Below are 72,089 nucleotides of genomic sequence, written 5' to 3' on the forward strand. Positions count from 1 at the left end.
CTCTCTCTCTTCAGACAGCCATTAGGTTTACATCTGCAGTCATTTCTTTGGCTGCATCAGTCTTCTTCTGAAAAATTACATGTTGGAATTAAAAATTCAATAGTTTCATAGATGAACTGGGGTTATGATCCATGGTCACGCCACTGCAAGTGTCACTTAACTCCCTCTCTAAAGGATATGGATACTTATGGAAACACGGCAGGCAAACAGAGTCGTGATACTGATCAACCGTGATCTAATTGAATGACAAGAGGCTGATAATCTGAATGGTGTAGTTCTGTTTGTCTGTACCTCACCAAGCCAATCATCAAAGGCCAAAGATTGCAGATAAATTAGGGCTATTGATCCTGGGTAAATGGCTATTGATGCTGTCTCTAATTGTATTAAATAAAACAGCTGTCAGTAAAATGGCAACTTTCCAACACAGGGGCAGCAATAAAACACACAACAAACTCAACATTAACAATGGAATTCTGCCAACACATTGTGTTGCAGTGAAACGTAAGTTTCTTTGTGCTGTATTACAAAGTGCCACAGCAAGGCTGGTTGCTCTGAAGATGATTGCTTCTCTTTCAAATTTTGATGCCATTGCTTTTCCTGCTGCAATGAGCAAATTCAGAACTGTCACAACAAACACATTTGGACGTTCGTCCATCTCATCACAGACTGCCAACACCACGATCCCAAAGCTAGTTGGAAATTAAGCCTTTGTCATCCTTGCAAGCATTAAGGTTTAACCCTTCCCCTACTGCTCACATTTTCATGTAGAAATGTGGAGACTACAGACAGGATTTCCCTGTATCCTTCTGAACCCTGTCTTCAAATGGGAATCAGAAGCTTATACTTTTCTTTTATTCTGTCATGGAATGTTTATGTCATTGGAAAGGCACCATTGCCCTTGACCTGCGTGGTGTGCTAATCCACTTCTGGGAAGGAGTTAAGGGTCTACCATACTAGATTAGACTAGATTCCCTACAGTGTGGAAACAGGCACTTCGGCCCAACAAGTCCACACCGCCCCTTGATAGATCCCACAAAGACCCATCCCCCTATCACCCTGAATACTACGGGCAATTTAGCATGGACAATCCACCTGGCCTGCACATCTTTGGACTGTGGGAGGAAACCGGAGCACCCGGAGAAAACCCACACAGACACAGGGAGAACGTGCAAACTCCGCACAGACAGTTGCCCGAGGCTGGAATTGAACCTGGGTCCCAGGTGCTGTGAGGCTGCAGTGCTAACCTCTGAGCCACCATGCCGCCCCAAATACTATGCGTCTGGTCACATGTAGTTCAGAAGACCATGAAAACCATCACTGATTGTTGAAAAATCCCATCTGTTTCACAGATAATGGGAACTGCAGATGCTGGAGAATCCGAGATAACAAGGTGTGGAGCTGGACGAAACAGGCCAAGCAGCATCTTAGGAGCAGGAAGGCTGACATTTCAATGAAGGGTCTAGGCCCGAAACGTCAGCCATCTTTTTCACTGATATCTTTTAGGGAAGGAAATCTGCCATCCCTACCTAGCCTGGCTTACATGTGACTCCATACCCATGCCGATATGGTTGACTCTTCATCATAGAATCATAGAATCCCTACCCATGGAAACGGGCCCTTCAGCCCAACAAGTCTACACTGATCCTCAGAGTATCCCACCCAGACCCATCCCCCTATAATCTACAAATCACTGAATACTATGGGCAATTTAGCATGGCCAATCCACCCAAACTGCACATCTTCAGAGTGTGGGAGCAAACCAGAGCACCTGGAGGAAACCCACACAGACACGAGGAGAATATGCAAACTCCATACAGACAGTCGCCTGAGGGTGGAATCGAACCTAAGTCCCTGGCACTAATGAGGCAGTAGTGTTAACCTGACTGCTTACTGGGAAATTTGCAATAATTACTGGCCAGCCAGCTCCAGCCAGATACCATGAACAGATGAATAAAAAGGGTAGAGCAGACAAAGACAGCAGATTTCCTTCCCTAAAGGACATGAGTGCACTGGATGGGTCTACACAACATTCCATGGCAATGAGAGATAGTAAGAACTGCAGATGCTTGAGAATCTGAGTAACAAGGTGTGGGGCTGAATGAACACAGCAGGCCAAGCAGCATCTTAGGAGCAGAAAAGCTGGCATTTCTGGCCTAGACCCTTCATCAGAAAATGCTCTTGGTCAGCATTGCTCGACCAGCTTTCATAATTCTAGATTTTCAAAATTGTGATGGGATTTGAATTGTTGGCCCCAGAGCAGATCTTAGAAAACTGGATGAGATAGTTATAATTAGCAATATTGTGTTATCATTTGTATAAGGCAGACATCAAAAGGAAAAATAGGCCATTTTTCTCCTGATTTACTTTAACAAATGCTCTGACTTTGTTGTTGATGGTTCAGGCTTCAGGGGAATCATAGCATCCATGCTCCCTAAGCCAACAACACTACCCCCCGCCACCCCACAACCATTTCTGCCTCTTCAATGGGTTATAGAGTTCCCGATTCCCTTTGTGTCCATATACTGCTCTTTGGCATTCTGACACCTGATACAGTCTGGTGTAAGTGCTGACATTTATCTCAAGTATGTAAATTCTTCCCAAATATTAACATTATGGTAGAAAATGCCAATTTGGGAAGGAGACAAAGACCCTGGTCATTGGAGCACTGCTTTCTCTTCACTCCTTCCTTCTATTTTCTCCTGAGGATGCGTGCATTCGGTATGTTGGCTTCTAAATTTACATCTTGCAGATGTTTATATCTGCTCCTCTGTACAATTGCAGGCCTGTATTATTGGTTTTAGCTCAACTGAGCAGATTTGTATAATGACTGTTGCATGCAGCATGCAGTAATGACAACCCTACATCAATGTCCTCTCTTCCAAGCCAACTTGCCCAGAATTAAGGTGTTGATCACTCAAAGCAGCTCTATTAGTTGGACACATCATCTGTTTCCCAGATATTACACCTGAAAGTAGGTGCTCCACCCAGAACTAGCTCAAGGTAGGAAACTCCTAGAAAGACAATGGAAATTAGTTTAGAGATGTCTTGAAACCATTTCCAAAGGTCAAATATCCTTTGCCAACTTTTGAGAGGCTCTGTCTTCAAAGAATCCTTACAATATAGATAGAAACCATTTGACCCATTGAACAGTACCAACTCTCCAAAAAGCATTCCACCCAGACCCACCACCTATCCCCATAACCCCTCACTCCCCATGGCTTATCCACCTAATGTACACAATCCTGGACAGAACAGGGCAATTTTGCATTGTCAATTCACCTAACTTGCACATCTTTGGACTTTGGGAGGAGACTGGAGCACCTGACGGAAACTCACCCATACTTGAGGAGAAAGTGCAAACGCCATACAATCGCTCAAGGCTGGAAATGAACCCGGGTCCCTGGTGCCATGAGATAGCAGTGCTAACCATTGAGACACTGTACCGTTCCCATCATGCCACTAGCTTAACAGCTTTTCATATTTACTTCATAAAACCAAGCTTTAAAATTTTTTTAGTAGTTCATGCCTGTACAGGGCATGTGATTAGGGACGCCTTGCTCATTGCCCCACCCAGCCTTCCTTTTGAGTGACTAATCAAAATTGTGAAGGTTAGTGTAGAAAGGATCTGAACATATTGGGAGGTGAAGTCAAGGCATCAAAGAAAATGCATAACTCTCTAAACAGCTCATCCACCTGACCCTTCAAGCACCACCTGGCCCATGTATAACAGAGGTTGAACATTGTGACTTGGCATTACCAGCTCTCTCCAAAAGCACTGAACTGACATGGAGATGAGTCATCCTAAATCCTGAGGACTGCCTAAGAAGAAAAGATTAGTATTGCTTGCAGCACAGCATGCAATATTTCAAAATCCCATTCACAGCAAACTACCAGCCTACTGAAGTTGTGGCTTTTACAAATTTGAAAAGGTATTTACATAATGCTTATTATTCCCTGCAGCATTGTGCATGAGGAGACTGCTAATGCACAGTTTATTAAAAGCGTAGACATTGTACCATATAATCTGCGGCTCTAGGTGGAACCATGCCTCACTGCTCCTGCAACACTTCTTTGTTGGTAAGTAAACAGAGCCTCAGGTTAAACAGAGTTTTTTTTAAACATGCACTCATTCACAAATGTGGGTGTTACTGTTTAGACCAGCATTTATAGCCCATGCCTAACTGCCTTAGAGAGAGTGGTAGGAGCTGTTTTCATGAACCACAGCACTGTTTTGAAGGGTTTTTCAGGATTTTGTTCCAGTGATAGCAAAGGAATGATGATTTTATTCCAAGTTAGGTCAGTGTGTAGTGTGGAGGAAACTTACATGGAGCTCCCTGGGATACATCTACTGCACTTGTCCTCCCAATAGGTAGAGGCCATGGATTCAAATGGAGTTGCTGAAGAAGTTTAACGCCATAAGACTATAAGACGTAGGAGAAGAAAAATGCCATTTAATGATATTGTGGTCTGATAAACTTCAACTCCACGTTCCTAATTTTTCCCCATAGCCCTTGATTCCTTTACTCACTAAAAATGTGTCTACCTCAGCCATGAATGTGCTTAACGATCTAACCTCAGAAACCCTCTGGGGTAAAGAGTTCCACAGATTCACTATACTCTGAGAGAAGAAATTCCTCCTCATCCCTGTCATAAATGGGCAACCCCTTACTATGAGATGATGCCCTCTGGTGCTAGATTCTCCTAAAAGCTCTCCACATCCACCTGGTCAATTCCCCTAAGAGTTTTGTATATTTCAATAAGGTCATATCTCATTTCTCTAACCTCCAAAGAGTATAGATGCAACTTACTCAACAGGTCCTCGTAAGAAAATCCCTCCTCCCTCGAATCAGCCTAGTGAACCTTTTCTGATCTGCTTCCAATGCCACAATATCTTTCACAATAATCTACAGTGTGATCTGTCAAGCTTTAACAAGACATCCCTATTTTTACAATCCATTCCCTTTGAAATAAGGCATAACATTCCATTGGCCCTCTCTGTCACCTGATGAATCAGCATGCTAGCTGTTTATATCTTTCTCGCGAGCGCTCCCGAATGCTTCTGTACTGTAGCTTTCTACAGTCTTTCTCTATTTAAAAAATATCCATCTCCTCTATTGATCCTGCCAACACGCGCAACTGCACATTTCCCCACATTATGCTCCATCTGCCAAGTTTTGTCAACTTGTTTAACTTGTCAATGGCCTTCTGTACATGCAGCATTTGCCTTCCCAGCTATTTTTGTGCCATCTACAAACCTTGCAATAGCGCATTCACTTTCCTCATCTAACTTGTTAACATACATTCTACGTAATTGCAGCCCCAACTTTGAGCCCTCCGGCACTCCACCAATAATAGGTTGTCATCCTGAAAATGCTGTCCTTATCCCAACACTCAGTCTTCTATTAGTTAGCCAGTTGTCTATGCAAATAAACTACCTCCAACACGGTGGCCTCCTCCTTTATTAGGTAGCCTAATGGAGCAAGTTGCTGGAATGTTTTGCTGCTTCTGTGTAACGACGGTAGAGTGAGTGAATACTTAATGTAACGCAATGGTTAGCAATAGAAAAATATGTGGCAATTTCTATCAGGAGGTGTATTTTATTAAATTTGTGAAACTGCAAGTTTAATGGCTGACAGAATTTACTACTCTCAGACCAGCATGACTTTAGCCCAAATGTGTACCCATCGGCTAACTTTCATCAACAGTAGATTGTCTCTATACAGACAGGGACAATTATAGTTTATCTCCCAGGCTGGATTCTTCAGACTGAAGTCTGTTTTCTTTAACAACTGCAATCCACAAATCCTTCCCTGGTAGTACCCAGCCTGAACTCCACTAGTGATACTTAAGTTCCAGTGTAAAGAAGTCACAGCACAGTTTCGAAGGGTAACTGCTCTTCCATGTGTTTTTTTACCTTTTCCTGTATGGAAATGTAATATGCATTGCAGTATCTCGCATGAGACACAGAAAATAGGAGCAGGAGAAGGCCATTCAGCCCTCCAAATCTGCTCCACCATTCTATATGAACTTGGTTGATCATCCAACTCAGTATCCTGTTCTTGCTTTTGCCCCATAACATTTGATCCCTTTAGCCCTGAGACCTATACTGACACCTTCTTAAAAACGTTCAATGTTTTGGCCTCAAGCCCTTTCTGTGACTGAGAATTCCATAGGCTCACCACTCTCTGAGTGAAGCAATTTCTCCTCAGCTCAGTCCTAAATGGCCTACCCTGTATCCTTAAACTGTGTCCCCTGGTTCTGACCACCCCCAGTCACCAGGAATGTCTTTCCTGTATTTATCCTGTCTAGCCCTGTTAGAAATGTAAAAATTTCTGAGATTCCCCTTCTCAGTGTCCCAAACTCTAGTCAATACAGAACTCACTGATCCATCCTTTCTCCATATACCAGTCGTGCCATCCCAGGAATGAATTCTATTGTTCAACTTCTGATGTGCATGCCTGTATCCCAGATCTAGATTGGCTAAAGTCTAACATTATTAAGTTGTATAAAGCAGTTAGTATCTGAAAAGGTTAACTAAAATCATGATTTGAGTTCCGGTCATAAATACATGAATAGGAAAGGCTCAGAGGGATGTGGGCCAGGAGCAGGCAGGTGGGATTGCTTTAGTTTGGGATTATGTTCAGCATGGATTGGTTGGGACCGAAGGGTCTGTTTCTGAGCTGTATGACTCTATGACTGTTCATGGGAGGAGCTAACCAGTGTGTATACCACAGTGCCCAATGTAAGTACCAGCTGACTTAACGCTCCCATAAACAGTGGATGCAGGATTGCTGTGATAGGTACATTATTGTTAAGCAACGGTATTAAGGGATATGGGCCAAAGGCAGGGCTTATGGAATTAGGCTACAGTTCAGCCATGATCTCAGTGAATGGTGCAGAACAGGTTCATGGGGCTGAATGGCCTTCTCCTGTTCCTATGTTTCAGTGTACATCAATGCCTCTCACAGAATCACAGAATTGTTAGAGTTCAGGAGGAAGACATTCAGCCCATTGTGTCTGCACTGGCTCTTTGATTAAGCATCATCAGCGGTTCTTACTATCTCTTGAATAAGTTATTACCTCGTGTTGATCTCCTTTGTTTTCACCATACTCTTACACATTATGCCTATCCAAAAAAATCATCCAATGCCTTCTTGAATATCTCAGTTGAACCACCACACTTCCAGGCACTGCATTTCAATCATAATAGAAATGTATACTTACTCTTAAGTTAAGACTGTTTTCTTATAAAAATTTCTTCACTAGGTCTGAACTTCTTCTCCTTACCAATTTGCTTTACTTCATTGTGATGCTGACATTATCAATGAACCATCATTGTTCATGCTAATCCCTCTTTTCAGTAGCATGAGTGTGTCTGAAAACCCATGTATGATTGCAGCCATCAAACTCAAGGTTCTTTCTGTCTTTCCATGTTAGTCTAATGTAAATGCAGCTCCATAGATGTGGTCATTTCAATTTAACAGTTTAGAAGAATTATACAAGTGTGTAAAGCTCACAACTAAAATGTTCTTGTGGCCAATAGTACAAGATGACTTTCTGTATGCTAACTCAGTTTGTCATATACCAGCGAGAGATAGGTTCCCATTGAACCAAAAATAGAAATTGCTAGAAAAACTTAGAAGGTCTGGCAGCATCTGTGGAAAGAAAGTAGAGTTAACATTCCAGGTCCAGTGACCCTACTTCAGGACTGATTGTAGCAAGGAAAAGGTTGCTATATGCACTCTTGAGTAAATGACAAGTGGAAATGGAGCCCAGAGACACGTTTCTATTTAGCCAGATATCTGGAAGTTTATTAGCAACCATGTACATTAAATATGCCACCTCAAACTGACCTGTACAGTCTGTAGTGTAGATGTTTTTAACCAGACCGCTCACAAATGCTTTGACACACCTCTGGAAGAGGTGGGATTTGAACCTGGATCTTGGCCCGAAGATAGGGACACCACAAGAGCCCTCACACTTATGTGCTTACATGGATTGCTACTATATTCGATTCACAATTATAAATGCTTTTTATAACACAGGAGTAGTATTTAGCACATAAAAGCAAAATACCAAGGATGCTGGAAATCTGAAGCAAACATAGAAAATTCTGGAGAAGCTCAGCAGGTTTGGCAGCATCTATTCAGAGAGAAACAGTTCCGATCTAATATGATTCTTCTTTTGAGGGTTCGCTGAAATAGTATTTAGCAATTCCATTTTGAAAATCGTTAATCATCAGAAGAAAGTAGTGGTTCATGGTCCTTTTTACCCTGGGATTTCAGCTCATGGGGAATATTTGAAGCATAATGTTAAATTCATTCCAAGTTGCTGATCCTATTTGATATGTGTATGCTTCACAAATACTGCAGTCTTCCCGTTCTGATGAATCTAATTCACACTGCAAATAAACCTTTTGAAAACGAAGGCTAAAAATAACCATCCATGAACTGGTTACTCTAATTTACAAAACCAAATCCTGCTTCCATACAGGGCTGAATTATGTTAATGGTAAAGTATTAATTTATTTTACAAACATTTTTAGGTGTTATTCAGATTTTCCTCAAGGTAATAGTTCACACTAGCCCACACTGGGAAAGTATCTTAAGCACAAGTGACAAACAAACAGGCCATTTCAAAGCGGCTCCCTATTATCTTGAAAGTAAACAGACAGCTGCAAGGGACTGTTTACTCTCATTGTTCTCCCTTTCCTCTCGAGCAGGATCCACACAACCGCAGTGCTTGTGAATTCTAACTCCTTGACGAGGAACACTGGCGACAGTGGGAAATGCAGCCAGCATTACAATATCCTGTATCACCACATCAGCTTCAAAGAATGGATGGTTCCAGTTATGCCAAACAGTAAGTTGTTTAAAGCAGCTGCCTGTGGTTGAATCGTGACTGTGATGTGAGGATGGGTATTTGTTTGGCCGACTTCTTTCCCTTGCGAAGTTGGTGTCACTGGTAAGGCCAGTGTTTTTTAATTGCTCATCTGGAATTACCCTGGAAAAGTTGTTGATAGTTTCTCCTTCCCAAACGTTTGCAGTCTTGCGTGGAGACTGCACATCCCACCAGGCACTTCGGTAGGTAGACAGAGTGTCCTGGCCCATGTCAGAACAGTGCGTGTGACTTGGAGGGGAGACATGGAGTTTGTGGCTTTCCCAAACACCTTCTGCTTGTCCGTGATGGTTGCCGGTTGGAGTGGGCTGCCCAAGAAACCTTAATGACTTGTTGCTATATACCTCGCAAGCATTCTTGCTACCCGCAGTGCGCCAATGGTGAAATCTAGGGAATAGGACCAGTAGTAGTCCTTTCAGTCTTTTGAGCCTGCTTCAACGTTCAACTAGACCCTGCAAATCCACTGGGGAGAAAGACACACCAAAACCAACCTCCTCAACCAGGCCAACACCCCCAGCATTGAGGCACTGACCACCCTTGATCGGCTGTGATGGACTGGGCAGGTCGTCTTCATGACCATCACGAGACTTCCAGCTCCGAAATGGCAGATGAGCCCCAGGTGGACAGAGGGAGTGGATCAGTAGGCCCCACAAGGCCTCACTGGCACAATGTAACATTCTCACAGATACCTGGGATTCACTGACCCAATGCTGTCCAAAGTAGAGGAGGAGGAGCATCCGGGAAGGTGTCGAGCTCCACGTGGCTTGCCGTCGGGTAAAAGTGAGTCGGGCAAAAGCAGTGAAAGGGCTGCCCTGCCAAACCAACACCAAATCCCCCCTTCCCATGACCACCACCTGCCCCAAGTGTAGCAGAACCTGCAGTAGCCATATCTTGTCGGTACAGTAACTTACAGACTCTCCCTGAGAGGGAGAGAACCATCTTCATCCACAAGGGACTGCTGATGATGACGATGAGATCGTCTACCCCAACGCAATTTCTCCGCACTACACCCAATATTATGCGATATCTTCAGTTCTGGAACTGTATAAATCTCTGCCTTGATCATACTTGATCACAGGGAATTCTAAAGATTTATCATCTTCACCTGTCTACGGACTGTAGCACATCCAGGAGGAGAAGAATGTGGAATAAGTGTAACTGTTCACACCGAAATTAAAGACATTGAAATCAGATAACTGAGCCATCATTCAGAAATTTACATCCCATGTGAAATACTCTGCCACAGAAAGCAGTTGAGGCCAAAACATTGAATATTTTCAATAAGGAGTTAGTATAATTCAAAGGATCAAAGGATATGGGGAGAAAGTGGAAACAGGGTATGGAGTTGAATGATCAACTATGGTCATATCGAATGGCAGAGCAGACTTGAAGGGCTGAATGACCTAGTCCTGCTCCTATTTCCTATGTTCTATGCTCTAAGTGAAGAAATCCTTCCCAGATTCTTATCCTGAGACTGTGAAGGGAATGGATGTTTAAGTAAGTGGTATTTAGAGTGACGATGAAGCATTTAAATGAAATCAAACAATCAGTTGATAGCTTTGAATGATCAGGAAACATTAAATGCAGGGCTTTCCCTGAAGAGATTGAATGAAGTTGCTATTAGATAAAACCAAATTCCTGGTGTGGACTAGTTGGACCAAAAGGTCAGTTTCCATGCTGTTTGACTCTATACAGATGCTGGAAATAAGAAACAGAAACAGAAACTGCTGATAAAACTCAGAAGATCAAATGGCATCTGCGGCGATGAGTAGTATGCCCACAATTAGGGAGAGCCGGGGGCAGAGTTGAGTATGGTAGGCATTACAAAAGAGAAAGTGCTAGAAAAGCTAAAAGGTCTAAAAATTGATAAAATCTCCTGGCCCCGATGGGCTACATCCTAGAGTTCTGAGGGAGGTGGCTGAGGAAATAGCAGAGGCTTTGGTTGTGATCTTTCAAAAGTCACTGGAGTCAGGGAAAGTCCCAAATGATTGGAAAATTGCTGTTGTAACCCCCTTGTTTAAGAAAGGATAAAGGCAAAAGATGGAAAATTATAGGCCAATTAGCCTAACCTCCATAGTTGGTAAAATTCTAGAATCCATTGTCGAGGATGAGATTTCTAAATTCCTGGAAGTGCAGGGTCAGATTAGAACAAGTCAGCATGAATTTAGTAAGGGGAGGTCGTGCCTGACAAACCTGTTAGAATTCTTTGAAGAGGTAACAAGTGTGTTAGACCAGAGAAACCCAGTAGATGTTATCTATCTAGACTTCCAAAAGGCCTTTGATACGGTGCCTCACGGGAGGCTGCTGAGCAAGGTGAGGGCCCATGGTGTTCGAGGTGAGCTACTGGATTGGATTGAGGATTGGCTGTCTGACAGAAGGCAGAGAGTTGGGATAAAAGGCTCTTTTTTGGAATGGCAACTGGTGACGAGTGGTGTCCCACAGGGTTCAGTGCTGGGGCCGCAGCTGTTCACCTTATATATTAATGATCTGGATGAAGGGATTGGGGGCATTCTGGTGAAGTTTGCCGATGATACGAAGGTTGGTGGACAGGCAGGTAGTACTGAGGAGGTGGGGAAGCTGCAGAAAGATTTAGACAGTTTAGAAGAGTGGTCCAGGAAATGGCTGATGACATTCAATGTGAGTAAATGTGAGGTTTTGCACTTTGGAAAAAAGAATACAGTCATGGACTATTTTTCAAACGGTTAGAAAATTCACAAAGCAGAAGTACAATGGGATCTGGGAGTGTTGGTCCAGGATTCTCTAAAGGTTAACTTGCAGGTAGAGTCCGTAATTAAGAAAGCGAATGTAATGTTGTCGTTTATCTCAAGACGGTTGGAATATAAAAGCAGCGACGTGCTTCTGAGGCTTTATAAGGCTCTAGTCAGGCCCCATTTAGAATACTGTGTCCAATTTTGGGCCCCACACCTCAGGAAGGACATACTAGCCCTGGAGCGTGTCCAGCGGAGATTCACACAGATGATCAATGGAATGGTAGGTTTAACGTATGATGAACGGCTAAGGATCCTGGGATTGTACTCATTAGAGTTTAGAAAGTTGAGGGGAGATCTAATAGAAACTTACAAGATAATGTATGGTTCAGAAGGGGTGGACGCTAGGAAGTTGTTTCCGTTGGGCAGGGAGACTAGGACCTGTGGGCACAGCCTCAAAATTAGAAGGGGTAAAATTAAAACTGAAATGAGACGACATTTCTTCAGCCAGAGAGTGGTGGGCTTGTGGAATTCATTGCCACGGAGTGCAGTGGAGGCCGGGACGTTGGATGCCTTCAAGGCAGAGATCGACAAATTCTGGATCTCAGAAGGAATCAAGGGCTGCGGGGAGAGTGCAGGGAAGTGGTGTTGAGGTGCTCGTCAGCCATGATTTGAATGGTGGAGTGGACTTGATGGGCCAAATGGCCTTACTTCCACTCCTATGTCTTATGGTCTTATGAAGTCATATAGTTGTACGGCATGGAAACAGACCCTTCAGCCCAACTTGTCCATGCCAACCAAGAGAAAAACAGAGTTAATGTTTCGAGTCTGATCATGACTGATCCTCATAAATGCAAAGGGTTGAAAATGATGTCTTTTTATGCCATTGCTGGATTTCCAGGAGGAGTAAGTAGAACAGATAGTGAGGTTGCCCAGAGCAAAAGACAATGGGAGTATTAAATATGGTAAAGGGGAGTTGGAAATAAAATGTTGTTGTAAATGAAGGTATGAAAAGGAGAAACTGGGCCTGGTCTGCTGAGAGCAAGGGCAACAAGCCGCAAAGAATAAAAAACAATGTCACCATAGCTTTTTGTGCACCATAAAGCTACTCTTTCACTGCAGAGAGATGACTGGTGGAGTTTTAACCTGAAGGTTGCCTCAGCTCTGTTGACGGAAGAGGCTGAGAAGAACATTCCTTCATGGTAACCTCAGCCAGTCTGGGAATTGAACCCAAGCTGCTGTCGACATTCTGCATTGCAAATTAGCCATCAGCCTTCCGAGCCAAACTCCTCACCAGGACAGAGTGGAGCGTGTGGGAAAAATGGAAGACAGACATCATGCTCAGAGCTTGCAGAGCTCAATATTGAGTCCTAGATACTGTAAGATATCTAAGGTGAAATGAGATGTTGTTACTCCAGCTTGCATCGAAGCACTGTAGCAGGCCATAAGTGGACACATAAATGTGGGAACCCGCGATTGATTGAAATGATAAACAAGAAGGTCAGGGTCGTTCCTATGTATAGAACAGAGGTGTTTAACAAATCAGTCACACAGATTGCATTTGGCCAAGTCAATGTGAAGGAGGCTGCATTGTGAACAGCAGAAAGATACTGGACTGAAAGAAGTACAAGTAAGACCGTGCTTCATCTGGAAGGTGTTCAGGGCCCTGAACAGTGAAGAAGGGGGTGAATGAGCAAGTGTTACACCTTCTGTGATTGCATGGGAAGGTGCCATTGTAGGGAGTGAGCAAGTGTTAGGAATGATGGAAGAATGCCACAGGGTGTCCCAGAGTGAACAGCCCCTGTGATATGCAGACACTGGCGGGAATGGGAAGATGTATTTGGTGATGGTGGGATTAATGGAGGATGATCCTTTGAAAGTGGAGACTGATGGAATGGAAAGTGAGGACAAGGAGAGCAGTGTCATTGCTGAAGGGGAAGAAGGGGAAGGGTGAGGTCAGAGGTGTGGGAGATGGGTCAGATACAGTCAATCAGAATGGGAGGGAAATCCTCTGTTGAGGAAAAAGGAGAACTTGCCAGAGGCACCCTGGTGGGAAATTTCATCAACAGAACAGGTGCAATGGAAAAGGAAAGAACATGGAATTGAATCCTTGCAGGAAGCAGGTTGTGAGGAGCTACGTGTGGGAGTTCATGAGTTTGTATTGGATGTTGGTGGATAGCCTAAGGTGCTTTTACATCTGCATTGGGAGGACGTATTGACTGTTAGGTTTCATTCAGAAAGTTTTGTGCAGTAGTAACCGCAACATACCCAAAAGAATTTAAATAAATCATTAAATAGTGATTCATCACTGAATCCTGCACTATCAACATCCTGGGGGGTTACCATTATTCAAAAACCTGATGTGGATTATCTATGTAAATACAATGACTATCAGACCAGGTCAGAAGCTGTGAATGCTGCAGTGAGTAACTCATCTCCTGACTCCCCACATCCTGTCCACTAGCTACAAGGCACAAGTCAGGAGTGCAATGGGGGTGGGGTGGGGGGTGATGCCAGGATGTGTACAGCCCCAACAACAGTCAACAAGCTTGACACCATCCCGGGCTGAGCGGCCCACTTGATTGGCACCGTATCCACAAACATCCATTCCCTCCACCACCGACTCTCAGTGTGTACTATCTATAAGATTCACTGCAGAAATTCACCAAAGATCCTTCGACAGCGCCTTCCAAACCCACGACCACTTCCATCTAGAAGGACAAGGGCATCAGATATATGGGAACACTGCTACCTCCACGTTCCCTCCAAGTCACTCACCATCCTGACTTGGAAATGTATCACCGTTCCTTTACTGCTGCTGGGTCAAAATCCTGGAATTCGCTTCCTAATGGCATTGTCGTTCAACCCAGGTCAAGAGGGTTCAAGAAGGCAGCTCTCCACCACCTTATCAAGGGCAACTAGGCATGGGCAAGAAAGTCAGCAAAGCCCACATCCCATAAATAAACCGAGAAAAACAAACCTTCCAAAACCACAACCACTTTTTTGTAGAAGGAGAAGGCCAACGAGTTCATGAGAACACCGCCACTTACAAGTTCTCCTCCAAACCACTCACCTGACGTGGAACTTTATCACCATTCCTTCAGTATCACTGGATCAAAATCTTGGAACTCTCTCTCAGGGCATTGTGGGTATGCCTACACCCTGTGGGCAAGAAGGCAGCTCAGCACCAACCATGCAGGATGGACAATAAATGCTTGTCCAGCCAGTGATGCCCACATCCCATGAACGAATCCAAAGAAATTGACATTACAGGGTCAATTCACTAATGGTTGCTGCTCGTTGGGACTCTCCAGCAGTGGGAGGAAAATGCAAAAGTATGTTTAACTATTAATGTTCAGACAATCTTAGGCAGTTCATCCATAAATTGTTTACCCCACTCAATCAAAGAAGTCATCTTTAGTGAAGTTTCGTTTGTCTTTCAAAATAATTGCTTATGTGGTTTGGCGTCAAATTGATTTTTAAAAAATATTTGAATGTGAGCATCGTTAACCAGGCCAGCACTAATTGCTCATCGTTAATTGCCCAGAGAGTAATCACATTGCTGTAGGTCTGGCGTCACGTATGAGCTAGACCAGGGAAAGGTCTGGATGGCACCAGTAAGGACGGCAGATTTCCTTTACCAACAGGAGATTATTGAATCTGTTGGTCTTTTATGATAATCAACAGTGGTTGCCATTAGGTTAGCATTTTATTCCAGATTTTTATTAAATGCAAACTTTACCATTTGCCATTGTAGGAATCAAACGTATACCCTAGAATATTAAAGCTGGGAATCTGTACGAGTAGTTTACTAACATTACCACCTCCTCAATGTTCCTTTTACAGGCTTTAGGGACATTTTTACAATATAAGAGGTGTTTCACAATATAGTCATAGAGCTATATAGCATGGAAACAGACCATTCAATGCCAACCGGATATTCTAAATTAATCTAATCCCATTTGCCAGCATTTGGCCCTTATCCCTCTAAACCATTCCCATTCATATTCCCATCCGGGTGCCTTTAAATTTCATACTTGTACCCGCCTCCATCACTTCTGGCAACTCATTTGATACATACACCATCCTCTGTATGAAAATCTTGCCCCTTTGGTCCCTTTTAAATCTTTCCCATCTCTCCTTAAAACTGTGCCCTCCAGTTTTGGACTCCACTACCCTGGAAAAAAGACCTTGGTTATTCACTCTATCTATGCCCCTCATGATTTTATAAACGTCTGTTAGGTCACCCCTCAGCCTCTGATGCTGTAGGGAAAATAATGTAAGTTGTTGCTTAAATTCATATTGTCAGGGTTTGTTTTTTGTCCTGCAGAATCTCAGCCAGAAGGCAGCTAGATTGAGGCTTTGACACTCCATCAGAAGAGGTTCATCCAGATGGCCACTTGAAAGACCATAATGTATAGGGTTATTGACAAGTGCTGGAAAATTAGTTTAGAATAGATAGTCACTTGATGACTGATGGGCTGAATGGCCATTTTCAGAGCTGTGAAAACTCTATGACTCTTAAAAACAACAAAGTTGTAAATTACATTTGTGAATGATAGTCCACAACAGTAGCAGTACAAACCACCGGATAAAGGGTTGTTTGTGAATTGTACTAATTCGAGACATCCAGTCAATGTGGTTTAGCAGTCAGTTGCATTTCCCTTCAGTCAGTTCCGTGACACCATCCCCTCATGAAACAGTCTGCTGAAGTTCCTGTGGCTCCATTGGTCATATACATTATGTTTTATATATGTATGTATATATGCATATAAAATGTACAGCTGCAATTCCTTCTGTGATTCAGAACAAAAAAGTGTGGAAGCACTGCGAAAGAACTTTGATAATAAAATGTGAGGCTGGATGAACACAGCAGGCCCAGCAGCATTTTGTGCTCCTGAGATGCTGCTGGGCCTGCTGTGTTCATCCAGCCTCACATTTTATTATCTTGGATTCTCCAGCATCTGCAGTTCCCATTATCACTGCGAAAGTACTTTGTTTGCTTTTGGTAAACTTAACAGTCAGAGAAAACACCATGTTTCTTTCAGGCAACCTGCAGTGACTGACACTGCTGGTTTACACCTATGTCTGCAATAATCTGGTCAACACAACACTGAATTTTTGCATAGGTATCACGTTTCAGTGCATATGTGCATATCCTTCCTGTTTCATTGCAGCTGGAGTAATTGAATTATTAATAATGAAAAAATGTATGTATGCACTCAAAGAATTTAAGCACATTTAGGATACTAAGCTTTTATGGATCAATATGCTTATTGGACCCCTCGTCCATACTCTACACTTCACCATTCCAAAATTCTCATTGGAAACTTCCGCTCTTTTAAAACACTGTTGCCCAGGTTTTAAGTTGTGGTCAGTCACATTCACCATCATCCTGTGCTATCTCACCTGCACTAGTTGTCAGTTAATTAGTGTCTGGGTTTTAAGCTTCTCATCTTTGTTGTCAAGTCTCTCCAAAACCTCAGTGCTCCCTATCACTGTAATCTCCTTCGTCCCTTAGGGCTCTTCCTCAGAGTCCACCTCCAACCCAAAATGTTAACTCTGATTTCTCTCCAGGGATGATGCTAGACCTGCTAAATGTTTCCTGCAATTTCTAATGTTTTGTCCACCATCCAATACCCTATCCCTGTGGCTAATATACACAACAGGACAACTTAGCATGGCCAATCCACCTAATCTGAACAGCTTTGGGCTGTGGGAAGAACCTGGAGCAAACCCACGCAGACACAGGGAGAATCTGCAAACTCCACACAGACAGTCACCCAAGGCTGGAATTGAACCTGGGTCCCTTACCACTGTGAGGCAGCAGTGCTAACCACAGTGCCACTCCAAAGCTCAGTTAACACTCAAGCCCTTCTTCATATAAAGTAGAAAATTAAAGGAACAAAGTTCTGAGATGTTGGCACACTGAGCCAAGAGACTGCCATGTGCTGCCAAGAGACCGAGCCGAGAGTCTGCCATGGGCTAGGCTGGGTCGAGAAGATGTCTTACTGGGTCTGTGCTGAGGCCAGGATTGAAGATAACAAGAAAGCAAACAAGAGAATAAAGAGAAAAAACAAGAAAGAAATGAGGAAGAAACAGACGGAGCCGGAGTTCTGGCTGAAATGTCCTATGAAGGTGAAAACCAAGTTAGTAATGTGTCTTGATGCTGTAAAAGGCACCATATAAATGCAAATTCTTTCTCCCCATACAGGCCGAATGTGAAAAAAGAATGTAGATGATTGGCTGTGGAACTGCTGTTATAAATATTAGTTTATCTCTGATCTCACCAACGAACATCCCTGCAAATTTTGTTCACACCTGGAAACTATCTTATCCAGCTAAACTGACAAAAAAACCTGAATGAACTGCCAATGCTGTAAATCAGGAGCAAAAACAGAAGTTGCTGGAAAAACTCAAGCTTTTCCAGTGATTTCTGTTATTGTAGAAGCTAAACCGAAAGTTACCCTTCACCGATTGAACAGAATTAATTATCAATACAAGCGTTAGACCAGGAGTTCCCAAAGTAGGGGTTGGGACCCCAAGTTGGTTCATGAGCCAATTATCTGGAGTTTCGAGATCCAAGGGAATAAAGGCCGTTGTGGACTTCAGACCAAGTTACAGCAGCTGTTCTCCTACTCTAACAGGCCCTCACTCTCACAATTCTTTCTGCAAGGTTGTGACAACTTTGAAATCTTGAAATAGGGTCAAGTGTGGGAAGCATTGCGCTAGACCTTGGGAAGTCTGTGAATTGTCTTTTGGTGTACTAGAAGAGGAAGAACTCTTCTGTTCCCACAGAAGCTGGGGTCAAATTGAAGGCTTCCATTTTCATCACTATAGACCATGGCTGCATCCTGTTTTTATATCCCTAAATAAAAAAAAACTTGGAATTTCTAATCAGTTTCGGAATGGCAAGTGCCATTCGGCTGGAGAGACAAAGGAAAATCAGAACAGAGGATTTTGGAACGAAAAAGGTCAGGGTTTCCTGGCCCTCTGCAAAGGAAGAAAAGAACACACGTGAAAAATCATGTCATTGAGTCATAGAGTTTCACAGCGTGGAAAGAGGCTCTCCGGCCCATCATGTCTGTGCCAGCCATCAAGGACCTATCTATTCTAATCCCGTTGCGCAATGTTCAGCACTATTCACAACTCCTTAGACACTAAAGCAGCCCATCTCCAAAGGTAGCAAGGCCTAAACGATAAAAAGGTGTGAAGCTGGATGAACACAGTAGGCCAAGCAGCATCTCAGGAGCACAAAAGCTGACGTTTCGGGCCTAGACTGAAACGTCAGCTTTTGTGCTCCTGAGATGCTGCTTGGCCTGCTGTGTTCATCCAGCCTCACACTTTGTTATCTTGGATTCTCCAGCATCTGCAGTTCCTATTATCACAGGCCTAAACGATATCCAGGATTGGGCCAGCAAGTATCATTTGCACCACACATTGCTAGGCAATGGCCATTTCCAAAAAGAGAGAATCTAACCATCACCTTTGACACTCGATTGCATTGCCATCACTCAAACCCTCACTATCAACATCCTAGGGGTGGCCACATATTGGAAAACTCGACTGGTTAGCTACAAATGTACAATGGCTGCGACAGCGGGTCAGGAGGCATGAATACAGTAGCGAGTAACTCACCTCCTGAAACTCCAAAGCCTGCCCACCAGTTAGGGGTGTTGATGGAAAACTCCCCACTTGCCCAGGTGGCTACAGTTCTAAAAAACACTCAAGAAGTTTGCCACCATCCAGGACTAAGCAACCTGCTTATTTGGCACCACATCCAGAAGCATCCACACCCTCCACCACCAATGCTCGGTAGCAGCAATGTGAGAGGTTGAAGACTTACTCACTGAGCTGGTGGGTTTGATTGCAAATGCTTCGTCACCCAGCTCGGTAACATTATGAGTGCACCTCCGGTGAAGCGTTGGTGTTCTATCACACTTGCTGCTCATATGCCTGGGCTTGCTGAGGTGGTTGGCTTCACTTCTGTTTCTGTTTTTCAGTGGTTTGTATGCATGGGTCCAGTTCATTGTGTTTGTTGATGGAGTTCTGGTTGGAATGCCAGGTCTCTAGGAATTTCCTGGCATGTCTCTGTTGGCTTGTGTTATTATGGATGTGTTGTCCCAGTCAAATTCGTGTCCTTCTTTGTCCATGTGTATTGAGACCAGTGAGAATTGCTCACATCTTTTGGTGGCTAGTTGGTGTTCATATATCCTTATTGCCAGTTTGCTTCCGGTTTGGCCTATGTAACGTTTCTCACAGTCCTTGCATGGTATTTTGTGTATTACATTAGTTTTAAAGGTTGTGGGTATGGGATCCTTTTATGTTTGTCAGTAGCTGTTGCAGTGTGGTTGGTGGTTTGTGGGCTACCCTGATAACTGGAGTCTGATGGGCTAAAGGGCCTCTTCTGTACTACATGATTCTATAATTCTAAATAGTGTACAGTGGTACACTGCCTCACTCAGAAGGTTGTAAAATCAGTTCCCACTCCAGAGATTTGAGCACAAAATCGCTCTGCAATTGAGTGTAATACTAAGAGAGGTGCTGCACTGTCAGATGTGCTATCTTTCAGGTGACTTCTGAAATTGCAGACCAGACTACCGCCTCAGGTCAACAAAGGTCCAATGGCACTATTCAAAGACATTCAGCGATGTTTACGCCAATGCCCTGGCCAACAGTTATCCCTCAAACAGCATCACAAAAATAAAAATTAGACTAATTGGTCTTTATGCATTACTGTTGATGAGAATTTAGTGTGAGCAAATTAGCTGATGTGTTTTCTATTTTGCACCAGTGATGTCATGTATTTAGTCAACTGTGAAGCACTTTGAAAGCCCTGGGTTTGTAAAAAAATACAACGCAGCTCCCAGTTTATCTCTGTCTTCTACAGCTGTTAGCTTGTGTACTTGTAGCTGACAGAAAATTATTCATTATCCACCTTGGAACTGTTATTCATCTGTGCTAATGTGTTTGCTTTGCGAAGAACATCCTGGAAGACAAAGCAGGTATAAATTGCTTTGAAAATTTCAAGGTTATAAATAATATCGAAATGATATAGCTTAGAATAAGGCAGTTCAGCCCATCATGTCCACATCACCTTTGAAAGTAACCGATTTCCTTTTGAAAGTTATTACTGATGCTACATCCTCCAATGTGTCAGGATGTACTTTCCAGATCACAGCAACTTAGAGTCATAGAGTCAGACAGCTATACACCACAGAAACAGACCCTTCAGTCCAACTCATCCATGCCGACCAGATATCCTAAATTAATCTAGTCCAATTTGCCAGCATTTAGCCCATATTCCTCAAAGCCCTTCATGTTCATATGCCTTTTAAACTTTATAATTATACCAGCATCCATCACTTCCTCTGGCAACTCATTTCATATACACACCACCCTCTGCGATGAAAAAGTTGCCCCTTAGTTATCCCTTTTAAATCTTTCTCTTCTCACCTTAAACCTATGCCCTCTAGTTTTGGACTGCCCCGACCCCAGGAAAAAGACTTTATCTATTTACCCTATCCATGCCCCTCATGATTTTATAAATCTCTTTAAGGTCACTCCTCAGTCTCCGACACTCCAGGGAAATAGCCCTAGCCTTTCAGCCTCTCCCTGTAGCTCAAACCCTCCAACCCCAGAAACATCCTTGTAAATCTTTTCTGAACCCTTTCAAGTTTTGCAATATCTGCAATATATTGAAGAACCATCCCCTATTCCCAATTCCTCCGCCTCCGCTGCATCTGCTCCCAGGATGAGGCATTCCACTCCCGCACATCCCAGATGTCCAAGTTCTTCAAGGACCGCAACTTTCCCCCTGCAGTGGTCGAGAAAGCCCTTGTCTCCCTCATTTCCCACAACACATCCCTCACATCCCACCCCCGCCACAACCGCCCCCAGAGGATCCCCCTCATTCTCACACACCACCCCACCAACCTCCGGATACAATGTATCAACATCCGACACTTCCGCCATCTACGATCTGACCCTGCCACCCAAGACATTTTTCCATCCCCACCCTTGTCTGCTTTCCGGAGAGACCACTCACTCCGTGACTCCCTTGTTCGCTCCACACTGCCCTCCAACCCCACCACACCCGGCACCTTCCCCTGCAACCGCAGGAAGTGCTACATTTGCCCCCATACCTCCTCCCTCACCCCCGTCCCAGGCCCCAAGATGATTTTCAATATTAAGCAAAGGTTCACTTGCATATCTGCCAATGTGGTATACTGTATCCATCGTACCCGGTGTGGCTTCCTCTACATTGGGGAAACCAAGTGGAGGCTTGGGGACCGCTTTGCAGAACACCTCCGCTCGGTTCGCAATAAACAACTGCACCTCCCAGTCGCGAACCATTTCAACTCTCCCTCCCATTCCTCAGACGACATGTCCATCATGGGCCTCCTGCAGTGCCACAATGATGCCACCCGAAGGTTGCAGGAACAGCAACTCATATTCCGCTTGGGAACCCTGCAGCCCAATGGTATCAATGTGGACTTCACAAGCTTCAAAATCTCCCCTTCCCCCACTGCATCCCAAAACCAGTCCAGTTCGTCCCCTCCCCCCACTGCATCACACAACCAGCCCAGCTCTTCCCCTCCCCCGACTGCATCCCAAAACCAGCCCAACCTGTCTCCGCCTCCCTAACCTGTTCTTCCTCTCACCCATTCCTTCCTTCCACCCCAAGCTGCACCTCCATTTCCTACCTACTAACCTCATCCCACCTCCTTGAACTGTCCGTCTTCCCTGGACTGACCAATCCCCTCCCTACCTCCCCACCTATACTCTCCTCTCCACCTATCTTCTTTTCTCTCCATCTTCGGTCCGCCTCCCCCTCTCTCCCTATTTATTCCAGAACCCTCACCCCATCCCCCTCTCTGATGAAGGGTCTAGGCCCGAAACGTCAGCTTTTGTGCTCCTGAGATGCTGCTTGGCCTGCTGTGTTCATCCAGCTCCACACTTTGTTATCAATGATGCAATGATATAGTTTTGTTTGACCCCAGTCTTCACTAAGATAGAGCCTGTGGCAGATCCATTGATGAGGATCATGACTTGCAATAGTCATAGTGGAGTAGTTGGAGAGAAGGCAGCTACTGATGGCAGACATATTTGAGGAGGAAACTCCACAAGCCTTCACAGTTTTTGGAGCCAAAGGTTTTCATGAGGTTGAGAAAGGCTGTATGTAATGGTTGATGCTATCCTTTGCATTTTCCTTGACTTTGCCGCACAATGATGATCATGTTTTCAGTGAAAATGCTCCTGTGACTCCTTGCCCACAGGGAGGAGGCAGTTGAGGAGTATCCTTGCAATGATCATCTTTGTAATAGGAAGCAGAATGATTCCTTCATAGGAATCCGACTTGTCTCTCCTTTTCTTAAATTCATTCACAGGATATGGGCTTCACTGGCTAGGCCAGCATTTCTTGCCCATCTCTAATCGCCTGAATGGCAGTTAAGAACAAATCATATTATTGTAGGCCTGGAGTCACATGTAGGCCGGACAAGGTGAGGATAACAGTTTCCTTCCTCGAGAGCATTTGTGATCATGATGGGTTTTTCCTGACAGTCAACACACGTTTCATGGTCATCATTAACGGATGATCATGAATTTCATGGTCATCACTAGGCTTTAATTTGAGACTTTTTAATGTTGAATCCCAGTCCCACCATCTGCCTTGACAGAATTCAAACCCAGCTCCCCAGATCACCACTGTGGCCTCTGGATTCATAGCGATAATATCATGAGGCCATTGTTTCCTTTTTGAATACAATTATGTTTACACTGCCCCTGAGGGCCCCAGCAGGTACTTCTCTCAGATGAGAGATATGAGGCTATGTAGGCATGCCAGGAGCGATTCTCTACCATGTTTCTGAATTTTGAACAGTCTTCCATCTGTTTCAGGAGCTTCGTTGTTTTTCAGCAGCCAATCAGCCCTGGTCTTATTGAATGGTGAAGCCTATCCTTACCAAATTTGTATATTCATGTGTTTGAATAGCTTTTTTAACTTTCTTTTAGGTCAAGATGGTAAACAGATTAAGCCCTAGATACCTCAAAGGGACCTGGAGGAATAGCGTTGAGGGTGTTCAAGCTGAATTCAGATTCTTGGCTGAAGAGTTCTTTAAATGCTGTCTCCAGTGAGCGCTAACCACCTCCCTGTTCTTTAGGAGCTCCCCTCTGTGCTCGGCTCTCAATAAGGTCGATCAATGAATGCTGAGGGCAGAGATTGTCTTGTCGACCTAAAGAAACCATGCATGACATTGGCGTCTGCAAGTTGCTAAATATTCCGCCCTCTTTAGGAGATTCAGAAACAGAACACTAGGTTTTAGTCATGTCTTTCTCTAAAGCAAATGAGAAAATCAGCTTTTCAATTATCACACAATAAACTAAGGTCTCCTTCAAATCAGCTCCTCCAGCACAACACCTCCACACATGGATTATGATCCATGGCAAGATCCTGGAAAATGCAGGCCATTTTTGATATGTTAAGATATGGCTCCTTCTCCGAGTCTCTTTGGACTTCCCAACCTCTCACCCCTTAAGAAATACGTCTGTTTTTCCTATCAAAGTGGATAGTTTCACACTTTTTACATTATATTTCATCTGCCCACTCACTCAATTTGTCTAATTCCCCTTGAAACCACTTTGCATTCCCACCTAGTTTTGTGTTATTGGGTTTGTGAGCAACTGGAATCTAAGTGCTAACCCTGTAAGTACCTCACTCCCACTAGTCACATCCTGAGAGTAAGCTAACCATGCCTACTTCTGTTTTCAGTCTGTTATTCAGTTCTCAGTCCATGCTTGGATATTACTCCCAATATTCCTTCTGCTCTAACTTTTATCAGTAATGTTTCTTGCAGGACCTTACTGAAAGAGTCCTGAAAATAAAAATATCCCACACCCTCTGGTTACCCCTTATTTATTCTGCTAATTACATCCCTCAGAAAAACTCCAACATATTTTCCAAATACGATATCTTTTCATAAATTCACATTGACTCTGCTTAATATTTTCTTGGTGTACAGTTATCACATCTGTATAATTAATTATTTTGTCAGGCTAACAAATCTGAAGTTCCCCAATTTCTCTCTCCTTTCTTTCTTAAATACTGCTACCTTGCAACCTGCAGGCACAATTTGAGAATCAGTAGAATAATACCTATTAACCACAATTGCGTCCTTTATTACCAACTCTATCTATACTTCTCACTGCCTCGGGAAGCAGCCAACTTAATCAAAGATCCCTCCCACCCTGGTTATAATCTCTTGCAAACTCTTCAGTTGAGCAGAAAATACAAAAGCTTACACTCATGTATCAACAGGTTTAAGAGCAGCTTCTGCCCCACTGTTATAAGACTTCTGAATGGACATCATGAATTTTAAATTCAGTGTTGATCTCACTCTTTGTGCACCTTCTCTACAGTTGTAACATTGCATTCCTCACTCTGTTCTATTACCCTAATGCACTTTGTATGGCATGAGCTGCCTGTGCTGCATGCAAAACAAAACTTTTCATTGTATGTAGGCACACGTGACAACAGTAAATCAAAAATATTTGTAGCCACCTCTTTCAGCTTGGGGATGTGGATCATCAAGTCTACGGGATTTACCAATTTTCAGTCCCAGTTGCCTCTCCACAACTGCTTTTGTTTGTCAATATTAATTTCTCTTGGTTCCTCATCCACATTAGTCCCTTGAACCTCCTGCCCCATATGTGGTGGAGTCTGATGATCTGGCATTGGATTTATCAGCCATCTCAGAATCCATCAGTATGAAATGGACTCAAGCCCTGCTCAACACTGACGGGCTGAAAGGGGAAGGAGAAGGAGAAGGTGCAGTTAATTTTCAGAAAATGGGAATTATCATAAATCAGGCATATGTGCTCATGATGGAGTGGAACAGGGCATCTTGTATGCAGTAGTCTCTGAACGTTTCTCCCAGTGTGTATTTAGAATGTGAAATGTTTATTTAGAAATGCGAAGACGTGTCAGGAACATTCATAGGTTTTTACAAATTTCACCAGGCTATAATGGACAGAGCTTCAAAGAAATATTTTGCCAAGGCTCAAAGGACAACTTGTATTAGTTTATGATTTCACAGCTCGGCACAAAATCTACCACTGGCCTGAAAGGAAAAGGGAATTAGTGTCACACTTCCCTCACTGATGCAATCTCCAAAAATACTCTCGAGCCCCCATTTTAATGAATATTTTCTAATTTAATTGAGCTGCTGCTTTAAACCGAAGACGTTCTCTTAAGTGGGATTTAAAGAAATAAATTGCTCTCTTCAAAATATCTTCTAATTGTCATATCCTCAATAAAGATATTTAAAACAAAACAAATAGCTGTGCTGTTGAAAATATTATAAAAATTCTGCAGCGCAACAATACACGCTGCTTGTCTCGTGGCTAGCCAGGTAGTATCTTGATTTTAAAACTCCTGTCCTTGTTTCTAAACCCTTCTGTGACCTTATCACTCTCTATCTCTGTAATCACCAACAACCCTACAACTCTCTGAGATATAGTTACTCCTCATATTTGGGCCTATTATGTATTCCAATCTTTGACTACTCCAAATTGGTGCCTTCAGTTATGTAGGGCTTATGCTCTGAAATTCCCTTTCTATATCCTCCACCTCTCTACCTCACTTTCCTCCGTTATCCTTTTGACTAAACTCTTCGTGATGTGTCCTCATATCTCTTCGGTGTCATAGTTTATAATACTTATGTGAAGCAAGTCTGGGTGTTTTGGCACATTAAAAGTGCTGTACTAATGTCGGTTGCAGTTGTGGGATCATCCTGTGCACAGTTAGTACAGGTTCTGGCCTACATAACAGCAGCGATTACAATTGAAGAGGGTTTCTGATTCATTATAAAACTTCCTGGTCTACCCTATGGATATGACAAGGTGTTCTGTATTCCAGCTTTATTCCACCCCATACCATCCTCCTCTCCAAGGTCTCAATGTTAGAAATTCCCATTCCCAAGTTTTTTAATCCTGTTTACTTTGCCTTCTGCTTCCTTACAAATCTCTTCCATTCATCTGACTGTCCTGCATTAGCCCTACCCTATGCTCCAGCATTGGTCCTCCTGTCTCCAGTTGCCATGTAATTTCTCTTCTCCTCCATGATCCTCCTGAGAATATATATCGTTGGCTGTGGCTGTGTAGATAACTCTCTTGACACTGAATTTCCAGGTTCAAGACTCACTCCTGGGCTCACACTCAGCAATCAAGATTGAAGAAGTGCTGTATTTTTGATATAGCAGCTTCTGAGAATTAAGCTGGCGCCCCGCATGCCTGTAAGTGATACCATGGAACTATTTTGAAGAAGAATACAGACGTTCTTCCTGGTGTCTTGGCCAACATCATACAAATGGTGGCTCAGTAATGATCTCGCCCTCAACGTCAGCAAAATGAAAGAGTTGATCGTTGCTCTTAGGAAACAAGATGGAGGGCACGGCCCTGTCTGTATCAGTGAAACTGAGGTGAAGATCGTTGAGAGGGTCAAGTTCCTGGGAGTGACAATCACCAACACTCTTTCCTGGTCCACCCACATTGATGAGACTGTCAAGAAAGCAGAACAACACCTCTACTTTCTCAGGAAGCTAAGGAAATTTGGCATGTTCCTAAAGACCCTTAAAACAATGTTGATAGATGCACCACGGAAAATGTTCTGCCTGGATACACCAAAGCTTGGTACAGCAATCACCAGGACCATAAGAGACTACAAAGAGTAACGAGCACAGCCTAGTCTGTCACACAAGCCAACTTTCCTTCCATCCATTGACTTGATCTATACTTCTTGCTGCCTTAGGAAGGCAGCAAACATAATCAAAGACCCTTCCCACCCCAGTTATAATCTTTTCCACCTCTTCTGTTGGGCAGAAGACATAAAAGCTTAAACACATGAATCAACATGTTCAAGAACAGCTTCGACTCTGTGCTTATTTGACTTCTGAATGGGCCTGTCAAGTTTTAAATTTGATGCTGAATTTGCTCTTTGTGCACCTTTCTGCAGCCTTAATATTATATTCCTTTCTCTTATCTATTACCCTAATGCATTTTGAATGGTATGATCTGCCTCTACTGCACGTAAAACAAAACTTTGTCACATGTACCTAGATACAGTGAAATAATAAATCAAATCAAATCAACAAATGAGCACTCCCTTCTCATGCTTTGCGTCATGGTGTCTGTTTTTATTTTCACAAGTTGGTTTCCTGTGTTCTAGTTCTGCCAAGGACAAGATTAAAATCGTTACCTGTTCTGGCCTTCTTTTAGTAAGGTCTATACCTTGGCTTTCTATGTCCCTGAGACATCCACAAGGCAGTGAAGCTCTCTTGGGCCGGGGTGGGGGGGGTAACGATTGTGGAATGCGTCACTATGTTTAAAAAAATGATATATCAAATTTGTTGGAATAAGTTTGTACCAATTTGTTGTATGGTGGTCAACAAAGCAGATGCTATCCATTTTGTGGCTGAATGGAGGAAAGCGAGCTAAAAAGGGTGAAATTATAAAAGAGGATTCTGGTGCTTATGGCCTTGCTTGTTCAAAACACAGCCACTAAAAACGGAGCCACTCAAATCTGGGATGCTCCAGGGGCTAAAATTAGACAGCATAAAATCTGGCTGACAGCGTTGTGAGGCTGGAGGAGATTACAGAGAACAGGAGGAGGGACAACATGCAAGGAATGGAGAATAAGAATTCAAATCGAGATGTTGCTTAGCTGGAAGCCAATATAGGTGAGTAAGCACAGAAAGAGATGGTCGAACAGTAGTTTTTTTTTAAATTCAGGTTTATTGGAATCCCACCACAGCAGATGGTGGAATTTGAATTCAATTAAAAGAAAAGCCTGGAATTAAAAATCTACTGATCACCATGAAATCATTGTCGGTCAGAGCAGGTCAGAGGCTAGGAATACTCTGATGAGTAACTCACCTGCTGACTCCTCAAAGCCTAACCACCATCTACAAGGCACAAGTCAGGAGTATAATGGATTACACCCCACTTGCCTGGATGAGGGCAGCGCCAACAACACTCAAAAAGCTTAATACCATCCAGGACAAAGCAGCCAACCTGATTGGCACTGCAGCCACAAGCATCTACTCCCTCAACCACCGATGCCCAGTAGCAGCAGTGTCGTAGATGCACGGTTGTAAATTCACCAAAGATCCTCAGACAGCACCTTCCAAACCCAGGACTACTTCCAACTAGAAGGACAAGGGCAGCAGTCATATGGGAACACCACCACCCCTGCAAGTTCCCCCCAAATCACTCACCATGCTGACTTAGAAATATATCGCTGTTCTTTCATTGTCGCTGGGTCAAAATCCTGGAATTCCCTCCTGATTGCATTGTGGTCAACCACAGCAGGGGAATGGCAGCGGTTCCAAAAGGGAGCTCACTGCCACTTTCTCAAGGGCAACTAGGAATGGGTGGGTGCCTACATCCCACAAACGAATGGAAAAAAAATCAGTTTCACATGTATATAAAAACATGCAGTGAAAATTATTTTTTCACATGTTATACACAAAAGTGCAGTCAAAATGGGTGGCATCTTGAAACACTCTCTCTTCTTGTTGTTCCTTCTCCATTGCTCCTCCAGTCTCTGCTTAACCTTGGCCAGACTCTGTGAAATGAGCTCCTGGGTCTCTGTAACAGGCTCTAGGCTCGCAGTTGCTGACCTCTGCCACTGCCACAATTGTGACCACTGTATCCGAGCTGGAGTCATGGTCCTGTGGATGTGCAGGTTCCATCTCTCCTGTTCTTCCCTATTTGATTCTGGGGTGGATATTTCCCTTTGTTAAGATTGCTGGGCATTTATTGAGTTGCCACGTGTTTGTGTGTGCATAATGAGGAAGATATTTTTAGGGCATAGTTTTTGACATATCCCCGATCCTGTCAATAATGTTTTGTGAAAACTGTCACTCTGCAGGACATTAATAACAGCTTCTGCCATAATTGTTGCCTCTGTTCAGTATGAAAACACGCAATGTAGCCACCGTATCCCACTAAAAAACCGAAACATTTTCATTGTTTGGTACATGCAGTTTTTAAGTCAGATACCTCTGGTTCTTCAGATACAATTTAATTTGCGTGCCTTCTTGCTAATGTTCCACCTCATCTCTTCCTGCCCCCATGCAAAAAATTGCAATGGACAGTAGATGATGTGCTTTTGACATTCTCATCCACATTTTCAAATCAATCCAAAGACTTTGCACCTCCTTATCTCTGTCACGTCCTTCTCATGTCGATCGTAGGCAGAATGTGGCATTCAAGCCACAATTAGATTATCCAGGAACTGATTAAATGGTGTGGCAGGCTCAAGGGGCCGTAGATATTTGTAGATTGTGTTACTGCTCTAAGTTTGTATGCTAAAATAATTGTTTGTTCAAAACTGAAATCTTCTGGCTTTATTTTCCTATTGAATATGAACATGCAAACAACGAGCAGGAGTAGACAATTCAGCCCCTTGAGCCTGTTCCATCATTCTCTAAAATCATGGTTGATCTGATGGTAATCTCTAACTTACATTCCCACCTGCCCCTGATAGCCCCCTTGCTTATCAAGAATAGATCAACATCTCCATTAAAAATATACCAAAAGGACTCTGCTGCTAATTTTCAGAATTGTGTTCCAAACACCAGCTGAGTGAAAGAATACCACTTAATCTCTTGTTTTAAATGGGTAATCACTGATATTTTTGCCGCTGTCTCACATGTGGCCTTCTTTTAAATAAAAACCTTTTAATTAATTTTTTAAAATAATTGAAGAGGGGAGCTCCATATTTTGAAGAGGTTCTGCTCAGGGGTCCCTCGGAAATTATGAGCTGCATGTGAACTTTGACAGTGCAGGACTGTCAGAGGAAAGCAAAACCTAGCTCCCTTTCACAGCAATTGGCTGTTGTATTCTGAAACCGAATTATGACAGCTCCTGTGGGCCAAATGAGGAAAAATGGGATTAGCTCAGTTTGGACAACCTGTTCGGCATGGACAGGTTGGGCTGAAGGGCGTGTTTCTGTGCTGTACAACTATATAAGGTAAATGTGATGAGAGCATGCTGGGAGTGTAGGATGCCAGAAGGTTAGGGGGAGGATGCCAACTAGTTAGGGAGCCAGGTAAGTAGAGTGCCAGGGATTTAGGATGCCACTTTGGTGAGGGTGCAGTGCCAGCTGCATTGGTGCAAGGTGGCAAGGGGGGGTTTAGGTAACTGGTTTAGGTACGTTGGGTTGGGCAGGAGAAATTTGGTCCGGTGGGAGGTGGGAATGGTTGATGCTGGGTCTGAGGTGGGGAGAGCTTTTGACTCTAACAGCAAATAAGGTGACATGTAAGGGTGCATGGGGGTGGTGATGTTGTGTCAGGTTGTGTGCAGGTTAGTTGGCTTGGGTTCAGTGGGGGAGAGGTGAGGAGAAATGGGTGGTCTGATCAAGTACCAGGGGTGTCAGGTCAGGTCAGGTGCGACAGCAGAAGCAGGACAGGAAGGGGGTGGGGTTGCGGGTGGGATGGTGTTGGTGTGCGTGTGTGTGCGTGTGTGTGTGTGTGTGTGTGTGTGTGTGTGTGTGTGTGTGTGTGTGTGGTCCCCGGGGTGGTGAGTCATGCCCTAAGTGTGACAGGTCAGGGTCTGTGGGGTGTAAGTGGTCTGGGAGAGTTGCAGTTGTGGGTGTGCGGTAAGTGTGTGGTCCGCTTAACAGTTACTCAGGGATTAGACTGCATAATTAATAGCCTAACAGTTCCTGAGTAACTATTTACCAAATTTACTTGGAGCCATCCAAAGTGTCTGATGTAATGGAGACTTTTGGGGGCTCCAGGCATACAGGAATTTCCCAGAGGAAGCTTCAATTTCTTGGGCACTTCGTTCAGAGTGTGTTACAGTTCCACTAATCCACTGCTGATGTGGCATTATGACTGTCTGACCATCTGCCCTGTGTCCCCTTCATTTGTCCACACAGGCTTTGATGGCCATGAGATTGCCTCACTTGGACCCTGATGATACAAGTCCCTTCGTGGCCACAGCCCTCACCATCTCTATAATCCTACTCTGACCCTACAGCCCTACACTGAGATTTCCATACTCTTCCCATGCCTTGTGCTTTAATCTCTTTACATCAAAGACTTTCAGCTGCCTAAGCCCTAAGCTCTGGATCCTTAGTGAATGTCTCTGCCTCAGTACATCTCCTTCTCCTTTATAATGGGCCTTAAAATCTACGTTTTTGATCATTTGGTCGTGCAGTTTATTATATCCCCTTGTAGCTCACTGTCAGTTTTGTTTGTAAAGTCTCTACTGCAGGACCTTAGGTCACAAGGTACTATATAAATGTAAGTTGTTGCCCCATAAATCCAATTTTCATGTTCAAGCTGGAAATTGTGGACAAAGCATGATATTATTAATTATAGTGGATGCTCAATAAAATTAAGGACATAAATAAATCTGGCAATTAACAAAGGTGTAATGATTCCCTCTGATCCATTATAGAACATGATAGCAGACCAGAAGTAAGAGCTTAATGTTAGACATTAAGGACGTTTGTGAAATGACATTATACATTAAACACTGATGTTCAACACGTGAGGTAATGCAGAAGGTGCTACAATAAGCAGATGATTCATCCCTGCAAACCAAACCCAAAGAATGTCATACAATCCTCATATTTGCCTGAAATACCTTGCGCATTAGTCAGTGTTCCTAATATTTCCATGGGATGGGTCTCAAGCGCTCATTCATCATTTCCACACAAGTGGTCTGGATCATTTTCAGGGTGGTGCTAACCACCGACTCCTATTAACTGAGCGCTGCATTGCAGAATGAAGGTTTGTAAAGTGAGCAGAAAGTGACAAAGGGGTCTCTGTAATAAAATGAAAGAAGGAATGCAGGATTTCACAAACTAAATAACAAGTCACTTCCAAACGATGAAACAATCAAGGAGCACTTTGAATATCACTAAATGTATTTTTGCAGTCATGCTTCCGAATTGCATATAACTCATTCGTACTAATGTCCGTGACATTACAAGTTACAAACATTTATTTTTACAAATGACAATAGTAGAAATCTAAATCATCGAATGTGATAGGCACATCAAATTGTCTTACGGTAATGATTTTTTACAGAGGCAGAGTGACAAGAGACAGTAGACCTTTAAAAGTCAAAGGTGATAAATAGGAAAACAAGGATATCACATTGTGACAATGAGACTGCAGCTCCTTACACAAAGATGATCAACATTATTTTCTATTCAATTATAGGTGCTTCTTTATATGAAAACTGTAAGTAGGAAAAAGAGACTCTATGGCCAATGTTACGAAACACTGGCAGATTTCTGATGCCAGGTCATTTTAGCCAGATAGTTAAGCTTGTTGTAACAATGATGTGCTAGTCCTGACACAGTCCAGCCAGAAGTCCCACACTGATGTTGCAATGCTCAGGAAATTGGTTGCAACATCTGTGTCTCAAGATCTCTCCACCTCCATACTCCTTCTGTTGGCAGAGATTGAAGAGTTCAAATCAATTAAAATTATGAGAGGCATTGAAAGAATGCACAGAGCCCTTTTCACAGAGTAGAAATGAGGGATATACGTTTAAGGTAAAAGGGGAAAATGAGTTGTGAGAGGCAAGAATTTTTTACATAAAATCCCTACAGTGTAGAAGGAGGCCATTCAACCCATCAAGTCCACACTAACTCTCTGTGGAACATCCCGCACACACCCAGCCCCCTGCCATATCCCTTAACCCCATATTTCCCATGGCTAATCCACTGAGCCTGTATATCCCTGAACACTACAGACAATTTTCCATGGCCAATCCACATCAAATTGTCTTACGGTAATGATTTTTTACAGAGGCAGAGTGACAAAAGACAGTAGACCTTTAAAAGTCAAAGGTGATAAATAGGAAAACAAGGATATCAGATTGTGACAATGAGACTGTAGCTCCTTACACAAAGATGATCAACATTATTTTCTATTCAACTATAGGTGCTTCTTTATATGAAAACTGTAAGTAGGAAAAAGAGACTCTTTGGACTGTGCAAGGAAACCAAGCACCTGGGCGAAACCCACACAGACAGGGGGAGAATGTGCAAACTCCACATAGGCAGTTGCCCGAGGCCGGAATGGAACCTGGGTCACTCGTGCTGTGAGGCACTAGTGCTAACCACCAAGCCACCATAGAGAGTGATAATTACCTGGAATGTGCTGCTAAAGAATGTGGAGTTAGAAGCAGATACGATTGCAATATTTAAGAGGCACCTCGACAGATACACGAAGAGGCAGGGAATAGAGGAATCTGGCCTCAGAGAAGCATGGGGTTTTTAGCAGAGAAAGGTGTCATGTGTTGGCGCAGGCTTGGTGGGCCGATGGGCCTGTTCCTGTGATGTATTGTTCTTTGTTCTTGTCTGACTCTCCTTTTTAATCACTTGTAGGATTGGGCATCGCTGGCTGGCGAGTATTTATTGCCAATCCCTAAATAGCCTTAAACTGAGTGGCTTACTCGGCCATTTCAGAGGGCGGTTGAGAGTCAACCATACTGCTGTGGATCTGTAGTCACATGTAGGCCAGACTAGAGTTCCTTCCCTGACAGACATTAAAGAACCAAGTGGGTTTTTCTGATAACTGGCAGTTGTTTCATGGTCATCAGTAGATTTGTAATTCCAGATTTTTAAAAATTGAATTCAAATTCCCCATCTGCTACAGTGGGATTCAAATGCAGGTCCCCAGAACATCAACTGAGTTTCTAGGCAAATAAGTTAGCAAAAGTATCACCAGGCCATTACCTCAGCATAGAATGTACCTGAGTGCAAAAGGTTTACTGCAAACTGGTCAAGGTTAAGTCAGCATATAATTACCCATCTTTCTCTTTCCAACAATATGCTGTAGGATACATGTAGCTGCAGAGAGTTCAGAGAAGATTTACCGGGATGTTGTCAGAGTGGAAGGTTTGAGTTATAAGGAGAGACTGGATAGGCTAGGCCTTATTTCAGTGGAGTGTGAGAGTTTGAGGGGTGACCTTATAGAGGATTATGAAATCATAAGGGGTATAGATGAGGTGAATGGCATGTGTGGTCTGAGGTGAAAGGGGCATATTTTTAAGATGAGAGAAGAAAAATTTTTAAAAAGACACAAGGAGCAATTTTTTTAAACAAAGAGTGGCTTGTGTGTGGAATGAATGTCTAGAGGAAGTGGTGGATGTGGGTACAGTTACAACATTTATAAGATATTTGGATAAGTACATGAATAAGAAATGTTTTGAGGGATATGGGCTAAGTGCAGGCAGGTGTAGCTTGTTTGGTTTGGGATTATAGTTGGCATGGACTGGCTGGACTGAAAGGTCTGTTTCTGTCCTATAGGATTCTGTGATTCTATGACAAGTGCACATTATCTTATAAAGGTCTGGCTACCATCTGGGATGCCTTTGCAAATATCACCATCACAAGTCCTTCTCACTGATATTACAACAAACTACTGATGTGATGTGTGAAAGGCTGCCCACACAATATGTAACATAGAAGCTCAGGCTCAAACATGAGCAGTAAATAAATTTATTGCATTTTACTTAGTAGTTAGTTATGTTACTTTAAAGATAGATGATATTCTCATGTGAGACACATCAAGGCTCAACTTAGAAAAAAAATACACATTACAACTTTATCAACGTGCTGTAAGCAAGAACATTGCTAAGACATGTAAAGATTGCATGGAGGTCTGTTCCTCAATGGAGGAAATCTAACTTTATATCCCGATAAGTGGAACTTGTGATATCATTTGACCATTTTCTGTCTTATGCAGCACATAATGCATCAGGAGTAGAGAGTGCTGGAAGTGGAGTGTAACAAATGTGTGATATTATAGATAAACAAATGGTAATTAGTGGCAATGTGATAAACTGTCATTTAGATTGAAGCAAACGTTTTAAGGATGAAGCTGCAATTGAGAGAGCACAATTGTCAGGAAAGGCTGATCACACAGGATCTCTTCCCTCTCTGGAAAACAGACAAACTAGTGGCCTGACAAAAACTTTATAAAATGATAAAGTGCCTCAATAACACAACAATAGAGATATTTTTATTCTTTCATGGTACATGGGCGTCGTGGCAGGGTTAGCATTTTGCTGTTCATCCTCAATTATCCTTGAACTGATGGAGTTGCTTAGCTATTTCAGAAGGCAGTTAAGGATTAATCAGTTTACTGTGGGTCTGGAGTCACATGTAGACTGGACTAGTAAGGATAGCAGCTTTCTTTCCTGAAAGGACATTGGTGAACGAGTTGGTTTTTCACAATAATCGATGATAGTTACATGGTCACTATTTTTGAGACTAGCATTCAATTCCAGATCTATTAATTAAATTTAAATTCCACCAGCTGTCACAATGGGATTGGAACCTATATTGGAACCTTGGATCTCTGGATTACTCATCCAGTGATATAGCCCTGTCGTCACCCTATATGTATACTGCTTCCTTTTGTGAAGGAGGTCAAACCTAGGAGTCGCATGTACAACAGACCGAAATAAACCATACAGGAAGTTCTATGAGAAATTTCTTTACCCATAGAGAGATGATGTGGAACTTTCTACCAAAAAGAAAAGCAGTTGAGGTAAGTAGCTTAGCGATGACTAAGGAGAAGCCGAATAAATACATAAAGGAGAAAGGAACACGTGGACATGCCAGTAGAGTTAAACAAAGATAAACGGGAGGAACGTCGCATGAAACATAGACACCAGCATGGGTTAGTTGGACTGAATGGTCTTTTTCCTGTGTTTCAAATCCTATGTAAGCATGAATGGGCAACATTTTCTTCATTTTGGCACATCTTTAGCTGCAGTGAGTCATTTCAAGTTATTGTCATTCATCTTCTGTTGAAATGGGTTGTCCATTTGCTGTTGACTTCCACCTACTACTTCAATCATGAGATTTGGTTAAAGTCAGAAGCACCATACTATTAGACTGAAGTGTCCCTGGGAAGAACCTGCCACTGTCATGGAATGATAGAAATGTTTCAATTATGTGGCTAATACTTATTAATTACCTGTCATGTATTGCTGATGTAGAAGGACAGAGAAGCTGTATTAAGTCCAACTTTATATTGGTTATGTCAGTACTTACACAGCATGAGAGAAAAAAGCTCCAATCTTATTTACTGTAACTGTCCCTTTCCACATCCCTCAATTGCTTTTCCAGAGTGTTGAACAAAAGGTCTAGGTGGATGCAACTTTGAGAGGGTTTTGGAATGCTGGAGGTGCCAACTTTCAGATGTACTGGCAACTTGAGGCATCTACCCTCTCATGTAGATATGAGGGAACCACTGTCCAGTTTTAAAGAATTTTCAATTTCAATTTCCCTGGTGTTCTGGACAATGTTTATTCTTCAACAAACATTAAGAAAGTCAACACTATCCAAGATAAAGCAGGCAATTTGATTGGCATCCCATCCACCACCTTCAACCTTCACTCCCTCCATCACCAATGCATAACAGCAACAGTGTATCTATCATCTGCAAGATGCACTGCGGCAACTAACCAGGGCTCCTTATACACCATCTCCAGATTGTCTTTCAAGTCAGTCACAATCCTTACTTTGAAAAATATCACTGTTATTTCCTTCTTGCTGGGTCAACATCCTGGAATTCCCTCCCTAAGGGCATTGTGGTCCTACCTACAGTACACAGACTGCAGCTGTTCAAAAAGGCAACGCACACCACCTTGTCAAAGTTATTTACGGTGGGCAATACATCCTGGCCCAGCTAGCAAGGCACATGTTCCATGATTGAATAATAAAAAATAAATCTGGTCATTATTTTACTGTTAATTGTGGGGCTTGTAGGATACTCATCTGCTCTATCCTACTTTACAACAGTGATTACATACAAATGTGATTTATTATACTTCAGGATGGCACAAAGTCATAACAGTTGCTACAGGAAAACAAATCTTTCCTTTTTTTCATCTACCAGTATTATACAATCTTGAACATTGATATAGATTTAGCTACATCCACTCGAAGTGGAATAAATTCCACAGCCTTACAATTGAATGGGTCCATCCCTTGTTATAACTCTCTTGTTTGTACCTCCTCCTCATTGTTTCCACATCAGCTATTTGGAACAGTCTAAGTAATCTCAGAAACTGCATTGATACTTCATTCCTTCTGGGTTTAGTGTTGCAGAATGGGATAGAATATGCTGTGCTCTTGACAATTTGTGTCAAATATTTGTGCTCCATTTGGAAAGTGGGAGTTATAAATAAAGTTCTTATTTTTAGACAACACTGAACTATTGTGCCCAAGCCTACAAACCATTTTGATTTAATGATTATGTGAAGTATGTCTTCTCAAGGCATGACACACCTCCAGCATGTAGCCAACAATGAGAGTAAGGCGTGGGATGATTTTTTTTTTCTGGACTCCTACCTTTAGCCAACAGATCTAAAATTAAAATATAGCTTTTGTGCGGCTCATCAAATAGGGTTTAAAAGACACCTTTTTGTTCGTGATTGAGCTAGTGAGATGTAGGAAGGAGCTAATGTTTGTGCTGAGCCTTACCCTATCACCAAGTTATAGCAAACCCTTTGCAACCATTGAATTACCTTTTAAAATGCAGTGGCTACTATGTGAGTTACTGTGGCATATAAATGTAAAAATTCGCTCTGATAAGTATAGTGAAAAACATCTGTTTGGTTCAAATCAGGCCTTCATTCCCTTCCAAAATCACTTTTATTTAGAAGAAATAACATCCACAGTCAAAATATATTAAATCTTATGTCTGCTCACACTTCCCCATAACCTCCACCATTATGGATTCCTAGTTCGATAATAATGGAAACCTCGTATGGAAATATATGGCACTATAATCAGAGCTTAGTGGTGGGGTTGCAGTGTTTGCACTGTAGGGAGGATGTAATACAGTCTGGCAAGTTCATAATGTTGGTTTCCAAATTGCAAAGAAAGTATAAAATAAGGACAAAATGTATGCCTTAAAAACGGAATGTTGAATTATGTTCACATACTTTGATCCGCCCATGCTTGTTGGCTCATCCTACTTCACCTGAAGACTATGAGATAATAAAATGTGAGGCTGGATGAACACCGCAGGCCTAGCAGCATCTCAGGAGCACAAAAGCTGACGTTTCGGGCCTGTTCATCCTGCCTCACATTTTATTATCTCGGATTCTCCAGCATCTGCAGTTCCCATTATCACTAATACAACCTGAAGACTACGCTTGATCTTAATTTTTTGCCCAGGATGGCGAACTGTAATGAAACAAAATAGACAATACTTTGGCCACAGGATTGGGAATGAGGGGTGTGCGGTTGGGGATGAAATTGATGGTGACTAATAGAGTGGAGGTGGTAGTGACACTGCATGGTTGATGGGCATGAGGGGAGAGGCGAGGAATTGAGGGGCAATTTGTGTTGTCAATGTCAATGAAATTGGGGTGTGTGGTGATGTAAAGGAAGCAAAACCTGCCTTGCGGAGTCACTGCATTGCCTGTGCCTGACTCAAAGACTTGCAGTACTCCACCAATCACCCTCAAGTCTCAAGCTCAACTTCCCACAAATGATGGGACAGAAGACATCCTTCAAGAGACACAGGACAAGCCGTCAAAATATTGGGTAATCCCTTAACATGCAGGGCACTCAATCACCATACTTTCGTATGATTGTCTTCCTGATAGACTTGTGAGGAAGTCTGGTCTGGTTTATGGATCTGGCCTTGTTAGTGTGGCCTGAAGCTGTGAACAGAGGATGAGTATTCTTTTGTGCATCATTGAATGGGACAGCAGCATCCACACAGAAGAAGTAGGGATTACAATAATCGATTTGTGTTGGAGAGTGGGATAGCTAACCCTGTGGTAGAAGCTGAATATTGTTTTTGTCAGCCTGTGCAAGTATATGTTCTCCCCCCACCCTCTCCCGTCCAAAAGAAGGCACAGCAATAATGAATTTTCCCACCCTTCCTCTGGGTAAACCAGCCCTATTTCCGCAGGGTCAGAGACATCAAGATTCAGCACCCTGCATGTGAACAATCTTAAACAGGACACACACTTCCTGACCGCAATGGGGACTTCCTGGTGTCACAATTTTCTGCTAAAACATCCTTTGAAAACTGTTATGTCAACAATAAAAGCCTGACCTCGCCTGCTGCACCCACATCCTGTGAATGAGTCAAACGACAGAGAGGACACCCATGGCATGCAGGTTAAAACTAAGAACTCACCAGTTACAAAGGTTGGTTCAGCTCAGCGCAATCCATCCCCCACCCACCAACCTCTTAAGAAGGCAAGCCTGAAAAATTATTTTGGTAATGTTGAAAGATTTTTCTTGTTTGAGATCACAGTGACCTCCCTAATTCCACTGCCAAGAAAAATACCTGGTAGCCTGTACCTGAACTTTATGAAGGCAATACTCAGCTGAAGAGTTTTTAGCATGGGCTTGTTGTTAGACCCATTGCTAGCAATGATATTCACTTAAGAGAAAGATCTGAATTTAAGTAACGGTTAATCCAAAATAATAGCAATTTCTATTTGACTGGAAATCACCTTTATTTACATAATATTTTTTCACATTCTCAAAACTGCTTCACATTCAGTGAAAACATTGGAATTCAGTTTAGTATTTATGTTTGGAATGCGGTTGGGGTCAGTACCCATTGCCCATCTCTAATTGCCCTTGAGAATACAGCCGTCCCTGGGGGGGTGGTAACAGATATCCACAGTGTGGTTAGGCTGAGAGTCTGAGGATTTTGTAACACTGAACAATACATTTCCAAGTCAGAATGATGCATGGAAACTTGCAGGTGGTGGTGTTTCCTTGTATCTTCTTCCCTTATCCTTTCAGATGGTGGAAGTGAAAGGTTTGGAATGTGTTGTTGTAGCCTGTTTATGAGTTTGCTGCCAGTGCCTCCTGTAGATGTTCTTTATACCTGCCATGGTACAGTAGTGGTGGGGGCATTGAATATTGAAGGTGGTGGATCCATTGCTAGTCAAGTGAGCTGCTTTTAACGTGGATGTGGTCAAGCACTCATCTTAGCTTCGGGAGAGTATTCCGCCATAATCCCCACTTGTGCCTTGTAGATGATGGTAAGTTTTATAAAGTCAGGAGCTGAGTTACTTGCAGCAGACTTTCCAACAACTGACTTGCCTATAGAGAGATATGGCAGATAAGGCCTGTATAAGTATCGTGATCTGAAGTTTTTAAATTCCCAGGCCTATACACCCGAAAAGAACCCTCTACTGAACTACTTTGATTGACAGGCCATCTGGTATTGGTAAGAAAGAAACATTTACCCATCTATTCCTGCAGTTTCAATAGAGTTCTTTTAGACAACTTGCAAGCGCTGTCATTAAAGTCGGCATCATTAGGGGCACTTGTCTGAGTGTCCAAAGCAACAAAAGCAGATATCTTAGCAAGGAGGTTGGCTGTGTTCATGTTTTTATTGACAGCTTAAAGGGCATGTTAAAGGATTGTAATTGATGCACTGTATGAATTTAACTTGATTTTCAGACTGTTACAAAAAATAAAGTTAAATTCATTACTTTTTCAATTCTTGAAAGGATTTAAAAACTTTTTATTGGGTTGCAAAAATTGGAGTTTCTTTCTGTATCAAGTGAGTATAAATGAGGGGTCCATTAGATTTCTAGATATTTTTCTTTCATCTTCACAAGGCTCCAAAATCCTTCTCATAGTGGATCCCAAGTGAGTAACTATGAAGGTGGAAAGGAATTGAGAGGGAATGTAGGGTATGGGGAGGATATATTGCGATGTAGAGGTGAACCGGGAGAGCGGGCTATCCTGAAGGAGACATGAGATTGGCTGGGGTATAAAGAGGTGTGAACAATGAGAGCTGAAATGTCCAATGACTCCTAAAACAACAGGAATGAAGTCTTTGAAAACTAGGGCAGGCCTTCAACTCAGTCTGCCTCAGTTCTGACCTGAACCCCTCAACCACCTACGGTCTGGTTCCAGGGTCAGCAGGCCCGAACCTCTCCCACTGTCACCTCTCCAAATTGGAATTTGCATATAATGGGATTCTTAAAACAAAACTGGTCTGACAAATCAAGAAATTACCTAAACCGAGCTACCAGCCTCAGTACCATACACCTGGCCCGCTATCTATTGATGCCCTGGGTTGGTGACAGAAATGGGACTGAGCGTTGTCATGTTCTCACCTTTGAGTCTGAAAATTATGTGTCTCCCAATCCAGACGATTGAGCACAACATGTGGGCAGACATGGTATGTAGTACTGAAGGTACTGTTACACTGTCAGAGGTGCTGTGTTTCAGATAAGACATTAAAGTTAAGTCCTGTCAGTTGTCATGAATGGGCATAAAAATAATCCCATGGCCTCATTTTGCAAATTAGCAAGGGAGTTCCCATCCATTCCCTTCATACTTATTCATTCAGCGATGTGCAAAAATAAATTGTCTGGTCATTAACACATTGCTGTTTATGGGACCTTAATGTGTAAATTACCTGCTGCATTTCCTATGCTATGATGGCACCAAAGTAATTCACCAGCTATAAATTATTTAAGGATCTCCTGAGGATGTGAAGGATAATGTGCAAATACAAGCTGTTTCTTTCGATTGCGGAATTTTGGGTCAGCATTAAATTTTGATCAACCAAGCTGAGCTGATTCCATGGAGTCAACAGGATCGATTATCCCTTCCCTGGAGTTGACAAAGAAGGTGGTAAGAGGAGAAAATAATTGAACAGGATGGCTCCCGGAGGAATACTCGCCTCCCTTCTCCTTCTTGACCTGCCACGAAGAAATGGTCAGTCAACGGCCACTAAAAAGCCTCAATTTGACACTAACTGAATTGTCTGCTTTCCTGGCAAATGACAGAAGTGGTTGGATTGAGACATCAGGTCATCTTGCCCACCCTTTATGTGTAAGTAGCCTTCTTTCACCTCAGTCTTAGACAAATGGTGATAGAAGGGGCATGTCTGCTGAAAGCCAACCCCTGCCTTTTCCTCTGACATTCTTGAAAACATTTCAATGTTTTGGCCTCAACTGCTTTCTGTGACAAAGAAATCCATAGGCTTGCTGCTGCCTGGGTGAAGAAATTTCTCCTCGTCTCAGACCTAAATAGCCGACCACGTATCCTTAAACTGTGGTTCTGAAATCTGTGATCACTGGGGACATCCTTCCTGCTTTCACCATGTCTGGCCCTGTTAAAAATTCATAGGTTTCTATGAGATCACTCCTTCATTCTTCGAATCTCCAGCAAGTATAGTCCCTATTGATCCAGTTTCTCTTCATACATCATTTCCTTCATCCCAGAGATCAGTGTGGCTTATAAGTGACTTCACACACAGCAACATGGTTGATTTAAATTAGAGATGGGCAATAAATGCTGACATACCATGAACAAAAAAAATAATTTTTAAAAGTCACACACTAAGTGATAATTTCAGAAATCAGATGACGCCAGGTTATAGTCCAACTGGTTTATTTGAGATCACAAGCTTTTGAGCACAGCCCCTTCACCTGACGAAAGTGCCTTGCTCCAAAAGCTTGTGATTTCAAATAAACCTGTTGGACAAGAGCCTGGTTATGTCTGATTTCTGACCTTGTCCACACCAGTCCAACACCGGCACCTGCACATCATGACTGAGTGACAATGGGGTTAATAACTCAATGAGGGAAACCATTGTGCCTACCCAGTCCATATTTGCCCTGTGATGAGCAATCCAATTAGACTTATTTCCCAATTCTACCCCACAGCCCAGTTGAATTATTTTGCTCAGTTCACTTAATTCTACACAAGTACAAATCCAATCCAATTTAAGCTGTTTGTCTTGTCTGTTTGATGCCATTTATTCCAGTTGCAAAAAAGGGAAATTTTGCTCATTAAGATTTATTTCTCCTTCTAGTGGGATTTTGAAGTAGCTCCAGAGTGTATAGTGGCATCCCTCATGAAAGGTGATGGCTAAAAATCATGAACCAAGTTACTTCTCAGAGCAGATCGCAAATGCAGCAATGAGTCATTTGCACATCTGTTAGCTCAGAAAGAGCGTGCTTCTTAGTAAGATATACTCCCACATTTATCATACCAGAATATGTTTGCTTTGGAAGAGACTTGGTGGTAGGAATATACCATAAAATTAGATCTAACACCTTCGCCTGTGAAGTGCATCTGCACAGATTTACATATCAAATTCAGTTCTTTGCCTTCCTTTCTCCTTCCAGAAGCTGCATTGACTGTAGCTTCAAGCAACAAAGAGCACATCAAGCATTCTTATGCTGTATTATGAGTCAGATGACAAATTCATTTTCCTCCTACTCACATATGGTAATTCTCTTGGTGTCAGAAGTAGGTTTTTATATACAGTGTCTTGAAATAGAACAGTAGCACAAGTGAAGTTACACCAAAACTAATGAATGAATCGTGATTTCCAGAGAACACCAACGCGGAATTTATTTTGTGCAGTATGTGAAGTATTTATTTTTGTGCTAAATGCACATTTAGAAGTTCCTATATTGGGCAATGTTATTCTTCATCAGACTGGTAAGTGCCCAGAAAATGTAATATGGTTTCCCATGTATCACCTTCCCTATTAGAGATATATTTAATTCTTATAAAAATCTGATGGAAATATTCAACTCGCACTTCTGATCAAAGACAACACCTTCCAGTCACGAACCACTTCAACTTCCCCTCCCACTCCCTAGACAACATGTCCATCCTGGTCCTCCTCCAGTGTCACAATGACACCACCCACAAAACTGGAGGAGCAGCACCTCATATTCCGCCTTGGGAGCCTACAATGGTCTCAATGCAGACTTTACTAGTTTCAAAATCTCCCCACACCTGGCCTCATCCCAGCACCAACCCTCCCTCTCATCCCCGACTGCTTGACCTGTCCGCCTTCTCTCCCACCTATTTGGTCTTCCCACCTCACTGGCCAATCCCCACCGCTGCCAACCTGCACTCACCTATCACCATCCCACCTACCTTCCCCAGCCCTACCCCTCTTCTCTCTATTTATTTCAAGCTCCCTTCCCTCTCCCCCATTTCTGAAGATGGGTCTCAGCCCTGAAACGTCAGCTTTCCTGCTCCCCTAATGCTGCCTGGTCTGCTGTGTTCATCCAGCTCCACACTGTGCTATCTCTGACTCCAGCATCAGTAGTTCTGATCAAAGACTGACGTGTTAATCTGCCTCTTTTTGTGAAGGTGTTAGATATGTGGTAATGATGCTGCTGTGGCGGTAATATCACTGGGTTAGTATTCCAGGAGACCAAAGCCAAAGGTTGGAGGTCATGAGTTTAAATCTAACCACAGCAGATGGTGAAATGTGAATCTGACGATAAATATGGAATTAAAATTCACCAATATGATGGAGGGAAGGTCATTGATGAAACAGCTGAAGATGGTTACGCTTAGGATACTGCCCTGAGGAACTCCTGCAGAGATGTCCTGGAGCTGAGCTGACTGACCTTCAACAACCACAACCATCTTCTTATGTGTGGGGTTTGACCCTAACCACCTGATACCCGTTGATCCCAGGTTTGCTTGGTCGAATGCAGCCTTGATATAAAGAGCTGTTACTCTCCGCTCCCTCTTGAATTCGGCTCTTTTGTCCATGTTGAACCGAGGCTGTAATGAGGTCAAGAGCTGAGTGGCCCTGGTGGAACCCAAACTGGCGTCGCTGAGCAGGTTAATGCTGAGCAGGTGCTGCTGAATAGCTTGTTAATGATACTTTCCTTCACTTGATTGATTATCGATAGTAGACTGATGGGGCAATAATTGGCTGGGTTGTTTTTGTCCTGCTTTTTATGTTCAGGACATACTCGGGCAATTTTACACATTGTCATGTAGATACCAGGGTTGTAACTGTACTGGAACAGCTTGGCTAGGGGAGCGGCAAGTTCTGGAGCACTAGTCTTCAGTACTATTGCTGGAATGTTGTCAGGGCCCATAGCCTTCACAGTATCCTGTGCCTCCAGCTGTTTCTTAATATCTTGTAGAGTGAATTGAATTGGCTGAAGACTGGTATCCATAATGCTGGGGACCTCTGGAGGAGGCCGAGATGGATCATCCACTCGGCACTTCTGGCTGAAGATTGCTGCGAAAGTTTCAGCCTTATCATTTGCACTGATGAGCTGGGCTCTTCTGTCATTGAAGATGGCGATATTTATGGGGCATCCTCCTCCAAGTTGTTTAATCATCCACCACCATTCACCAGTCGTTGTGTCAGAACAGCAGAGTTTAGATCTGTTGGTTGTGGGGTTGCTTAGCTCTGTCGATCACTTGCTTCTGATGCTGTTTGGCGTGCAAGTAGTCCTGTTTGTGGTTTCACCAGGTTGACATCTCATCTTCAGGTATGCCTTGTCCTGCTCCTGGCATGCTCTCCTGTATGTCCATTGAACCAGGTTTGATCCCCTGGCTTGATGGTAATGGTTGAGTGGGGGATATGCTGGGCCATGAAGTTACAGATTGTGCTAGAGTACAATTCTGCTGCTGTTGATGGCCCAGCACAGCGCCTCATGGATGCCCAGTCTTGAGTTGCTAGATTTGTTCAAAGACTGCCCCACTTAGCATGGAAGTAGTGCCACATAACACAACAGAGGTTATTCTCAATGTGAAAGTGGGACTTCATCTCCACAAGGGCAGTGTAGTGGTCGCTGTTACCGATACTGTCATGGACAGATGCAACTGCAGCTGGCAGATTGTTGAGGATGAGGTCAAGTATGTCTTGCCCTCTTGTTGGCTCCCTCACCACCTGCCGCAGACCCAGTCTAACAACTCCATCCTTTAGGACCCAGTCAGCCCAATCAGTTGTACTGCTGCTGAGCCACTCTTGGTGGTGGACATTGAAATCCCCCACCCAGAGTATATTTTGTGCTCCTGCCATTCTCAGTGCCTTCTCTAAGTGTTGTTCAACATGGAGAAGTTCTGATTCTTCAGCTGAGGTAGGACAGTATGTCGTAGTCAGCAGGAGGTTTCCTTGCCTATGTTTAACCTGAAGCCATGTGACTTCATGGGGTCCAGAGTCAGTGTTGAGGACTCCTACAGCAACGCCCTCCCGACTGTACTCTACTGTGCTACCATTCTGCTGGGTCTTTGTCCTACCAGTGAGACAGAAAATATCTGGGAATGGTGATGGTAGTGTCTGGGCCATTGTCTGTAAGGTATGATTCAGAGAGTATAACTATGTCAGGCTGTTGCTTAACTAGCCTGTGAGATAGCTCTCCCAACTTTGGCACTAGCCCCTGGGTGTTAGCAAGGAGGACTTTGCAGGGTCGACGGGGCTGTTTCTGCTGTTGTCTTTTCTGGCACCTTGGTCAGTACCAGGCGACCTGTACAGCTTCATTTCTTGGAGATTTTGTAGTGATTGGTACAACTGGATGGCTTGCTAGGCAATTTCAGAGGGCAACTGAGAGTCAACCACATTTCTGTTTATCTGGAGTCACATGTAGGCCAGATCAGGTAACGTTGGCAGATTTTCTTCCCTGATTGACCATAGTGAACCAAATGGGTTTTTCCAAAAATCAGCAATGATTTCATGGTCATCAGTCAATTCTTAATTCCAGATTTGTTTGTTGAATTCAAATTCCAACATCTGCCATGGCAGGATTTGATGTTGGGTCCCCAGAACATTATTTAGGTCTCTGGATTAATAATTTAGCAAAAATACCACTGGGCCATTGCCTTCCCCATGATCTTAAGGTGGCCCAAAGCAGTGTATAAACATAGCTTTTGAAATGCAGCCAATTTAGGAAATACAGCCGACAATTTACACTCAGCAAGCTTCTCAAACATCAGGAGAATATAGGACTTATAGGGATGTTGTTTGGGGCTAATTATTGGCCAGGGCACCACCAAAACAAACCTTTCACATCCACCTGAGAGGGAAGACAGTACACTTAGTGCAGACGCATGACATTTTGTGTTTTCATTTTGCTCACTAGAATGTGCAATGAGCTCTTCTCTTTTTATCTCTTGCGTAGTTTCGATTCATCATTAACCATCAGCTGTGGTTCAGTGGGTAGCAACTCTTCCTCTGAGTCAGAAAGCTGTGAATTTAATGCCCATTCCAGACAATTGAGCACACTGCCCAGATTGGATTTTCTGTGCAGTAATAAGGAAGCGCTGAGTTATCTGGGATGCCTTCAGTCTTACCAGATGTAAAGTCTAGGCCTCTTCTTTTCTGTAAAACATCCCTGATCAGTGGAAGTATCCTATTGCCAGGCTGAAACTTGTCCCTCGATCAACTGCTCTTAATGAACGCAGATTACCTGATCATTGTCTCATTGTTCTCTCTGGGATCTTACTGTGTGTAAATCAGTCACTACATTCTTACCTTACAACAGCAATCATGTAAAAAAAATACTTTTGGACATCCTAAGGTCATGAACAGCACATCTTTCTTTCTTTATGTCAGAGAACCTAAGCTAATTTTCTATAATCTTCTCAGTTCCGAGTTGTATCTGGTGCGATATTAGACCAGCACTTCTTCTCTGACATCAACAGTATAATTTGGCTGAAACACAAGATCAAACATCAAAACAAACCGTTGGCAAATGCTGGTAAAATGCAAATAGCTGATCAGCATCTGAAATAAGAAAAGACTGATTCATGTCTTTGGTATGGATCCTTTGGCCAAACTGAAAAGTAGCAAAAAAATGATGTTTTAATTGGAAGAAGAGGGAGAAGTCAAAAGGCAGAGATGCTAGTTCCTGTCAGCGAGATAGTTTGGTGAATGTGTGAACGAGCCTTTGAGGTGGGCTCTAGCATTGCTATCCTCATGCATTTCCCTCAGAGGTTGGATCCTGTGCTGCTCCAAATGTATTGCTGTGTAACCTTACCATCATGTGCAGTGTAACAATAAACAGTGTGTAACAGTAACCTGGAAGTCTACACTGAGCTTATTTCAATTCACGAATACCCTATTGACACCAGGCCTAACACTAGTTAATGGGCTGAATGTAAGATTTGGAGGCTTCTGCCTCCTGCTTAATAATTACCATTTTCCATCTTTTCTTATTAACCTTCACAGTAACAGACCTATTGATATGAAGGAACATAAAGCAGAACCTTCAATTTAATTTTAAAAGCCTACTAAAGAAACAAAAGGGTTCAGAAAAGATTTACAAGGATATTGCCCGGGTTGGAAGGTTTGAGCTATAGGGAGAGGCTGAATAGGCTGGGGCTATTTCCCTGGAGCATTGGAGACTGAGGGGTGACCCTATGGAGGTTTATAAAATTATGAGGGGCATAGATAGGGCAAATAGCTAATGTCTTTTTCTCAGGGTAGGGGAGTCCAAAACTAGAGGGCATAGATTTAAGGTAAGAGGGCAAAGATTTAACAGGGACTTAAGGGGCAATATTTTCGTGTGTGTATGGACTGAACCGTTGAAGCGAATGTGGTGGAGGCCGATACAATTGCAACATTTTAGAGGCCTCTGGATGGGTACACAAATTGGAACGGTTTAGAGGAATGTGAACCAAATGCTGGCAAATGGGACTAGATTTATATAGGATAGCTGGTTGGCGCAGATGAGTTGGGCCGAAGGGTCTGTTTCCATGCAATTCAACTCTATGACTCTATAACAGGTTGCATCAACTAGCTTTACAGTCTTTAGAATACAGAACGTTAAAGGGTGATCCATTGCGGTGTTTAAGATCATTTTAAAAATCGATTGGTAAAACGGGGAAAACGGCGAGCCAGGGGGTAATTTTAAAATTAGAGCTGGATCATTCAATGACAATAGCACTTTTTCGCTCAAAGGGTTAGATAAATCAGGATGTCTCCTCCCCCCCCTTCACTCCCTCCCTCCCACCTCAACAAAAGCTGCTTTGGCGCAAAGCCAATTAAAAATTTCAAAACTGAGATTGGTAAATTTTCATTCAGCAAAGGTATCAGGAGGCCAGGAACCCAGAGGATGGAGGTGTGGACAGACAGAAGGTAAGATACCTTTTAGCCTGAATAATAGAACAGGTTCCAGGGTTTGTACTATCCTCCTCCCGTTTCTATGGAGATCAGATTGTAATTAATTTGGTATGATCAGCTTGCTGCTTAACCTCTGAGTAGAGAAATACAGTATGCTCAGGATTGGCTCCTTCCTTAGCAGGAAAGGGACAGGACACATTCAGCAGAATCTTCCTGGGGAATTTGGTTAAATAGTAAGGATAGTTTGAGTAAATTTGACTTGCATTGTCTTGAGTATAGAAAATTTTACAATATTAAAATAATTTGATTGGGTAGGTGGAAAGACGCTCTTTCCTCTGCTGGGCAAAACAGGAATGAGTGAAAATAACCTTCAAACTAGTGAGACATAGGTCATTCAACAGCAGAGTCAGGAGATATTGGAAATCTCAAAGTCTCTCCCCAAAAAATGCTATGGATGTTGCAAAACAATTGAAGTTTTCAATACAAAATATTTTGTTCAAGTAAAGTGTCAAGGGATATGAAGGTAAGGTGGGCAAATGGAGTTGAGATATAAATCAGCCTTGATCTAGTGGAATGACTGACCATACTTAAAGGGGCTGAATGGTCTCCTCCTGCTTCTAATACTTTCTGTGAACAAAGGCTTGCATTGTACAGGATTTCTCATGGCCATCTGATATCTTAAAACACTTTGCACCAAATGAAATGTAGTGGTTTACAGAATGTAGGAGAAGTGGCAGCCAATTTATGTACAGCAAACCCCCCATAAACACATCATAACAATGGTTAGCTAACTTGTGTCATGTTGGTTTAAGGGCAACTATCCATCAGTGGTCCAAAGAGAAGTCCCCTGCTCTTTCTTCAGACAGCAGCAGATGATCTTTTATGTCCAAGATAACAAAGTGTGGAGCTGGATGAACACAGCAGGCCAAGCAGCATCTCAGGAGCACAAAAGCTGACGTTTCAGGCCTAGACCCTTCATCAGAGAGGGGGATGGGGAGAGGGAACTGGAATAAATAGGGAGAGATCGGGAGGCGGACAGAAGATGGAGAGAAAAGAAGATAGGTAGAGAGGAGAGTACAGGTGAGAGGGTAGGGAGGGGATAGGTCAGTCCAGGGAAGACGGACAGGTCAAGGAGGCGGGATGAGGTAGTAGGTAGGAAATGGAGGTGCGACTTGAGGTGGGAGGAAGGGATGGGTGAGAGGAAGAACAGTTTAGGGAAGCGGAGACAGGTTGGGCTGGTTTTGTGATGCTGTGGGGGGAGGGGAAGAACTGGGCTGGTTTTGGGATGCGGTGTGGAAAGGGGAGATTTTGAAGCTTGTGAAGTCCACATTGATATCATTGGGCTGCAGGGTTCCCAAGTGGAATATGAGTTGCTGTTCTTGCAACCTTCGGGTGGCATCATTGTGGCACTGCAGGAGGCCCATGATGGACATGTCGTCTGAGGAATGGGAGGGGGAGTTGAAATGGTTCGTGACTGGGAAGTGCAGTTGTTTATTGCGAACCGAGTGGAGGTGTTCTGCAAAGCGGTCCCCAAGCCTCCGCTTGGTTTCCCCAGTGTAGAGGAAGCCACACCGGGTACAATGGATACAATATACCACATTGGCAGATGTGCAGGTGAACCTCTGCTTGATATGGAAAATCATCGTGGGGCCTGGGATAGGGGTGAGGGAAGAGGTGTGGGGGCAAGTGTAGCACTTCCTGCGGTTGCAGGGGAGGGTGCCGGGTGTGGTGGGGCTGGAGGGCAGCATGGAGCGAACAAGGGAGTCACGGAGAGACTGGTCTCTCCGGAAGGCAGACAAGGGTGGGGATGGAAAAATGTCTTGGGTGGTGGGGTTGGATTGTAGATGGTGGAAGTGTCGGAGGATGATACGTTGTATCCGGAGGTTGGTGGGGTGGTATGTGAGAACGAGGGGATCCTCTGGGGGTGGTTATGGTGGGGGCAGGGTGTGAGTGATGTGTTGTGGGAAATGCTTGGAGACGCGGTCAAGGGCGTTCTCAACCACTGCGGGGTGAGAGTTGCAGTCCTGGAAGAACGTGGACATCTGGGATGTGCGGGAGTGGAATGCCTCATCCTGGGAGCAGATGCAGCGGAGGCAGAGGAATTGGGAATAGGGGATGGAATTTTTGCAGGAGGGTGGATGGGAGGAGGTGTATTCTAGGTAGCTGTGGGAGGCAGTGGGCTTGAAATGGACATCAGTTTCTAGCTGGTTACCTGAGATGGAGACTGAGAGGTCCAGGAAGGTGAGGGATGTGTTGGAGATGGCCCAGGTGAACTTGAGGTTGGGGTGGAAGGTGTTGGTGAAGAGGATGAACTGTTCGAGCTCCTCTGGGGAGCAAGAAGCGGCGCCGATACAGTCATCAATGTAACGGAGGAAGAGGTGAGGTTTGGGGCCTGTGTAGGCGCGGAAGAGGGACTGTTCCACGTAACCTACAAGGAGGCAGGCATAGCTAGTGCCCATGTGGGTACCCATGGCCATCCCCTTTGTCTGTAGGAAGTGGGAGGAATTGAAAGAGAAGTTGTTGAGGGTGAGGACGAGTTCGGCTAGGCCGATGAGTGTGTCGGTGGAGGGTGATTGGTCAGGCCTGCGGGACAGGAAGAAGCGGAGGGCCTTGAGGCCATCTGCATGAGGAATGTCCAGCTGAGAGAGGACAAACAGTCCAGTTCGACATCTCATCCAGAAGACAGCACCTATAACAGTACAGCAATTCCTTGTCAGCATAGATTTTGGTGCTCAAATTCTGGAGTGGGACTAAAACCCTGAACTTGTTGTGCCTCAGGGTCAAGAGTACGACCAAGTGTCCAAGTCATTGAGTCCCACCGACTGAAGTTGGGAAGGAGGAATAAGTCTTTAGGGGAGTTTACTCCTGGTGCCTTGGCCTTCCATGGCCAAAAAGCAAAATAATAGGTCCTCCAAAAGGGGACTTCAAGCAGTGTTGCTTCAATTAGTTTAATTTTATGAATTCTATTGGAAAATACAGCACTAAAATATTCTGCCCTTATGAATCACAGAATCAGGATTTTTTTTTGCAATATGCTTACTAAGAATAACTAGTCCTTGGATACAGTGTAACTATCAATCACATCAAGAGCATAATGTAGGCTGGGAATCAACTGACTGATACTTTATATCAGCAGCTTTAAAATAGTCAGATAGAGTTGCAAAAAGAACAGCTTTTTATGTTTGTGTGTGAATCATGCGTGAGTGTTCACAAAAAGAAGCAACTGGTTTAATCCAGGATGTGACTCTCGTTATGTAGTTTCAGATTAAGGTGCTGACCATTTAGGAGGAAGTTCATCTTTCAGTGGCTTGTGAACCTTTTGAATTCTACGCTCCAAAGAGCTAGGAAGACTGAGTCATTGAATGTACTCTCAGTTGAGATAGATAGACAGACAGAACTGTGGAGGAATCAAGAGTTCTGGGAACTGGCAAGGAAGTGGAGGTTGAGGGCATGATCATTCCTGTCAGGAAGTCGCCTCCTCCTGTACGCTTTTTGTCCAGACCAGGGGACCCAGTAAAAAGATACAAGGTAGGCCATTTAGAAATTAGGTGAGGAGAAATTTCTTCACCCAACGAGTGGTGAGCCTATGGAATTCTCTGTCACTGAAAGCAGATGATGCTATATTCACTGGATGAACACAGCAGGCCAAGCAGCATCTTAAGAGTGATAATGGTAACTGCAGATGCTGGAGAATCCAAGATAATGAAATGTGAGGCTGGATGAACACAGCAGGCCAAGCACCATCTCAGGAGCACAAAAGCTGACGTTTCGGGCCTAGACCCTTCATCAGAGAGGGGGATGGGGTGAGGGTTCTGGAATAAATAGGGAGAGAGGGGGAGGCGGACCGAAGATGGAGAGAAAAGAAGATAGGTGGAGAGGAGAGTATAGGTGGGGAGGTAGGGAGGGGATAGGTCAGTCCAGGGAAGACAGACAGGTCAAGGAGGTGGGATGAGGTTGGTACGTAGGAGATGGAGGTGCGGCTTGGGGTGGGAGGAAGGGATGGGTGAGAGGAAGAACAGGTTAGGGAGGCAGAGACAGGTTGGACTGGTTATGGGATGCAGTGGGTGGAGGGGAAGAGCTGGGTTGGTTGTGTGGTGCAGTGCAGGGAGTGGACGAACTGGGCTGGTTTTGGGATGCGGTGGGGGAAGGGGAGATTTTGAAGCTGGTGAAGTCCACATTGATACCATTGGGCTGCAGGGTTCCCAAGCGGAATATGAGTTGCTGTTCCTGCAACTTTTGGGTGGCATCATTGTGGCAGTGCAGGAGGCCCACGATGGACCTGTCATGGAATAGGGGATGGAATTTTTGCAGGATACTGGGTGGGAGGAGGTGTATTCTAGGTAGCTGTGGGAGTCGGTGGGCTTGAAATGGACATCAGTTACAAGCTGGTTGCCTGAGATGGAGACTGAGAGGCCCAGGAAGGTGAGGGATGTGCTGGAGATGGCCCAGGTGAACTGAAGCTATCTTCTTTTCTCTCCATCTTCGGTCCGCCTCTCCCTCTCTCCCAATTTATTCCAGAACCCTCACCCCATCCCCCTCTCTGATGAAGGGTCTAGGCCCAAAACGTCAGCTTTTGTGCTCCTGAGATGCTGCATGGCCTGCTGTGTTCATCCAGCCTCACATTTCATTATCTTAAGAGCACCTTTGTTATCTTGGATTCTCCAGCATCTGCAGTTCCCATTATCTCTGATGTCATATCACTGAATGTTTTCAAGAAGCTGATAGATATAGTTCTTAAAGCTAAAGGGATCAAAGGGTATGGGCAGAAAGGGGGAATAGAGGACTGAGCTGGGTGATCAGCGATGACATAATGAGTGACAGAGCAATCTCAAAGGGCTGAATGGCCTCCTCCTGATCCTATTTTCAATGATCATTATGATCTGTCCAACAGCACAGAGGCAAACAATATTTATTCCTTGAACCTTCCTCTGATTGGCATTTTAAAATGTGAGCAACTTCTGCCTGAGCTAACTGTGTTTGATCGGGGTATGCTGTACAACTAATTAAGGCCGTGCACCCTGCAGGGCGACAGTGTAAATTGTCTCTACCAAGATCTTTCCCTGCCTGAAGAGTCTTTAGTTTCCTAGGAAATAGTAACCATTAATAGCAAGCCCTTGGCATTTTCCCCATTCAAGGCAGCAGTGATGGTGCTGTTTGTGAATGGGAGAAAAGGTGACAGACCTGTAGCTGTGCTGATTTTATGCCTCGAGTTAAAGGGGCTGGCTTAGTCTTTTTGCTGCACAGTATCACACTGCTAGGGCTTCATTGATAACCAGGAAAGAGCACACGCCATCCAACCAGCGGCTCCTGTCATGCCCCAGGGATGCTACAGCCTCATGCATGCTCGAGACTTCATTGATTAAAACAAATCCACAGCAAAGGGGCTGTCTGGAAAACTGATGGAGCTTGCTCATCTGTTTGTAACTGCTACCCAGGGTCTGGTTGCATATGTGTGGGACTCAGAAGGAATATTCAGCTGCTCTCTATTATGTTTGCTCAGCTGGCTGTGCACTGCACATGTTAGGCCTTGGCTCTAGTCCAGCATTTGCTTAAAAGCTCTTAAAGGGGCATGTTGTTTTTCTTCAAAGATGCCTCATCTTGCATCAAAAATTCCCCATGATTTCACTCGCCACTACCTTTTAACATTTTCAAAATCACGATGGAACCTTTAAAGAGAAGATATTTCAGGTGAAATGGAAGTACTTTCTCATGCAGTGGAAAAGCAAGGTAGCCTAAACCAAAATAGATTGTGAAAACGATGAAACAAAAATGAAGAGAGAGGAGAGGGGTTGTATGACAGATGTCAATTTGAAAACCGGGCTGAAAAGGAAAATTCAGAGCATTGAGAAAGGAAATAACTGGGGCAAAAAACAGGCTATGAGAAGAGATCAGTGTCTAATATAAAAAATAACATTTCTTCTATAGACATATGAATAATAAAAAAGTAATGAGAAGGAGTGGCTCTGAAGAGCACCTAAGGGGGAAGTGGACATAGAGACAAAGAGCATGGCTGAGGAATGAGGCCCTGTGGAAGAATCTAGAACTAGTGGTCACCATTAAAAAGTAAGTTTGAAACAGAGATGAGGCAATGAGCCTCCCAGAGGGTCATGACTCTTTGGAACTTCCTTCCTCAGAAGGCAGTGGAAGCAGAGTGTTTGAATAATGTTTAAGTCAGAGTTCAGAGAGATTGTTATTGAGCAAGGGGTAAAGGTTTGTTGGGGGTAGGTAGGAATGTGAATTTGAAGTTACAGTCAGATCAGCCGTAACATTATGGATTAATCAGCCAATTCAGAAGGCAGTTAAGGGAAGGCAGTTAAGGGTCAACCACATTGCTGTGGGTCTGGAGTCACATTTAGGCCAAACTAGGTAAAGATGGCAGCTTTCTTCATTAAAGAACTTTAGTGTACCAGATGGATTTTTACTACAATTGGCTCCCCTCCCCAGGATCCTTTATCCCTTATTCAAGAGGGCTGGAATTGTCTATATTGCACTCAATGTGCTAGGCTGTCCCAAAAAGAGAAAACATGGGGTGAGGATTGTATCAGCGCCATTAAATAGTGTCCATTCTCTCAGTACCCATCCTATCAAAGCAGAGTTCCTAATTTTAAGGAATTTCATCAGGTCACTCCTCAGCCTTCACTTTTCAGGAGAAAAGTAATCCAGCCAATCAATACTTTCCTCATGCGCATAACCTCATAATTCTCTCATCCTGATGTTATTATTTCTAGAGGGTCTTAAGGGATGTCTTAATTTCCTTATTCATTCATGGGTTGCAAACACCACTGGCTGGGCCAGCATTTATTGGCCAACGCTAACTGCCTTGAGAAAGTGGCAGTGAGCTGCCTTTTTGAATTACCGTGGTCTATTTGTGTAAGTAGACCCACGATGCTGTTGAGGGTGAAGTTCTCGGATTTTGTCCAAGGACACTGAGGGAACAATGATATATTTCCAAGTCTGGAAGTTGATTGGCTTGGAGGGGGACTTTGCAAGTAGTGTGGTTCCCTGTATCTGCTGTCCTTGTCCTTCTAGAATACAGTGGTCATGGGGTTAAAAAGTGCTGACCAAGGAACCTTAAGGAATTTGCCAATGCTCTTTTTGTAGAAGTTACAGGCTGCAGCCACTGAATATCAATGATGGAGGGAGTGGACACTTGTGGATGTGGTGCCAATCAAGAGGGCCACTTTGTTCCAAATAATATGAAGCTTCATAAATGTTGCTACAGCTGCACTCATTCAGACAAGTGGGGAATATTATATCACATTTCTGCCTTGTGCCTTGCAGATAGTGAAATTTGCGGAGTTAGGAATTACTGCAGAATTCCTAGTGTGTTGTAGGCATTCTTTTGTAGCCACTGTATTTTTATTGCCAGTCCAGTTCAGTTTCTGGTCATTGGTAACCCCAGAAATGTTGATAGTGCAGGTTTCAGTGATTGTAATGCCACTGAATCTCAAATATTACATTTCAGATTTGTCTCTTGTTGAAAGATAGTCATTGTCAGGCATTTGTTGGGCATAAGTGTTACTTGCCACTTGTCAGCCCAAACCTGGAAATTATTCACATCTTGTTGCATTTGAACATAGACTGCTTCATAATCTGAGGAGTTGCATATTGTCCTGAACATTGTGCAACCATCAGCAAACCTTATGCTGGAAAGATGGTCATTGATGAAACAACTGAAGATGGTTGGGTCTCACTTATGGCCAAATCCCTGAGCATTTGCTAATATTTACATTGCAGTCTCAGGGGGTGTTTTAATGTATTAGTGGGGTCTCAGGTGTTTTAACATTTACAGGGGGATTGTGTTAATATTTACAGATCGAGTTCTCTCATCAAACAATTTCCCTTTCCCTCAACTTATTTCGTCACAATAAATGATGTTGTTTTCGGAGCCCACTTGGCTCTGAGCAATACTTGCTTTCTCATGGGATACACCTTCCCTCACAACTTTATCCAGTACATTACAGACTGTAAGTGATTGAGCAAACTATTCAGTTCAAGGGCAACAAACATTGGCTTTGCAATGTGTTCATATCCTGTGCAAGAACATATAAAAAGAAATTGCTATCAGTTTGAAAGGATCTATTCCATTCTTGCAGTTTCTTAATTCAAATAATGCAATTTACTGTTGTTGCATATGCATTACACTTTCCCTGTCCCTCAACAGAAACTCCGCATTCCCATTTTTCATCTTCAACGTGGCTGATAGGGGCTTCAACCCTGTTCATACCACTTGTTGCATTTCTCTTTACAGTACAAGGTAAGGGGGTTCAAGTGAAGTCTGACACAGTGTCCTATCTATTCTCTACAAACATCTGACTCACACCTCTGTTGTTGGAGCCTTAATATTGCATTATCCTATAAAAGCTTCTGACAGAATTAGAGTAATCCTGTCATTTGGGTTACTAAAATGTCTAAAGAGCAGATTGAAATGTAAGCAGCAATCAATTAGAGTACTTTATTCTTATAGTGAAAAGCCATTGATGAGTTTAATTATATAGTATGGCAGTAGACCATTTAACAATGGAGGGTTAGCACCCTTACATCCTAATATCCCCTTGCCAAAAGTCCACGCTTTTTAAAACCAGACATACAACAGTGCCAAGATAATAAAATGTGAGGCTGGATGAACACAGCAGGCCAAGCAGCATCTCAGGAGCACAAAAGCTGACGTTTCGGGCCTAGACCCTTCATCAGAGAGGGGGATGGGGGGAGGGAACTGGAATAAATAGGGAGAGAGGGGGAGGCGGACCGAAGATGGAGAGTAAAGAAGATAGGTGGAGAAGGTGTGGGTGGGGAGGTAGGGAGGGGATAGGTCAGTCCAGGGAAGACGGACAGGTCAAGGAGGTGGGATGAGGTTAGTAGGTAGCTGGGGGTGCGGCTTGGGGTGGGAGGAAGGGATGGGTGAGAGGAAGAACCGGTTAGGGAGGCAGAGACAGGTTGGACTGGTTTTGGGATGCAGTGGGTGGGGGGGGAGAGCTGGGCTGGTTGTGTGGTGCAGTGGGGGGAGGGGATGAACTGGGCTGGTTTAGGGATGCAGTGGGGGAAGGGGAGATTTTGAAACTGGTGAAGTCCACATTGATACCATATGGCTGCAGGGTTCCCAGGCGGAATATGAGTTGCTGTTCCTGCAACCTTCGGGTGGCATCATTGTGGCAGTGCAGGAGGCCCATGATGGACATGTCATCAAGAGAATGGGAGGGGGAGTGGAAATGGTTTGCGACTGGGAGGTGCAGTTGTTTGTTGCGAACTGAGCGGAGGTGTTCTGCAAAGCGGTCCCCAAGCCTCCGCTTGGTTTCCCCAATGTAGAGAAAGCCGGTAGTATAGTATGGCGTACTGACCTCTACATCGCCGAGGCCAGACGCCAACTCTCCGACACCACCTCCTACCGCCTCCTCGATCATGACCCCACACCCGAGCACCAAACCATCATCTCCAACACCATTCATGACCTCATCACCTCAGGGGACCTCCCACCCACAGCCTCCAACCTCATTGTTCCCCAACCCCGCACGGCCCGTTTCTATCTCCTTCCCAAAATCCACAAACCTGCCTGCCCTGGTCGACCCATCGTCTCAGCCTGCTCCTGCCCCACCGAACTCATCTCCACCTATCTGGACTCCATTTTCTCCCCTTTGGTCCAGGAACTCCCCACCTATGTCCGTGACACCACCCACGCCCTCCACCTCCTCCAGGACTTCCAATTCCCTGGCCCCCAACACCTCATATTCACCATGGACGTCCAGTCCCTGTACACCTGCATTCCGCATGGAGATGGCCTCAAGGCCCTCCGCTTCTTCCTGTCCCGCAGGCCCGACCAGGCCCCCTCCACCGACACTCTCATCCGCCTAGCGGAACTCGTCCTCACACTCAACAACTTCTCTTTTGACTCCTCCCACTTCCTACAGACTAAGGGGGTGGCCATGGGCACCCGCATGGGCCCCAGCTATGCCTGCCTCTTTGTAGGTTACGTGGAACAGTCCATCTTCCGCACCTACACAGGCCCCAAACCCCACCTCTTCCTCCGGTACATTGATGACTGTATCGGCGCCGCCTCTTGCTCCCCAGAGGAGCTCGAACAGTTCATCCACTTCACCAACACCTTCCACCCCAACCTTCAGTTCACCTGGGCCATCTCCAGCACATCCCTCACCTTCCTGGACCTCTCAGTCTCCATCTCAGGCAACCAGCTTGTAACTGATGTCCATTTCAAGCCCACCGACTCCCACAGCTACCTAGAATACACCTCCTCCCACCCACCCTCCTGCAAAAATTCCATCCCCTATTCCCAATTCCTCCGCCTCCGCCGCATCTGCTCCCACGATAAGACATTCCACTCCCGCACATCCCAGATGTCCAAGTTCTTTAAGGACCGCAACTTCCCCCCCACGGTGATTGAGAACGCCCTTGACCGCGTCTCCCGCATTTCCCGCGACACATCCCTCACACCCCGCCCCCGCCACAACCGCCCCAAGAGGATCCCCCTCGTTCTCACACACCACCCTACCAACCTCCGGATACAACGCATTATCCTCCGACACTTCCGCCATTTACAATCCGACCCCACCACCCAAGACATTTTTCCATCCCCACCCCTGTCTGCTTTCCGGAGAGACCACTCTCTCCGTGACTCCCTTGTTCGCTCCACACTGCCCTCCAACCCCACCACACCCGGCACCTTCCCCTGCAACCGCAGGAAATGCTACACTTGTCCCCACACCTCCTCCCTCACCCCCATCCCAGGCCCCAAGATGACATTCCACATCAAGCAGAGGTTCACCTGCACATCTGCCAATGTGGTATACTGCATCCACTGTACCCGGTGCGGCTTTCTCTACATTGGGGAAACCAAGCGGAGGCTTGGGGACCGCTTTGCAGAACACCTCCGCTCAGTTCGCAACAAACAACTGCACCTCCCAGTCGCAAACCATTTCCACTCCCCCTCCCATTCTCTTGATGACATGTCCATCATGGGCCTCCTGCACTGCCACAATGATGCCACCCGAAGGTTGCAGGAACAGCAACTCATATTCCGCCTGGGAACCCTGCAGCCATATGGTATCAATGTGGACTTCACCAGTTTCAAAATCTCCCCTTCCCCCACTGCATCCCTAAACCAGCCCAGTTCATCCCCTCCCCCCACTGCACCACACAACCAGCCCAGCTCTCCCCCCCCACCCACTGCATCCCAAAACCAGTCCAACCTGTCTCTGCCTCCCTAACCGGTTCTTCCTCTCACCCATCCCTTCCTCCCACCCCAAGCCGCACCCCCAGCTACCTACTAACCTCATCCCACCTCCTTGACCTGTCCGTCTTCCCTGGACTGACCTATCCCCTCCCTACCTCCCCACCCACACCTTCTCCACCTATCTTCTTTACTCTCCATCTTCGGTCCGCCTCCCCCTCTCTCCCTATTTATTCCAGTTCCCTCCCCCCATCCCCCTCTCTGATGAAGGGTCTAGGCCCGAAACGTCAGCTTTTGTGCTCCTGAGATGCTGCTTGGCCTGCTGTGTTCATCCAGCCTCACATTTTATTATCTTGGAATCTCCAGCATCTGCAGTTCCCATTATCTCTCTACAACAGTGCCATTCTGGAGTATTTGCTTTCACCACACTATAGAAAGCTAATCATACAAGATTAAGAAGCCCAGAGCGGAACTGTAGTAACTTTAATTCATCCTTCTTTATTTTTTAATTTATATTAATGAGAATTCATAGTGACAGTACAGACTTTTCACTGTATTTTATATTGAACACAGTTGATAATAAATGATTCAATTTGATATTACTACAAGGTGACTTTTTAAAAAAATGGTAGAGGTCTCTGATCCACTGTCTCTCTGTTCCTTTAAGATGTTCCTTAAGTCCTGTCTCTTTGGCCCTTAATGTTTGAGGGCTTGGTATTGAATTTTTATTTGCTTTGTGAAACACTTTGGAATGTTTTACTACATTTGAGTGTGATCTTGGAGCACAGTGAGTAATGTCCCTGCTTCTGAGACAGAAGCATCAGGTTTGATTCCCAATCTAAGAGTTGCTGCCCAAGGAAACTGTGTTTCTGCTGTGCCAAAAAGCTTGAGAATCAAGTTGTAAATCCAACACATGCCAAAGGCAGACAGTAAGATCAGGAGAGATTCCTGGTCAGCCATGTAATAGAATGAAAATTGGCTCTTCAATCAGCACTACCTATTGTTCCAGGCTACAACATGCATAGAAAAGACACATAATGCTATAGCAGTTCAGACTCCCTGAATGAACTGCACTGCTGCATGAGTGAGGCTATAGGAATGCAAATGTTTGTTGTTGCAGAAGGTTACTTAACTGTGGGCAATCTACTGTAAACCCAATCCCATTCTATCCTCAGAACCACAGATGTCACTTTCCAACAGCAGGTGAGTGTAATGTAATCAGGAGGGATTCCTGACTGATATCCTTTTCCGGATTAAAGTTCTTGATTAAAACATAAATCGCATAAATGTGTTTACGCTGATGTTAATTCGGATTTTTTTGAAAAGTAATTTCCAGCTGTCAGCTTCAAGCCGTGTGTGAACCAATTCAATTTAATTCATTCTATAAATCATAAAGATGTTGGCTTAAATGTTGGGCTCCTTCTGAAACATTCAATAATGCAATACTTGAGGCACTGTACCAATTGCTACTTGTGAAGCATTGCAGTGAGACTCATTTTAAAGTGTAGATTCAGGCTGACAGGATCTCCATTATGTAAGTTTTAAGTCACTTACAAATTGCTCGCCTAAGATTGCTGTACATCTGAAATTCAATGTGAAAAGCCCACAAAATACGGCCATCCTGCCACAGGACACTGAGGGACTGAAACACTCCAGCCTGTATGCTCCAGAGAATTTCAACATGAAATGTAAACATATATTGCAAATAAAACAGGCAATTGCAAATATGGTGTGGCACCTCAAAGAACCACATGCATCTTTAGTAGAGGTTGAACCATGTTGCATTTTATGTAACAATTTTAACTATTGAACAGTCTACTTTTACACAATTTATAAATAACATAAAATGATATTCTGATAAAACACAGATGTCAAGGTTGAAATGAGGATGTGTTAGTGAAGATCGAACCCTGCAGTGTATTGCCTTTCTTTCAAGCAAAAATGCTCCTGACTGTCTTATTCTTCTTCCTGTGCCTGTATATTTATTCAATGTTTCCCCTTGTGAAACAAAAATCAGGTAGCTTTGAGGGACTGAAGTGAAATTTTAAAATATCTTTTCAGCAGGAGAAAGCCAGTCCTAATTGCTGTGTCAAACTGAGCTTGACGGCTGCAACAAATGGTGAGTCGGGTGGGTGGGAATGGTGTGAGCTTCAACCCCCCGTGTCTACATCAATTGTCTGTCACAACTGCAGCAGGAGTTTCCTGGGAACTCTGCAGAAACTGAACAACATCGTTTATATACAGTGTTTCTCTAGGGTTCTGCACATCTTCCGTCAAAGCTGGGTGATGGACAATCGGAAGAAACTATTTAAGCAATCACTTAAAACTAGATCTGACTATTCTAACTGCAGGAATGCATGGTTACAATATTCACAGGTAATTCAGATAATCATAAAATCCCTCGCACTTGGTGGGCTGAAAGGCCTGCTTCCCATTAAGCCCACCCTGACTTGGTTATTGGGCAGGGAGTTTGTCTGGGTGGGATGCTCTTTGGAGGATCAGTGTGGACTTGGTGGACTGAAAGGCCTGCTTCCACACTGACCCTCCGAAGGGCATCCCACCTAAACCAACTCCCCTGCCCCATAACCCTGCATCTCCCATGGCTAATCCACCTAATTACATATCTATGCACATAATGGGCAATTTAACATGGCCAGTTCACCTAACCTGAGCAAATTTGAACTGTGGGAGGAAACCAGAGTGAATTCACACAGACATGGGGAGAATGTGCAAACTCCACACAGACAGTTTCATCCTGAGGGTGGAATCAAACCAGGGTCCCTGGCATTGTGACGCAGCACTGCTGACTGCTGAGCCAATGTGCCATGCCAGATAAAGGCATAATAGAGCTGAGTTTGCTATTTGTGTCAGCTTCTCTCATTTAGTCCAAGTACCTGAGCTATATGTGGTCTATTGATGTGCATTATATCTGATTTCCACTGTGTGTTATTGTAATCTCAACTGATGGTATTACTGGACAAATCGGGTCCCAGAATGAAATCTGGCTTGACAGATCATATATTTATTTTTTAATTAGTTAAAGTGGCAGTTAGTTACTGATCCATATTCACACAGTATTCTTTAACAAGCTACCTGACTTTTTTTTCACAAGGGGTCATAAGCTTATTGCACAAAAGAAGCAAATAACAAGTCATACATCTAGAAAACAGATATTAGCACAAAATAAAGTTTCAACCCGTTTCCTCATGCTATCAATTATGGAATTTCTCAAGTCCAAAGAAATTATATTCTTATGTGAGCACTTTTTGCTTTACATACTCTACCAGTTTCTTTCCTATGGAATTTGGAGATAATTTTACGATTCATTTCCAAATCTGCAGGCATGAACCTTTCACGCTTCTGAAGGACTAAACTTATTCAGTTCTAACAACTTCAAGTCTTCCATACAAGCTCGCTTGGCTTAGAAACTTTACAGACTAGAAAACTCTTCTGCTGACGTGACTGGTTCCCCTGAACTTGGAGTTGGGATGTCATGTTGCGGCTGTACAGAACATTGGCTAGTTCTCCTGCTACTTCTCCTTCTCCTCCCCCTTCTGAACTGAAGTAATTCCTTCTGGTATGCCAGACATCAAGAGACACAGTCACTCAGAACCATAAGGTAGCTACACTATAATGGCCTCCCCATATTAAAAGATTCCATTTGCAGTTTGTTGTGATGAGCATGTATCGTCTTAATTTTGAGGGAGTATCACACATATTTCTAGGCACATTGATCACTACAGCTGCATAGTAGATATATTTGTTATATTTTGGCCCCATCCTTATTCACGTGACCGTTCCCTCTCCACTGTTTCTTTTCCAACAGTAAACATCTATTTTACTGACATCTATTTTATGTGCATGTAATTTCTAGGATCTGACCTGGTGGAGAGATAGTCCCACTCCACACTTAATGAGAAGCAGGTAAGACCTTGGTGGTAGACTTATGCTACAACATCAAATGTTGTGCCAAGACAGAGTCAAAAGTGTGTATTTATACAATGCCTGCTTGACTTCAAGAGGCCCAAAAGCACTTTCTTTATACCTAATGGACCACTTCTGTTGTAATGTTAGAAACACAGCTGCCAGTTTTTAATTCACAAAGAGCAATTTAGTAAATGAGCAGATTATTTCAGCCATCTGAGTTAATGAATTAATATTGACCCAGAGATCTCCTATTTTGTTCTTCAAAATAGTTCAATGAGATTGTTTGCATCCATTTGGGAGGCCAGACAAGGTCTTAAAGTTCATTGTCACATCTAAAAGTTAGCAGCATCTCCTTAGTACAGTAGTAGCCATATGAGACAGAATTTCACATTCAATTCTCCACAGTCACCACACAAAGTCATACAGCACAGAAACAGACCCTTTGGTCCAACTCATCGATGTCAACCAGACAGCTCAATCTGACCTAGTTCCATTTGTCAGCATTTGGCCCATATCCCTCTAAACCCTTCCAATATTCCCATCCAGGTTCCTTTTAAATGTTGCAATTGTATCTGCTTTCACCACTTCCTCTGGTAGCTTGTTCCATACAGAGACCATGCCCTATATGAAAAGTTACCCCTCTGGCCCTTTTTAGATCTTTCTCCTCTCACCTTCAGCCTACGTCCTCTAGTTTTGGACTCCCCCATCCCAGGAAAAAACCTTGGCTTTTCACCCTACCTGTGTCCCTCATGATTTTATAAACCTCTATGAGGCCATTTCCCAGCCTCCAATGCTCCAGGGAGTAAAGCTCCAGACTATGCAACCTCTCCCTTTAATTCCAACCCTCGATTTCTGGCAACATCTTTGTAAATATTTTCTGCACCTCTCAAGTTTAACAACATCCAATCCTATAGAAGGGTGATCAGAATTGTATGCTGTATTCTAAAAGCGGCGTCACCAATGGCCTGTACAGCTGCAACATGACAATCTAATTCCTATACTCTATATTCTGACCAATGAAGACAAACATGCCAAATGCCTTCTTCACCATTTGTCTACGTGCGACTCTACTTTCAGGGAGCCATGTACCTACACGCCCAGGTCTCTGTATGGCAACACTCTTCCAGCACCTCAACCGTGGATGTCACTGATAGAAACATCTCAGCAAGGAGCTCAGCAACCTCTTCTCTGGCTTCCCACAGAGCTCTGAGGTACGCTTGATCAGGTCCAGGGATTTATCTACCTTCATGTGTTTCAAGACCTTCAGCACCTCCTCTTCTGTAATATGAACACTTTTCAAGGCACCACTATTTATATCCCCAAGTTCCCTAGCTTGGTAACGATAGGTGTGAATAGTCAAAACATATGTTGGAATTACTGCAAGTAATCCTTTGTAAACAAGATACCAATGGGGACGGGGCGGGGGAAAGGGTAATGGAGGAGAAGGGGTATAATAAAAGTGGAAGGCAGAGGTCATGCAATGACGAGCTTTAATGCTGTAAAGTAACTCAGCGGAGACCAAGGTGCCGTCCCTTTACCTTGTGTTGAGCTTCAGTGGAACACTGCAGCTCTTCTAGAATGGAAGCATTGTCACGGGAGCCAGATCATTGCCTTGAAAATGAACCTTGAAATGCTATCGTCGTCAGTGAAGCTTGACAGCACTGGTTTAAACTGGAATTTTCATTCTTTCAAGTCCAAATTTTACCGGTTTTTCCTTCTGAGCATTTCTCTCTTAAGATCGTCCATAACATACATTTCTTACCTGTGGGTCAAGTGGCCCCCATTCAAAACCCACCTGTTCTAAATGTGTGTCATGTCAAAATGGATTGATTAGAAACCTTTACCTTCCTAACATCACCCTAACTGGTGGCACTGGTCCAGTCCTTCTCAATTTGTTATATATCAACCTCTCCCATTATCTGAGGTGAGTTGACCCTCAGGTCAACCATCAGCTGTTGTTTCCTTCTAATGAGAGAACAGCTCTATGGTCTGGTATGACAATGGCAACCTCACCCTTATACCCATGAGATGTATCTTCTGCATAAAGGGAGCTACACAAACAAGCTCTTGAAATATTGTTGCTGTAGGATGCTCAGTATTGGATTGTGTAGGAGAAATTAACATAAATACGGGGGTTATGGGAAACAGTCCTTAGCTAATTCTAAAATTGACTACTAATAAATAAAACCAGTGTAGCAAGCTGGGAACAGTGCATAGAGCTATAACACTGGATATGCTTGTTATGATGGAGATAACTGTCTTAATCAGCCTATGGTTTTTGTAGGGGAGGATTACACTGATCTTCCTGATACCTCAGAAAGGTCACTGCAGACCAGAGCCCAAGGAGCACTGCATTATGGTATAAGCATGATGTTTGACAAACTCAGGAGTCTGTATGCATCCCTAACACATCTTCAGGCAATCTTTTTGTTATCTGTAAAGACCCAACGCCCCACAGTTTCAGGCCTTTTGAACGCCAGGGGCTGTGGGAGAGTCTAGGACCGGAGGATATAATCTTTCAATAAGGACATTTAAGACTGAGATGAGGTGGAATTACTCAAAGTAAGCATGCAGGTAGTGAAGAAGGTAAATAGTTATGCATTCATTGTGAGAAGATTCAAGTACAGGAGCAGGAATGTCTTACTGCTTTTATGAGATTACACCTCAAGAATTGTGTGCAGATTTGTTATCCTTATGTGAGGAAGAATGTTCTGGCCATGGAGCGAGTGCATCAAAGATCTACTGGACTGATTCCTGGGATGGCAGGACGAACATTTGAAGAGAGATGGCATTGGTTAGGACTATATTCACTAGAGTTTAGAAAAATGAGGCAGGTACTTATTGAAGCCTACAAAATTCAAAGCAGGACTATATAAAGTAACACAGGAAAGGTGTTCCTGATGACCAGGGAGCCCAAAACCAAGGACCACAGTCTAAGGTTACAGGGTAGGCCATTTACAATCAAGATACAGAGGTATTTTTCACCCAGATAGTGCTGAACCTGTGGAATTTTCTGCCACAGAAAGTGGTTGAGGCAAAAACATTGCATATTGTCAAAAAGGTGTGAGGTACAGTTCTTGGAGATCAAAGGGTATGGGGAGAACGCAGCAACAGAGGACTGAAATGGATGATCAGCCATGATCAAATGGAATGGCAGCACGGGTTGAAAGGGCCGAATGGCCTCCCCGCTCCTATTTTCTTTGTTTCTATGAACCTCTTCCCTCAAACTGTAGTAAACGGGTGGTTGGGGCTGGTTCATTACACGCATTCAAGGCTGAGGTAGATTTTTATTCTGTAAGTGGATCAAGGGCTATTGAGATAGTCAAGAAAGTGGTTTTGAGGATTATCAGATCAGTCATGAAATCATTGAACAGATTCAATGGGCCGAATGGCTTACTTCTGCTCCTTGGTCTTATGGTCCTATGATTGGAACCCACATAAACTGTCCCAGGCTGTAAACAGCAGAGGATATTTGATTCATAATATCCTGCAAATGTACATTGTAAATATGGCATTCAAATACAGTGCGGCATATCTGCTGTATTGGGAAATAAACATTATGTAATGTCAGATGACAAGGTGTAGAGCTGGATGAACACAGCAGGCCAAGCAGCATCAGAGGAGCAGGAAAGCTGATGTTTCGGGCCTAGACCTTTCTTCAGAAATGGGGGAGGGAAGGGAGCTCTGAAATAAATAGGGAGAGACATTATAACAAAGTGCGGGGCTGGTGAACACAGCAGGCCAAGCAGCATCTTAGGAGCACAAAAGCTGACGTTTCGGGCCTAGACCCTTCATCAGAAAAAAGGGGAGAGACATTGTCACGTTTGGGGCCAAAGTGTGGACTTGGGGATGATTATGTAATGTCAAATTGAACTGATTAAATTTTACGGTGGGGAGACTCTCAAGAAATATAGATGACTTTTTATTTTTAAAAAATGATACAGCTCCTGCAGGGCGCAGACAGTGGTGGGTGAGGGTAATTGCAGGAAATGTGGTGTTTTCTTAATGCCGTCAGCTCACTGTCATTGAGCACCTGGCTCCCTTTTGTTAGACAGACTCTTGTGAGCTCTAGCATGAATGGGTGAGTGAGAGAGCATTGTTTTCCGCCCTTTTCTATTTGCAATGCAATGAAGAGTGATCAGTATGTTTTCTGCAAACAGTTTTGGCGTTCACCGGCTGCAGTGGGGGTGGAGAGGAGAGGAGAGAGAGAGAAACAAACAAGATAGCTGATAGCGACAGCTCCAGCTTGAATGGTTGCTGGGCAAGTTTCAAATCATTCACTGATAGTAACTGCGCACTGTGCTATGAATGGAGTGTTCGGCTGCCGTGCCTCCCTGTCATTGGCTGGTTTGCTGGATGTGTGTGTCCCATTCAGTCATTCATTCAAATCTATCAGTGATTCCTATTCACTGTCACAGATACAATGACCCACATTACCCTGCTCAGAATACTGGGACTAAAATGCAGCAACAATGTCATTTCAAGGATAAAAGCCTTGCCTTTTTTTTGAAAGGATTTGTTTTCGGTTTAAGGCTTGTTTTGGCGACTGAACGGAGTGTTGTCACATCAAATATACACGAGCCATTCACCCCGCGGCCAGTTAATGCCAGGAGATATGTATATATAAAAAAAAACCCAGCTCGGAATCCCACTCTGCAGTGTCGCATTTTGTGAATGAATGCGGTTTCGCCACGCACATCAGACGCAAGTCTGTATGAATGTGCAAAAGCGCTATTCATTAAGATAACCACCAACACATTGATAAACTCCCAGTTGTAACAGTCGAGAACTGCAATGCACAAATATACAGTGTTGCAGTGCGACCATTGAATACTCAGTTACTTTACATAATTTAACCCCTCCCTAACTACAATGTATCAGTTTGTGCTTCAAAGATTATATGCATTTTTATAACAAAATAACAGAAAGTGCTTGAGAAACTCAAAAGGTCTGACAACATCTGTAGAGAGAGAAACAGTGACTCTTCTGAACACGAAATGTTAAATTTGTTTCTCTCTCTACAAAAATTTGGCCAGAGCAAGCAGCATCTTAGGAGCAGAAAAACTGACGTTTCAGGCTTCTGACCCTTCATCTAGGCCCGAAACGTCAGCTTTTGTGCTCCTAAGATGCTGCTTGGCCTGCTGTGTTCATCCAGCTCCACACTTTCTTATCTTGGATTCTCCAGCATCTGCAGTTCCCATTATCTCTCATACAATTTTGCCAGATCTGCTGAGTTTCTCCAGCAATTTGTGTTTCTTGGTTTCAGTTTTCCAGCATTCACAGTTCTTTGTTTTTGATTTAGACAAAGCCAATAATTATTGCTCATCCATAATTGCACTGGAGAAGATGGGGGTGAGCTGTCTTCTTGAACCACTGCAGTCCTTGCGATGCAGTGCTATTATACAATCCACACTGACCCTCCAGAGAGCATCCCAACCAGACCCACCCCATCCCTATATCTCCCATGGTTAATGCACACAGCCTGCACATCCCTGGTCACTACAATTTACCATAACCAATCCACCTTTGGATTGTGGGGAGAAACCACGCAGACATGGGGAGAATGTGCAAACTCCACATTGACAGTTGCCCCAACCTGGACCCCTGGTGCTGTGAGGCAGCAGTGCTAACCACTATGCCACCTATTGCCTGCCACTGGTAGGGAAGAAGTTCCAGGATTTTGATCCAGTGGCAGTGGAGGAATGCTGATATAATTCCAGTTCAATTGTCTTTCTTATGTGTTGTTTTATACAGATTTTTAAAAATTAAGATCCAGAAGTAATAAATTATATTCATCTTAAAAGATGGCAGTGATTGGCAAGAGAAAGGAAGGTTTGCATTTATACATATACATATGTCTTCTTCATATAAGTCCTAAGTCAGTTCATGGTCAGGCTGAAGCAACATTTTAGTGTCAAAATATTTTATGAGACATTTCTGTAAATAAAACTTGGCTGTCAACACAACACACATCATGTGGATTCGAGACAGTAAGGACCACAGCTGCTGGAATCCAGAATCAATAAATGTGGATCTAGAAAAGCACAGCAGGTAAAGCAGCATCTGAGGAGCAGGAAAGTCAACATTTTGGGCCAAAATCCTTTCTCAGGACTGAGGGTGGGGGTGGGAAGGGGAGCACAGAAATAAATAGAGGGAAGGGGTGGGGCTGGGGGTCAGGGTAGGTGAAGTGCTGATAGGTGGGTGCAGGTAGCGGGTTTATTGTGATTGGCCAGTGGGAAGGGTGGAACAGATATGTGAGTAGGAAGATGGACAAGTTAGGTCACAGTCGGGTTCAAATTGTCAAGGTCTAAAAGTTATTTGGAGTCCGTGGGGGATGAGCTGGCAGCATTAACAGGCTCTGAGGAAGGAGATGCGGCTGTAGTAGCAAGATTGCTTCAGAATATGGTTGAAGAGCTTCAGAGCAGAGGGGGTTTGCAGTGGGAGAGAGACTCACTGACCTCTCTTCAGACAGAGAAGGAAAACCTCTTCTAGGTGGGCATCCTTAGAAGTGACTGAGCAGTGTCGGTTTTCAAAGACCCAGAGACTGTAAGCAGATGCTGGAAGGCAGAGTCAATAGATGTGGATTGCACAGTCTTGGTGAAGGGTTTTGGCCCAAAACTTTGATTTCCCTGCTCCTCGGATGCTGTCTGACCTGGTGTGCTTTTCCAGCTTCACTTCTATTGACACATTGTGTGGCTCATTTTCACTATCAGGAGCACTGGAAATCTGATGACAGTGCAAATCCGAAGCAGATTTGCCATTCCTCACCAACCTTCCTAGCTCAGTCTGGTAGCCTGACTCTCACCTCTGACTCAGAACTGTGGCTACACAGCCCATTCCAGGGGCTTGAGCTCAGAAATTTATGCTGGTGATCCTAGTGCAGTACAGTGCAGTGGGGGTGCAGTCATATTGTGGGGCATGTCATTCATGTATCAATGTGGCATTGCCTGCTCTCCGGTGAATGTAAAACAACCTGTGGTATTTTGTCAATGAAAAACAGGGGTGTTCTCAGCTTTTCTGAACCAATATTTACCTCTCAATCAACATCACTTCAAAAAAAATTGTTGTGACATTATTAATAAATTATAGGGTCTTTCTGTGTGCACATCAGTAATCATGATTCCTACATCTTCACAACAACTGCTCCTGTGGAAGGGTCACCAGACCCGAAACATTAACTCAGTTTTCTCCTTCACAGATGCTGCCAGACCTGCCGAGCTTTTCCAGCAACTTCTGTTTTTGTTCCTTTTTTTACTCCTGAAAATAATTGACAATGAATTGCTTTGCACCATTCATATATTATGAAAGTTGTTACAATTCTTTCTTTCTACAGATATTAGTTTGGACTGCAACATTCAGGGATGCAGCTCATATCCATTTCTCAAGGACAGTTGGGGATGGGCAATAAATATTGGCCTAGCCACAACATTCACATTCTGTGAAACAATGAAAATAAGTTTGTGGACTTATAGCTGATGGGCAATTATCCATGAT

The sequence above is a fragment of the Stegostoma tigrinum genome, chromosome 18 (assembly GCF_030684315.1).
Source record: "Stegostoma tigrinum isolate sSteTig4 chromosome 18, sSteTig4.hap1, whole genome shotgun sequence".
Classification (NCBI taxonomy): Eukaryota; Metazoa; Chordata; class Chondrichthyes; order Orectolobiformes; family Stegostomatidae; genus Stegostoma; species Stegostoma tigrinum.